Below are 71,754 nucleotides of genomic sequence, written 5' to 3' on the forward strand. Positions count from 1 at the left end.
TAAATCTTGGTTAAAGACCTACGTCTTCTCGCTGGCATTCAATTCAAGTTGTATTTTAAGCTTGTGCAGCACTTTGGTTCAAATGTGGTTGTTTGAGATGTGCTATATGAATAAACTTGACTTGACTTGCTGCGTCCCGTGGGCCCAGGGACCACGACCCTGCAGGACTTGCACCCCAAAGAGGATACACTGAGGGCGGTCTGACAAGACCGGAAGCTGGGCAGGCTAAGCTAACTGCTAGCCCATGCAGACCAGCAGATCTGACAGTTAACCTGTGTTCGTTCTCTTGGACGGTAGGGTTTTTTGTAGTTTGATAAATGTGTTCTTGTAGTTTTTGTCTTTGTGTTGCACTGCTGTGGGCTGGGGGAAACAATATTTCATGTCATTTCATGTATGCAAGTACATGAAATGACAAATAAGGTGTTGCTGATTCCTGAAGTAGTATAAAACGACGTCCGACTTATGAAAAAGTGAAATGAGCAGTTGTCGAGATCAGGATTAACGAGTCAGAAATTCGGCCATCACCTCAGAGCTCTGGCTTATTCAACCTGAGTGCCGGTGACATCACACCGAGACATACTGGAACAAAACAATAGCGCCATTTGGGTGTGTAATTAGCCTATATAAAGCGTGTTAGTATAATTTATGTTTTGCATTGTAGCCCCTGTTTTGCTATAAAGCTTGGCTAGGTAACATCGGCTTGCTCAACAATGCCGCAGACCAAAAAAAACCAACATCTGACAGGATCCATGTTTTGTTGTTGTTCTTTTATTATCACAAACTGCGTGAATGTGTTACATCTGAAGTTGGAAATTTCTGACCTAAATAGTTCCGAGTTGTCTTGAATGCAGCATGGCTGACCTGCTAATGTGTTGTGAGCATCTGGCTTATCGTCTACAAAGAAATTGCCCGTTTTTACATTTTTGGTGGGAGTTCAATTTGTTGTTCCCTTTGTTTCTATTCCAACGTGACAACAGTCCCGTGGATAAATGTTCTGCTTGCAGCGACCAAGATGGAGGAGCAGCTGATCACCTCTATCCAAAATGTCCCTTTGCTTTCAAACTTTCACCTAAAACCTCCATCCACCCGTTATCCAATCCGCTTATCCTGCGCTCAGGGTCACGGGGATGTTGGAGCCTATCCCAGCAGTCATTGGGCGGCAGGCGGGGAGACACCCTGGAGAGGCCGCCAGACCATCACACAGGGCCCACACACACATAGGGACAATTTAGTATGGTCAAGTCACCTGACCTACATGTCTTTGGACTGTGGGAGGAAACCGGAGAACCCGGAGGAAACCCACGCAGACACGGGGAGAACATGCAAACTCCACACAGAGGACGACCCGGGTTGACCCCCAGGGTCGGACTACCCTGGGGCTCGAACCCAGGACCTTCTTGCTGTGAGGCGACCGCGCTAACCACTGCGCCACCGTACCTAAAACAGTACCTTGATAACACTGGAAAATCAACACATGGGGAAGAGTTTCCGCTATTGTCAGCATCATATTTAACGTCAGCTATTGTAATTAACAAAAAGAAAGCCACGGGAAATCTGCATGGAAATGTAATGACATATGTAGCCTCAGAATAAACTCTGTGGCTAAACCAACAATATGGTAAAATGGTAAATGGACTGCATTTACTTTTCTGGTGTCTGCTTTTCTGGTCTACTAACCACTCAAGGCACTTTACAGTGTACGCCTCACATTCACACACACACACACATTCATACACTGATGGCAGAGGCCGCCACGCAAGGCACCGACCTGCTCATCAGGAGCAGTTAGGGGTTCAGTGCCTTGCTGGAGGGCACTTTGACACGCTTTCTGGAGGAGTCAGGGATCGAACCCGTGACCTTCTGATTACTAGATGACCCGCTCTACCTCCTGAGGCATGCCGTTCAAATAACAAAGACGGACCCCGAACCGTGAAGGGGTAGTTGAGAATTTCTGAAGTCTACACCTCTAGTTCATACTCAAGCTTACAGATAGGCAGTCTGTCATAGTGAGCTCGAGTGGTCATGTTAAAAAATGTGTTTTCATTGCTAAATCCCCTCCTAGTGTTTACTTTGCTCTACCATGTTGGAGTGACTCCTGCTAGTAACAGCGTTGGGGAGTACCTAGTTATATGTAGGGCATAATGTAAAACAAATGTATTTGTAATCTGTTAGTTACTGATAAAAAATATGTAATTAAATTACAGTTACTTATCAAAATGTGGGTGATTACAAAGGGTTTAAATCTGAATATAATCTTTTCGGCAAAAAGCTTATTGGTTTTGGTGGTTGTGCTTTAAAATCAAAACATTCCGATCTTAATTCAAGTTATACTGAAGAACTTTTAATAAATGTTTGACAGTAATCAGTCTTGAGTACTGCTGTAAGGTTTCGACTGCCTGGCTTAAATTTATGGTTTCAGGACTTTTCAGCTTCATTGCCCAGTTTGAACATTTCATAGAAAATCAATCAAATGTGATAAGTTACATTACTTTGATGAATTAATTAACATAGTTACACTATTACATTTTGAACAGGGTAACTAGTAATCTGTAACCTATTACATTTCAAAAGTAACCTTCCCAGCACTGGCTAGTAATTATTTGCAGGCTGTGTTGCAGGAAGCAGCAGAGTAGGAAACGACGGTAACCGACCACAAAAAAACTAACATTTTAAAAATGACCGCTTGATCTTGCTACAACAAGACTGCTGTAGCTTCATATGAGCTTGGCTGAACTATGAAGTGTGGTTGTGCACTGAACAAGGACTGGGGACTTGCCCCCCCACATTAATTGTGTTGAAATGTAGATGGCAAAAGCTGGAGCTGCGTGTCCAATATGAAGAAGAGGAATGACGACTGCCAAAACAGGACCCACCGATTGCGCCACAAGAGCCGTGAGCATAAAATAGGGGTTCGACTTCGAAAATCCTGAACTATTCCTTCAAGCACCGCCCCTAATTTCTGAGAGCTCGGTGACTCGTCAGCTAAACGGATGGCTGTGTGAACATTGCTAGGCTCTGAGACAAATGGTCATGATAAATGTGTGTCTGTGTGTGTGTGTGGGGGGGGGGGACTCCACTTCAATCTATGCTCAGACTCCTTGCGCTGACTCCTCTTTTCGCTTTCTTGTTCTCGCCTTCCCCAACCCACAATCCTCCCACCACCACTGCTTTAGTCATCAGATGCACGGCTGATATCTCCCCCTGCACAGGCCCACAATCAGACAGTAACAACGTCTTATCACTGCACCGTTTAGGTTTCAGGGCTGAACACACCGACAACACTTCAACTCCTGCCTCACAGAAGCAGTTTCTTATGCGTCCTAACGGTGGTGATGATGACGATGGATTACATTTAAATAGCACTTCAGCTACACACCAAAAGCGCTTCTCAGTGAAGGAGGAACCTCGCCTCAACCACCGCCAACGTGTAGCCCCCACCTGGGTGATGCGCGGCAGCCATTTTGCGCCAGAACGCTCACCACACATCAGCTTGAGGTGGAGAGGGAGTTTTAACTGAGCAAATTACACAGGGGGAAGATTAGGTGGCCAGATGGAGGGAGCCAGGTTGGGGATTCTGCCAGGTCACTGGGGGACCCACTACTCTTTGTTGTAAGTGCCACGGGATCTTTAATGAACAAAGTGAGTCAGGACCTCGGTTTAACATCTCTTCCGAAGGACAGCGTCTCCTACAGCACAGTGTCCCTGTCCCCGTCACTGCACTGTGGGGCACTGGGATTTGGTTTCTGTTGTTTTTATTAGGACCAGAGGGCCCACCAACGGCCCACCAACACCACTTCCAGCAGCAACTCATTTTCCCAGGAGGTCTCCCATTCAAGCCTAGCCAAGCCCACACCTGCTCAGCTTCCGTCGTTCAGCAGAGCAAGGGCCCATGTTGCTGACTGGGGCGAATATTCCAGTCATAAGCAGATGACTGTGGAGAGACAGGTGTGTACGAGCTTGAGTTACGTTACCGAGAAGAACCATAAAGCTGAACTTAAGGTCTACTTAAGGTTCTGACATGCAGGGTGTTTGGACAGCTACGCTGCAGCTCTGGAGGGTGGTTCCCCAAAAAAAAAAAATTAATATGCAGCTTTTTAACATGTACCTTTTTTTACTTCTGGTTTTACAATAATAAAAAAAACAAACTCTTGAGGGCGTCCGGGTAGCGTGGCGGTCTATTCCGTTGCCTACCTACACGGAGATCGCTGGTTCAAATCCCCGTGTTACCTCCGGCTTGGTCGGGCGTCCCTATAGACACAATTGGCCGTGTCTGCGGGTGGGAAGCCGGATGTGGGTATGTGTCCTGGTCGCTGCACTAGCGCCTCCTCTGGTCGGTCGGGGCACCTGTTCAGGAGGGAGGGGGAACTGGGCGGAATAACGTGACCCTCTCACGCGCTACATCCCCCTGGTGAAACTCCTCACTGTCAGGTGAAACTCCTCACTGTCAGGTGAAAAGAAGCGGCTGGCGACTCCACATGTATGGGAGGAGGCGTGTGGTAGTCTGCAGCCCTCCCCGGATCGGCAGAGGGGGTGGAGCAGCGACCGGGACGGCTTGGAAGAGTGGGGTAATTGGCCAGATACAACTGGGGGGAAAAGGAGGGCGGGGGGGGGGGGCTCTGTAGTGCATTAAGGGAAAAGTTAAAGTGTGTTATTTTTGCATATTGTGGTGGGTTAAAATAAGGCCACTTTTAATGCGTTTCGCACAGTCCCGTCATGAAGCAAGAAAATCACCTACAAAAACAGGCCCCTCTCCTGGGATTCGTAGCCTCAGGGCCACGAGACCGGTGCATACTAAAACTAATATTTTCCGCCACGGTGTTGGAGGATGACAACAGGGGGAAAAAAAAAACTCCATATTAATCATGCCTTCTTACAACCGTTTTCGGCAACTCTTGGTTCATTAGCACCTTTTGAAACCGGAGAGTCGTTCTTACGACAGTTTCCTTTTTTGTCATTTGGCCCAGGTTAGTTTAGGAGAGCCGTGTTACACCAACAAGGTCACGCAAAACCGATCATCACTATCGAGCCTGATCACACCCTCCATATATATCCTTTCATATGAACTGCCGGTGGTCTTCAAGGAGGAGGAGGCCGCACACCTTGTCCTTGGCTTAACGGCAATCTGTGTCAGTCGCACCGATTGACAACGCTGACAACGTTGTCAACATGATGTGTGCGATCTGTCTCTCGTCTTTTAGCCTGTCGTTACGCGGGGAGGCCATCAGGGGAGGCCACATGACGTCTTTGCCATCCGTTGAGGATAACAGACCAATGAACCTTGGAGAACTGTCGTTTAAGAGTCGATAACATTGAAGCTCTCCGTATTACACGTGACCCACACGGGGCTCAAGCGCAAAAGCAACATCTCATAAGACGGGCAAGTAGGCTCCCAAGTTGTGGCTAACCGTAGACATTGTTGTTGGGTTTTCATTGTGTAACCCGCGGTGTCATGCGTGACGTTTTTGTAAATTTACCCGCCTCCAGTGTCTCATCTAAACATGTGTGTGAAGTTATTGTATTTCCACAGATTTTTTTTAAAGAATACGTAATATGATGGGCGGTACGGTGGCGCAGTGGCTAGCGCGCTCGCCTCACAGCAAAGAAGGCCCTGGGTTCGAGCCCCGGGGTAGTCCACCCTTGGTGGGTCGTCCCGGGTCGTCCTCTGTGTGGAGTTTGCATGTTCTCCCCGTGTCTGTGTGGGTCTGTACTAAATTACCCCTAGGTATGAATGGGTGTGAGTGTCGGCCCTGTGACGGCCTGGCGGCCTAGCCAGGGTGTCTCCCCGCCTGCCACCCAATGACTGCCGGGATCGGCTCCAGCATCCCCGCGGCCCTGAGAGCAGGATAAGCGGTTCGGATAATGGATGATGTAATATGATATACTGAGATGAGAAGATAACCTCATCACACTTTCCAGTGGGGGGTTTCTCCAGAATTAGGTTGCACCTGCTTTGAAAGCCAGTAATATTTCTCTACATATTCATTTCCGTATGCGTTCCATGACGATCAGCCACGACTAAGGTAATACACAGACACACATGCAGAAAATAACATGCAGTGCCTCGGTGCATTGGTGCCAGAAAGGGTTGTTGTTTTTTTGGTCCAATCAAATCCAATTACTTGTGACTGCTAAAGCAGTGGCAGGAAGGTCAGAGATGCCTGAAAAGAGGAATGAGATAAATAGAGGGGGTAAAAGCATGGGGAGAAAATTAAAGGGAGGGGGGATGGGGGACGATGGAAGGAAAGCATGGACGCTTACAAATAGGTGGAGGGAGAAACAGAAGGACAGCGAAAACAGAGGATCCGAACCAAAGGAGAGGGAGGCACTAGGGGACGCATGGACGGATGAATTTAGTGTTTTGCAGCGGCAAGGCACTAACAGAGAAAGCCATGAAGGCTGCTGTGGAGGGCAGCGGATACGGTGTGGTACTCGATGCAATGGTAAGCATGCAAAAACAGCAGGTGTACAAATCTGTATTGCTCCCAGTCACATTTAGACTGTGCACATCCTGCAGAGACGGCCGATGGGTGTTACAAGGTTCAATTCCAGACCATGCGAGGCCTCTTTTAAAATAAAAATAAAAATAAAAAAACAGTAAATGAACACAGACAGCAGCTCTCAGGGTTCGACCGGATAATGCATGATAGTTAGGTTCAGGCCACATGGATTTTTCGCACAGGGATACTACGCTATTCTGTTGCACGAGGCATTGCTGCTACTTTCGATTTATTTCCGGCAGATTGCTGTCCTTTGTGTGTGTGTGTGTGTGTGTGTGTGTGTGTGTGTGTGTGTGTGTGTGTGTGTGTGTTTTCTCCAATACTCGAGGGGTTGATTTTTGGATTCAAAGGATATTAAAGCCACAGTCCCGAAGAGCTTTTGGTTTTGTTTAATGTGCCGTAACCTGCATTACTGTAAATTGTATTGGTGTTGGACCACGCTTAGTGCCATATTTTTTGCATGCATTGAAAACGGAACAGTGTCATGAGGGCTGTTGTCTCTGCACACTACCCACCGCCAAACAGAGGAGGCTCGTAAATAGAGGAAAGGGGGGGGGGTCATCCTCTCTGAAATTTGGGAGGAAAATAATCTTCAAAGAGGAAAATAAATGCACGTACGTTTAACAGACTAATCTGTTGAAATGCTGATAATATTACTGTTTTCACGTTTCGAAGTCACAAAAATCGTCTCCCCGTGTCAAAATACCAACAGCACCCCCCAATTGAAACCTGCTGTACGGATATCCAGTCTCCCCAAACCTCGCATTGTTGTCCATTATAAACAGGTGTCACCCCAGAGGCTCGTGAGTCACGCGCAGGCCTCGGGTCTACATGAGTGCCAAGTCTACCTCGACTGTACACAGTTACGGATTCTGACTGGTCTAGAGACGACAGTGAGTGTACACTCCAGACCAGGGGTGGGCCATCTTATCCAGAAAGGGCCAGTGGGGGTGAAGGTTTTTGTACCAACCAAGCGTCTCTGCTGGTTGATTAGTGGGATCCAGGGGCGGATCTACAGGGTGGCAACAGGGGTGGCAGCTGCCACCTCTGGGACACAGTCTTGCCACCCCTTTGCCACCCCAGGAAAAAATCTCTAGATCCACCACTGGTGGGATCAGCTGTGTAACTGCTTGGTTGGAACAGAAACCTTCACCCACACTGGCCCTTTCTGGATAAGATGGCCCACCCCTGCTCTAGACCAAGAATGGCAGTAAGGGAGGGCAAACCTCCCTTTGGACGGGTCTAGCCTGGGGGCGTGGTTTTTTTTCCGTACCCGTTTTCCGTAAGAACGCGCCTCCGTCACGCCTGGATTCCAGGAAGACCCGCCCCAACTCTATCTCTGATTGGCTAACCCTATCCCTAACCTTAACCAACCTAATCGACGGAGGCAACGAGTACTAGCCAATCAGAGGCAGAGTTCCCGGAAAACGGGTACGAAAAAAATCACGCAGCCCGGGGCCCTGGATTTAGTGCCTAACATCAGTGAACCAATCAGGAGCTGACTGCGCTGATGAATACCCAATCACTTTTGAGGGAGGGGCTTATCAATGATATCACGCAACAACCTTGTCTTGCGTCCTCTGTTATTGGTCAAAACACGTAAAGTGACGCGCCACCAATCAACAAGCAGAACACAACATTGACATCGCGTTGGTCCAACGATAATTTCCCCATTTCATCTTCAGTTCTCTAACACTGTGTGTGGCGGACTGGCGGTAAGGGATAAGATTAACACAGTAGCATATTAGGACAAATTATGACGTGTAAATTGCTAAGTACTTTTACACACATGACTAAAAAATACATTTTATTTAGGCCTTTTCAACAGAGTCCAAATTTCCTTTTGTCAGATTTATGTTTCCCCCTTCTTCTTCTTCTTCTTCTTTCTTTTTTTAATTGAGCACGAGCAGTGACAGCAGCCACTCTGACCTTACAGAGCCAACGAAAAAGAGTATTCATAACTCAATTTAGCCCCCCCCAGTGCTTTTTCCGTCAGCTTGCTTTATTTGTGTTGATATTTTACTGCCTAGACTTCTTCTGACCTGCCAGCCTTTACTTCTCTCTTGCTCTTGGAAGACTGGATGCTGCAACAGGCCTCACAGCAGCCATGAAGATCACTTCCCAACATGTAAACCGAGCCAGAAGAACCCATAACACACTTCCTTTCTGATTTGTTTTCAATAATTACTGAGACAAATAAAAATATATAAATGTAAACTAGTAATAAGACACGTTAGCCCCTAGCTAACGGGTCTGACCCTTTAGCCGAGCGGTTAGTGATGTCGCCTTGTGGTGCAGTACACCCCGTATTAGCTAACGGGTCTGACCCTTTAGCTGAGCGGTTAGTGATGTCGCCTTGTGGTGCAGTACACCCCGTATTAGCTAACGGGTCTGACCGTTTAGCTGAGCGGTTAGTGATGTCGCCTTGTGGTGCAGTACACCCCGTATCGAATCCCGGACCGGGCAAGAAAGTAACCGGTTACATTAGCTAACCGAAAAAAATGACGCTTCCAGTAGCCATTCACTTCCGTACGTAACACCATATATCATAAAAAAACACAATACATCCTACTCTCTCTCTCTTTTTTGTAACAATATCCATACCCCCCCCCCTATAGCCGTTACACTGTGCAATCAACATGCTTCTTAATGATAAGTTAAAGCAAAAAAAAGTCTCGTTGACCATAAAGTAGAGATAAGCAGCCGGCTGGTGTAAAACAACATGACACAGCGGGTTGGTTTTCCTCCTGTCCTCCCTAGTTTTTGCGTCACCAGCCGCCACTACTGTCAAACCACCCCACCCTCCAAGTTTTAGCTATTGATGTTGTGCTATCTATTGGTAAAGGTCATCTGCGAGATTATTCTTCTTCTCCAAAGTTGTCTGTTCCTGTCTTATTTATTCTTCTGTGCTTGACTGCTTTGATGAAGACATAAATTGCTGTGCCATTTTTCCTGTGGCACCAACAGCGACTACTAAAATGAGCAACCACATAGTCATGCCTGATGTCTGTGGATTAACAAGTACATTAAATACGCCAGCAATGTAAAGTATCAAAAAAAAATGAAATGTTTGCATATGAATCATCATCTTCAGGATGGTAGCTTTAACTAATCAGAATGTACGTGAGAAAACTCCAGCAACGCCCGCCCCCACATCACTATCCACTTCATCCACTACACGCGTTTCCCTGCAGAGAGGATGAGGTTGAGTAATAGAGAGGGGAGCAGAGAAGAGAAGCGAGGTGGGGGATATCATCAGAAAACCCTTCACAGAGCCCTCGGTATTTAACTGCTTGCCGTGTCACGTGCGGGGTTTGGAGTCGTTACTGAGAGCTGGGCCGATTTGTTTAGTCTGGACTGGAACCATCTCTTGGTTTTATTGAAATGGGTAAAATCAGATCATCCGTAATGGTAAAACGGGTAACCCCAAAACGTAAATGGGTGAAAGCAATTTAAAGGGGCTTTGGGCAGCAAACAATTTACAGCAGAATTTGCTGAGAAAAGACTCACCAGAATGAAAAAGTACAAGTACACACACTGCCATAAAACTCATTCTAAGAAAAAGAACGCTTATGCCCGTGTGTACCAAAACGGCTGAATATGTGCATGCACAAAAGCCATTAGCAGCATTTACATGAATGACTTTTAAAAATCCAGTGCTCATGAAATACCACGATATTTATTTGGGGGATAAATATGGGTGGCTTTTTTTGGCCGCCCTTGTACAGTGACGTATAATTTGCATAATTACGGGTTTTATTTCAAATGAAATCCTTGCTATGCCAGTCTATGTGTTTCGCCCCCCCCCCATATTGAATTAGTATGCGGAACACAGAATGGTAAACTTTTTATATTACAAATATAAATGATTTATTCTGCAGCTATCTGTAAATCAGCAAATTTTCTCCATCATTGCATTTTCTTATCTGCTGGCATATGTGGACAGGGTTTTATCCTTGCCACGGGGAGCAACGGGCAGAGGGATGCCGTGAGAATACAATAAGCTGGTTTTCCTGTATGTTGATGTTATCGGTCAATTATCATGCGCTTCGTATTGCACTGACAACCTTTAGCTAAAGAACACTAAGTGTTACGCCATCAGCAGAAACTTAAAAAATACATCTTGTGGCCTTGGCTGAGTGAACACAAAACTTATTAAGGTTAAACTATGTTTCTGTGATAAATATGACAGCAATAGCGAAGCAGAAAATTCCAGAGATATGAACTTGCATGCACGTCGACAGAATACGATTTTCGGTAAATGTTACCACTTCTACTCGTCACTCTATTCTTTACTAAAACACATTCAAGGATTCATTTCTTATTGTAAAACAGTGGGTACTAAAGCATGTTCCCAAATCCTCAACATAGCCTGTCACTGACTAATATCTAGCCTCATAAAAACATACAACTACCTCAGCCACTGATATAGTGAAGAACCAATGTTATTTTTCACACATTCACTCTCATGAAAACTGAACTTTGTGCACCAAAAGTGCATCACATATGAGCTACCATCAACTGAGGAAAAATATTGAGAGTAATGATTACCCACAGAAACACACATATCTTCTGCCCCTCCTGCGTTGACATGGTAGAGGTTTGTTTTTCTTGTCTCGCAGCCAACCGCATTTCTGAATAAGGCCTTATTTTCTAAGTCAAGGAGGAGACGCTTGACATGTTCCCCAGCGCTGACGTGATGCTGCGGCACCATGCCTCTGACATGGTGCCGCAGCATCAACTGTTAGTTTGCAGGAGCAAACTAGCAATTTGCCGCCAGCCGGGCTGATTCAGAAAAAGTAAGGGAGACGAGCGGAGACGCTACCGATGATGGCTATTCTACAGAGAGCACAACGGAGATTTGAGTGTGGGTTTGAGAAAGAGGAGGGGAAAACCCTACATCGAAAGGCGCGACAACAAATACAAAGGCTCTGCGATTGATCAAAATGACAGCTGTCTCGTCTATGAAAGTCAGTAGGAGTGAGTGCTATTGTAAATTAGAGAGACAACATTCGAGGACATAAAATACTGCAGTGCTGGTGTGATTATAGTTTACGGGGGGAAAGACAGAGATAGACAGCTGGATATCAAAAGAGAATTTGTGGAGAGAATGTGCGACGATCAAAATGTCGGTGTCTGAAGCTGAATGAATGTCAAGTCCCTGACTCACTACAGAGAGATTTATGTCAGGCACAGTTCAACATGAGTGTTGCTTTCACCAAGCAGCCCAGCTGAATAAATGTTCCCACTATGACGACTGAAGACAAATGAGTATTAATTCAGCATTAATTATATCATCAACACATACTCAACAACCACAGCTGACCGAAGTGCTGAGCAGGCTTTAAATACCAAATAATAAAAAATAAAAGTAAATAATACATAAGAATAAAAGAAAACAATAAACATAATAATAAAAGAATCTGTGGCAGAATAGAAGGTGTCGAGCTCAACTCGAATTGAAAGCCAACGAGAAGAGGTGGGTCTTCAGCAGTGACATAAAAGTTTCGAGGGTCTGAGCAGTTCTCATATGAATAGGTAAGCTGTTGCAGAGATTAGGGGTAGCCACCGCAAAGGCTCAGTCACCTCTATTTCTGTGCCTAGATCTCCGAACGGTCCAAGAGCATCTGGTTGGTCGACCTCAGTGCTCTGACTGGAGCATGATGATGCAGGGGTTCTGCCTGATAGTGCGGCGCCAGCCCATTTACAATCTTAAAAACAAGAAATTAAATCTTAAAACCAATTCTGAAATGAACAGGAAGCTGGTGGTGGTGGTGGGGCAACACTGGTGTTATGTGATCACGCTTTCTTTTTCCAGTTAGAAGGTGAGCGGCTGCATTTTGTACTAACTGCAGATAATGAAGAGATGACTGTTCTACACCCACATACAAAGAATAACGACAGTCTCACTGAGATGTAATAAAAACATGAATAACTCTCAAAATCGCTGGGAGAGATAGGGCTTTACCTTGGTTAAAAGTTTTAACTGAAAAAAGCTAGTTATGACAGCTGAACTAATTTGAAGGAGCTGTCAAAAATCACACCAAGATTCTAGGGCGTCCGGGTAGCATAGCGGTCTATTCCGTTGCCTACCAACATGTGGATCGCTGGTTCGAATCCCCATGTTACCTCCGGCTTGGTCGGGCGTCCCTACATACACAATTGGCCGTGTCTGCGGGTAGGAAGCCGGATATGGGTATGTGTCCTGGTCACTGCACTAGTGCCTCATCTGGTTGGTCAGGGCACCCGTTTGGGGTGGAGGGGTAACTAGGGGGAATAGCGTGATCATCCCACGTGCTACATCCCCCTGGTGAAACTCCTCACTGTCAGGTGAAAGGAAGTGGCTGGCGACTCCACATGTATCGGAGGAGGCATGTGGTAGTCTGCAACCCTCCCTAGATCCACAGAGGGGGTGGAGCAGCGATCGGGACAGCTCAGAAGAGTGGGGTAATTGGCCAAATACAATTGGGGCAAAAAAAGGGGGAGGGAATCCAAAAGCAAAAATCACACCAAGATTTTTAATAAAAGATTGATTGTAAGAAGTTAAAGGGGCAACAGAACAGTACCATCAGTCATCAAATAGATCAGGTCGTCCAAACATAATCTCAGTCTTATTTCCATTAAGATTAAGAAAGTTTAAATCCATCCGACTTTTGACATCTTTTAAACAGTTCAACAAAGGCTGAACTGAATATTTTCTTTCTGTTTTTATAGGCAGATAATTTAATAATTAGCGAAACAATGAAAAGGAATGTTATGCTTCTTCGAGTGGGCCCCAAGAACAGCATGTACAATGAAAAGAGGATAGGGCCCAAAATGGAGCCTTGAGGGACCCAACAAGTAAGTGAGGCCATAATCGAGTAATAGTCGCCTAGGTGAACCGAGAAACTCCTATCTTTCAGGTATGATTGAAACCATTTGAGGGCAGTACCTTTGATGCCTACACACTGTTCAAGACATGGTAAAAGGATCCTATGATCTACAGTGTCAAAGACAGCAGTCAGGTCTAAAAGCACCAGAATAGCAGAGTTTCCTGAATCAGCAGTTAAGATAAGATTATTAAAAACTCTTAAGAGAGCTGTGTCAATACTACGGCAAGGTTTAAAACCAGACTGAAACTTTTCATAAATAGCATGGTTATCTAAAAATGTTTGCAATTGGATAAAAACTACTCTCTCCAAATCTTTAGTAGACAAAAAAGGTAACTTAGAACTCGGCCTGTAGTTAGAGAACAGAAGGGTCCAGATTTATCTTTTTGATACGAGGCTGCACTACAACATGTTTCAAAGCAGCTGAAACACACCCTGAAATAAGAGAGGTATTTATAATAAAAAAGAGTACTTGACTCAACAGTATTAAAAAAAAATCTTTTAGTAGACGAGAGAGAATACTGTCTAAGGGGCAATTTGTGGGCCGCAGATGAACTACCTCTGATAATAAGGCGAGAGATACAGGCTCAAAGTGATTGAAGTGAGCTGGGCATATAGTAGGAACAGAGGGGTCTAGGGCAAGAGAAGTGGGTGAAGACTTAAGAGCAGAAATGTCGATAAAAAAAATTTAAGAAAGTTTTCACAGAGTGTGGATGTTGGCACAATACGAGCTATATCACAAGGATTTATAAGAGCGATGAAAGCACTGAAAAGAACCTGAGGCCCATGACTGCTATTGAAGACAATGTTAGACATAAACTCTGTTTTAGCAGTTGTAATGGCTCTCTGGTAATTTGACAAGCAAACCTGTAAAATTCCTAAGGAGATTTGGCGCTCATCTTTCTTCCACTTTCTCTCAGCGCGTCGACATGCACGTCTGAGAGCGCGCGTAGTATCATTCAGCCATGGCTCTGAAAGTGGTTGAGTTCTTTCAGTCCTAAATCAAGCAACAGAGTTGAAGATACCAGTTCAAGTGGAGTCAAAAAGGGTGGTAAGCTCCTCAGCCATGAGATCACAACAGCCATCCAGGGTATACAGCATAGTCTTTAAAAGCAACAGAAAACTGCAACATAGTTCAGAGGGTTAATCACACGCAGGCGGCATGCAGGAGCATAAGTTGTAACCCTAGAACAAGGGACTGTGGCAGTAAATAAAACAGGCAGATGATCCGATATACATGTCGCAAATTTCACTGATACACATAAACCATAGGACAGCACAAGGTCCAGTCTGTGTCCCTTTTCATGTGTCGGTTCTGTCACCAACTGAGAAGACTTGAAAGAGTCAATAGGATTCAAAAAGTCTTTGACCAGAGATCTGGATTCACAGCATACATGTATATTGAAATCACCAACAATTAAAAAAAACGATCATATCTTAACATAATCCCTGCCAAGAAGTCTGCAAATCCTGCATAAAATTGTTGAGCTTTGGTGGACAATACACCACTGCACACAGCACCGTGAAAAGAATGTTTATCACAAATAGCTGCAGCTCAAAGCTGGAGTAGGTGTCAGATGGAGTCTGGCGACGATGGAAGGCGGATTTGAATACAGACGCTAGTCCTCCGCCCTTGCCAGTGGTCTGAGGGGGGCTGAAAAATGTATAGTCAGAAGGAAGAAGTTCGCAAAAAGGGTAAACTCACCAGAACAAAGCCAGGTTTCCATCACAAACGTAAAATTCAACTTGCAAGAGGTGAAGAAGTCATTGAGCAAAAAAAAAAGTCTTGTGAGCTGGCGATCTAGCATTAATCAGAGCCATACGAAGAGCAAGCTCCTTGCTGGCTGATGTTGAAGCATGACCCAACAGACAAAGGTTCCCATCGTCCACGCCCCTTCTGCGGATGCGCATCTGCCAGCATAGAGGAGGCTCCATCGGCAGGTCAGGAACAGCAGGCGGACCAGGGACATCAGGCATGATCTACCGACCTCTAAAATCCAGTGAGCACCGGACAACAGGAAAATGGAGATTAGGTTTAAATCTCACCAGTACACCTCCCTACTTTCCCCCGTCTTCTAAAACATCTCTTACGGTGAATGGGGCAAGGTAGGTGACGCAGGCATGCAGGTATAGCTGATAAGAAGGGAGGAAGGCCTTTATTCTGTTCTCCTGAACTGTGCATTGACAACATCTCTACAGAAGTTCGAATGTCAAGAAGCGCTTGGAGCTCATAAATGAGTAAAGCAGAGACATCTCGACAACATACACAAAAAAAACAAAACAAAAACAAAGCAGCAGCCAACAATAAGCTGAGCACACGAGACAGACGAGTAACCGTATACACTGGCACCATCTTGGTTCAGACTCCGGTTAGGGCACACATGCGCACTAACAAATGTACATTAACACACAAACATAGACACACTCTCTATTTGTCTGTAGTTATGACTGTAACTTGCTGTGTAATTTGGCCATGAACAATCTAAAATTTCTCAAAAAAGGAAGAGTAAAGTAATAATAGCAAGGATTATGATAGGCTAGTTCGACTTCTTTTGTGGCTTGCCTCCCTCAAGGGAGGCGAGGAAAACAGTGTCTGCTGTCCTACTCAAGGATATTCCAGCAGGATGGATGCATGACAATATAGGGGGCTTTAACCCGGTTCTCCTGTTGACTGACAGTCTGTGCCACCATGCCTCCCAACAGGGGACTGTCAAACAGCTGCCAGCGGGTGGTGTTATGCCACTGTCCTCTGGGTTAAGCATGCTTCCACCGCACTGCGCTGCTTTCTAGCACCCCAGCTAGGACTCAAAACCCAATGCCCCTGGTCTTAAGGGGAGGCCTTATCCATTACGCCACTGGGACTTCCAAGCATTCACGCTTCCAACGCCACTCAATCAACCTTCACGGTTTCCAATTATTCAAGGGCCGATGGACGTATTACACAGCAGACAATGACCAAGCGCAGGATATTAAAACGTGCAAAGCGAGACAGAGCGAGGGTGGGGAAGAGCGACGGAGCGAGATTAGCTTTGGCTAGCTGGTGACTCTGACGTCTACTTCAGTTGGAGATCGAGAGAGCAAGTCAGAGAATAGGGCATTAGTCCAAAGGGCAACTATGTTTTAATAAACTGCAACTAATGGTGCCTGAAACTCAGAAATGTCATTTGGCCTTGGTGGAGCTTCAATTGGTTGGCTGGGTGACGTCTAAGTTAACACTTGGGATCCTCCGATAGAGGAACGAAAGCGCGGAGTAAATTTATGCTACCAAAAGAAGGCCATTTCCCCCCTTACAGCAGCAAAACGTGCCTCGCATGTGTCACACCTCATCCCAGTTCTGACTGAGACAATTAGTCCTGTTTTCAATTAAGAGCAGCAGTGTTTCTGTAACGGTTTCCTTCCAGCTTCAACTCGGACAGAGAGTGAGGCAGAGACGGGGAGAGCGTTGAGGACACAGCATCACAAAGAACAGAAGAGTGACATGAATAAAGAGGGGGAGAGAAAGTGTACCGATATCTATCACAGTAACGCACACACGCACACCATTTTTTACGATGTGTTGTGCCGATTAACGAATGCTGCGGTTTAATAAAGTGCCAATCGATCGAGTTAACGTAACGTAAATGTAGTGTAATATAACACCTACCTGGTGGGGGACAGTGAGAGGGAGGAGGGAGGGAGGGAGGGCGGGAGAAACAAGACAACATGTTCTCATTAACCAAACAGTAGAAAATAAAAAAATAGTGAGAGGGAGATATCCTTTTAGAGTGAACGCCTGCCATCCAAGTCTGGCCACTTCCCATGCCTCAGCAAGAGACTTCTCATCGGGCTCTTAGGAAGGAGACTTCAGATGAACCGGGGGCCGGCGGTCAGCCATAAAGAGAGCGAAACAGAGGGTGATAGATTGTAAAGGGAGGGGGGGGGGATAAGGGTTGGCACAAATGTGGTAAACTGGGAGAGAGAAAAATGAGAGCATAAGTGTGCAGCGAGAGAGAGAATAAGAAGAGGAGGCAGGACTGCAACCCCAGACAGTTAATATAGCCATTAGATGGGGAAAGTGTGGCTCATTTAAGATGGGGGAAAACGGTGTCTTCTTACTCGTGGTACAAGGTAGACATCTAGTGATCGTGCTGTGCCTTGCAGGACCCTGGCGTCCCCGAGGGTAGACTCCAGACAGGGCTGCACAACCTGGCAGGGCCAGCTCAGAACCTTCCCTTTTGCTCACATGGATTCGTATTTCATATTTTTATTTATTTTCAAGTTACTTCCCCTTCCCACACTGCAGCGGATGAATACCTGGGCTGCGTAAACTGTCCTGTCTGGGGTTTTGTTTTATCCGATGCCTGTAAAGGCTAACGCCTATGAAATAGCCACTTCACGAGCTCACGCGCCACCGACAGCCTTCGTGGTGCTTTGCAGAACCGCAGCGGCCGTACAATCGCCGGGTTTTCTGACGCTTTGTTAAACCTGGTGGTGAGATTGCACTTGTGTGTATCTTACATGCGTTTCTCTCACTCGGGGGGTATTTATCTTCTTATAGGTCGTAAAACATGGGTGAATAAACACAGCTCATACAACCTGGAAAGACTGTGCTCCTTTAAAACAAGGGCAGGAAATAATCCTTGAGGTCTCTTAATCTCTTAACCATTGCAAACTAGCAATGGTTACATGGTGTGCCAGTAGTTTAGTCTCAGACTTGGTTTTTCGACTTCATTGCTGGATATGCGATTACCCAAAACCCCCAAAGGGAGAAAGACCCATCACATTTAATCAAATAGGGGAGGTAGCTAATTGAAGAAGCATGCAAATTCATCCAACCGCCCATTATCCAAGCTGCTTATCCCGATCGGGGTCGCGGGATGCTGGAGCCCATCCCAGCAGTCCCCGGGCAGCAGGCGGGGAGACACCCTGGACAGGCTGCAAGGCCATCACAGGGACCAAAAATTCAAAATTCAAATTCAAAAAGCAGCACGCAAGCTCAAGCTCTCTAAATAAAATATCAGCTTAAGATCTGTAATACTTCAAAACTTGAGGACTAAACATTTAAAGGACGAGGGGACCGACCCCCTCAGGTGGTTTTGCATCTTGTTTAGGTTTTGCCTTAGGAAAATTAAGGATTCAATCTACCGCTAGAGCTTCGCGAGATGAAACCGAAACTGTCCTCGCAACACTTTCCGACGCATTTCACCAGACATCCTGCGAAGCCGGTGCAGCTGCTTCCACCAAGCGGCGCTTAAAGCTCGGCTCCCTTTAGGCGGCCAGGCCGGCTCCTCGTTTGTTCTGACAAAATGAACCGGTACATCCTCATCCCTGCTGCACAGTGTGCCATTCGCAGTCTGTTTTGGCCAAGTACCTCCGTTTGTAATTCATCGACATTTAAGAATTCCACTCGTTTCATTTCTCCAAGCGTAGTTAAGCGTTCTTTAGATCTGTCATAAGTTGGTGTGTCTAATCCGCCGAGCAGCCCTGGGCTTTCCCAGCAACGAGCCGGCTCTTTCCCGGGGAGAGACGCCTCGCCATTTCTCAAAGGCTGTAAGGGAATGATATGTGGGACTTTTAAGATAGCTCGTGCACCTCGGCGTAGAGAGAGAGAGGATAAACACGCAAGTCGTCGCGAGGGAGGACGCTATTAAAAGATTTTGGATCAAAGGAGGAACTCAAACCCGAGACACTACGGCCCGTTTAAATCAGTTTTGAAGTCGTGGGGGGAAAAGTAACTTGTATTGTCGGTTATCCCAACATTTTTCTTTGTTTTACTTCAGCCTCCCCCAATTTCCTATGCCCTTATGCCCTTCGACGTCTCATCAACGGGCGCATTAATGATGTGCATCCGTTACTGAGGCGGCACGGTGGTTAGCGCGGTCGCCCCACCGCAAGAAAGTCCTGGGTTCGAGCCCCGGGGTAGTCCAACCGTGGGGGTCGTCCCGGGTCAAACTCCACACAGAGGACGACCCGGGACGACCCACAAGGTTGGACTACCCCGGGGCTCAAATCCAGGACCTTCTTGCCGTGAGGTGGCTTCGCTCACCGCTGCGCCACCGTGCCGCCCTGCTTCGAATATATATCAGAAAGAAAGAAAAATCCACGTATGCCTCAAAGAGTCTAATGTGAGGTCAGATTTGCAACACATTCCATCCATTCACATTCCATCAAAATTCCATCCGTCCTTCCTCTATTCCCGCTTGATCAAGTTTGGGTTGTAGGGGGCTGAAGCCCAATCCATCACACAGTGTCCACATACACTATTCACACATATGAGCAATGCACATACCCAATTCACAAACACAGAGAGGGCACGCAACGTCCACGAAGGTGGGCTAGAATCGAACCCGTGACCCTCTTCGCTAAGGCGACAGTGCTGACCGCTATGCCAAGGAGTCATCCCTGAAAGTGGATTTTAAACACAGGCATGATGACAAAAAAGAAAGAATAGGAGGCTTTAAAGCGCCGGTGGGACAAGCCGGGGCAGGGTACTGATCATGTCTTAACTCCACACCGTCTCCATCGGCCACAATACGAGCCTCGTCTAGAGGAGTAATGAGTAGCGGCGGAGCCAAAAACCAACTAATTAACACGGTTAATTCTTGCACAAAAATAACTCAACTTTGATTTCCCGACATACATGGGAACTGAAATAACATTGTAATAGGTTTATTCTTTTACAAGACAGCGTATATTAACTGGGAAACATCTTAACCCGTGTGCTCGTGTTTCATATCTAACAATCCTGACTGGAAAAAGTGTATCCGCCCAATATGTCCACATTTGACCCATCCTATCTGCACTTCTGCTACAACTCGTAGATGAAGACTCTTTTATCCAAGCTAAGAAAGAAAGAAAGAAGAAAGCCACTTTATTTTTTGGATGTTGATATACTTTATTAATCCCCATGGGGGGAAATGACGCTCTGCATTTAACCCGTCCTAGCTGTGTAGCTAGGAGCGGCAGGGCAGCCGCCGTGTAGCGCCCGGGGACCGACTCCAGTTCGTCTTGCCACGCCTCGGTCAGGAGCACTGACCCTAACCTGCATGTCTTTTTTGATGGCGGGGGGAAACCGGAGCACCCGGAGAAAACCCACCGCAGACACGGGGAGAACATGCAAACTCCACACAGAGGACGACCTGGCATGACCCCCCCCCCCAAGGTTGGCCGACCCCCGGGGTTCGAACCCAGGACCTTCTTGCTGTGAGGCGACAGCGCTAGCCACTGGGCCGCCATGCCGTCGTTCCCTGTGCTCCTCCTGCTTCAGCCTCCGCTGGTCTTCCTCTCCTCCTCTGCAGGGTCAAAACTGGAGTCACTATCATATTGCTCCACCTCACAGGTATTTCATCTTCAAAGTCTGCGTTCTTCCCCAAATTCTCCCCGTCCTCTTCTGTTGCCTCAAAGGCTGGGGGGGCATATCTTTCTCCTTTTTCTCGGTCTCATCACGTTTTCTTCAAATGCCCCATCTCATGTTTGTCAGATTTTTTTGGTACGGACTCCATCCGTTTCCTTTTGGTCTACCCGTGACCCTTCCGCTGAATGTTTTTTTGTTTGACGTCTTTCTCCTCCTTCTGCTCCTCCTCCTCCTTCTTCTTTTACTTCCTCGTCTTCTTCATCCAATTCTAGACTTAACCCTGCATCTGTGACTGTCCTACTACATCCGCTCTCCTCAGCGTCACCAACGCTGCCCTTGTCTTCATTCTCATCCATATCAACCTCAAACTGTCTATGACCGGAGTCATGAACTTCACTGTGGTGACGCTGGACATGATTCTTCCGGCTAATGTTGTGGTTGAAGCTTCTGTCACAATGTGGACACTTATAGGGCCTCTCCCCAGTGTGGAGGCGCATGTGGGACTTTAGGTGGCCTTCTTGATTGAAGGAGCGCTGGCACACCTCACACACAAACGGCTTCACTCCTGTGTGCACCCTCTCATGTCTGAGGAGCTGATTCTCGCACAAAAACTCAAATTTACAGAAACGACAGGCATATTTCTTCACGCCTCTGTGACCTCGCAGATGCCTGTTGCGCACATGAAGCTGAGTAAACGCCTCTGGACAATCCGGGCATTTATACGGCTTTAACGTCGGCGAGTGAGACTGCTCATGTGTGATCTTGTCGACCCTCGTTTTGAAAATTTTGAGGCAGAATCTGCACAGGTGCATGTAATTTTCGTTATGGATTTTGTTATGCCTTTGCAGGGCATTCTCCGTGGCACATCTCTTGCCACAGACGTTGCAGGGATACGGCTTGATTTTGTGCTCGCACGTATGAGGCTTCAGAGCCTTGAAAAATGTTCCACACTCTGAACAAAGCTCACGTTCGTGACGACCGTGGCGGCTTAAGAAATCATCTTCAGGGATTTCCTTGTTCATATCAAAGCTGCTACCAAAGTCTGGGAGGTCAGAGGGATCATAGTCCTTCACCCTAGAACTGGACTCCATGGCACCCACACATCGATAATCACCACCCCCTTTCTCATCTGAGGAGTCTTGTTCTTCATCACTAAATGCAATTACCTCAGAGACGATGACTGGAACAACGCTGCAGTTGCTGCCATAGTGTGAGGGCTCTGCCTGTAGAAAGAAACAGATGATATAAGCAAGAATCTTCTCTAAGGAGAGGATAAATATATATATATATATATATATATATACATACACGTATATATATCAGTCATTTACATTTACTGGAGAGAACATGAGTGCTAAAGCACTGACTGAAGTGGTGGGTGAAGCTTTGAAAGGTCAATTTGGTTTGGTCTGTAAAGTATTTCAGAAAAATTCCCAAAGAGGTGACGTAAGCAGTGGAAATGGTTCTGCTCAGTGATCCCGGTTATTATTCAGGACCCGGCACACAAGATAATTGCACCAAACACTTCAACAGGACTCTTCCTTGGTAATTTGCAGATAAAATGGCTGAAATAATAAGACATTCAAAAGGTACTAAAGATGTGGGTGTCCGGGTAGCGTGGCAGTCTATTCCGTTGCCTACCAACACGGGGCTCGCCAGTTCGAATCCCCATGTTACCTCCAGCTTGGTCGAGCGTCCCTACAGATAAAATTGGCCGCGTCTGCGGGTGGGAAGCCGGATGTGGGTATATGTCCTGGTCGCTGCACTAGCGCCTCCTCTGGTCGGTCGGGGCACCTGTTCAGCGAGGAGGGGGAACTTGGGGGGAATAGCGTGATCCTCCCATGTGCTACGTCCCCCTGGCGAAACTCCTCACGGTCAGGTGAAAAGAAGCGGCTGGCGACTCCACACATATCGGAGGAGGCATGTGGTAGTCTGCAGCGCTCCCCGGATCGGCAGAGGGGGTGGAGCAGCGACCGGGATGCCTCAGAAGAGTGGGGTAACTGGCCAAGTACAACTGGGGAGAAAATCCCCCCCCCCACCAAAAAAAATAATAAGGCACTAAACACTTATATGTGTTTTTTGTGCTGGAAACTGAATGATATGGCTGTATGGGGATGAAACACATCAATGCTGATGTTAATACTGACATTTCTTCATCATCATCATCATCAGTTCCCGTAACCTATGGCGGTCGTAGGAGCACAGCTGATGCCTCAACGGGTTGAGTCATCATTGTGTTTCAGTAGGGGGGAGTACCTGGTGGTCCCTATCTCCTCTCCAGGTATGGATGGCTGTTGGTTCAGAGGAACTCACCCGCCCTTTACAGGTTTTGTTTTCAGTCCTGCTGCGTGTCCACACACCCGCCTCACAACAACCCAAGGGCTGAAGTGGGGGTGCCAGTTTAGTCGCCGACGACCCAACGGTTGCAGTTTAACGTCGTACCCAGAACGTGACATTTCTTACCAAATATAAAAATCGGCATTTCATGGGTTGAAAATGGCTCAACGCGCCATCATTTCCTGTTTTAAACCAGTCCTATAGCCTACAAGGCCAATGCTGACGTAGAGTCGACCGGTTATCTACATAATGAAATACAAAAAAATAAAAAATAAAACGTTAACTCCCTCTAAATAGAGATGGGCAACCCATCTCCTGTAGCCCTGACCATTGAGTGCGAGTCTGAGAAACCGCTCTCAATTGAGACTCATCCGTCACAGAAATTTACTCACTAACCTTGTGTCTTTATTACACTTTCTACCAACGTTTTGAATATCTCAATTTACAGTTAATTATAGGTATATCATTCCATCATTTTCAATTTTGGCACAATGGTTGGGACTTGTGCTTTTGACAGCTATAGAAGCACCACCAGACAACTGGGTCGGTCAGGCTCGGCAGTTGCCCACCTCTCACCGCAGCTGGAAAGCCGCAACCCATCTCGTGGGCCCCCCTTCCGTCTGCGGTGCATCCATGCCACCGTGGTGGGGGCGCCTTCGTGGGGTGGTGGCTCACGCCATGCTGGAAGGCGAGGCGGTGGAGGGGACTGGGTATGGCGGTGTGCAGCGACGAACAGGCAACTCGCGCCGGGCCCTTCTCACGGATCTCCCCACCTACTCCTGCTCATGCTCCTACCTTACACATCCACGCCCCTCCCCCACCCTCCTCAGCCCCTGCCTACCCCTCCTCTCAACCCTTGCTTGCCCCCTCCCTTTTCTACCCAGTTGTATCCGGCCAATTACCCCACTCTTCCGAGCCATCCCGGTCGCTGCTCCACCCCCTCTGCCTGTCCAGGGAGGGCTGCAGACTACCACGTCTCCTCCGATACATGTGGAGTCACCAGCCGCTTCTTTTCACCAGACAATGAGGAGTTTCACCAGGGCGATGTAGTGCGTGGGAGGATTACGCTATTCCCCTCAGTTCCCCCTACCCCCCAAACAGGCGCCCCGACCAACCAGAGGAGGCGCTACTGCAGCGACCAGGACACATACTCACATCTGGCTTCCCACCCGCAGACACGGCCAATTGTGTCTGTAGGAACGCCCGGCCAAGCCGGCGTTAACACGGGGATTCGAACCGGAGATCCCCGTGTTGGCAGGCGACAGAATAGACCCCTACACTACCCGGATGCCCCCTTGCTCACTTTTTAACATTTTTCAAAATTCTGCAGGGGCAGGAGTTAGGCTCAGACCTGGGGGAGAAGCTACATTTTAAAGTATGGTATATTTTTTCTGTGTGCCCTTCCCTTTTGGAAAAAAAAAAGTGGTTTGGTTGCCAGGAGTCTTACTGATGTGATATGAAAGAACTACCTGGTGAAGTCCTTCCTGGTGACTCTGTGCAGTTGATTCTGTGTCTCCTGTCTGCTGCTGACCTTGCGCTGTTGGGAGGCTGGCCTGGACCTGGCTTTTCCACTGGAATTTGTATTCACACTTGATGCACTGTTGGTTCATGGTGACGAGAGAACCATGGAGGATCTTCTCCAGTTTACAGCTGCTCCCGCATGAAGGACAGTTCCGTCTGAACAACTGAAGGAGGCAACTCTCATTCACGATAAACTTTCCTTTTGTTTGCAAAAGCACAAACCTACAAAACAAAAAGGAAACGTGTGAGATTTTAGGTTCCACGCCATTTTCAAAGTTGTTACCCCTAAGCCGTTTACGGTGGCAGTGTTGTTTCATAACTGGCATCTTACATCACTATAGGAAACGTTACTCTATGTGATGCGAAGAGCAATACATCACGTACTTACCAGCAGTATATGTGTACCACATTTTTACATACAGCATTATGACAAATCATAATCAAAAAAATGAATGCCTACTGATAAGAGCCGTAATTGAAAATGGTGTCCTTATTCTTTATTTAGCAAATCTCTTGCTTCATTAAGGCAGTTTCTGATGTTTGCATCTTCTAGACTTCTGGTCATACAAACTGCAAGCTGCAGACAAAACTCGTCATGTCTGAAATTATTCCTTACTTTTGTTTGACTAAATCCTCTCTATTGGTAGGCTCCTGCTGTGCCCGACTCCTCTCAAAGGTAACAGGATACGAAACGTCAGTGGAACAGGAAACCGAGACGCCGCACGACACTGGATTTACTTGCACACCTGAGAACATAAATGTATAACTTTTTTTTAAACTAATGTAACCGGTTATTTTCTTGCCCGGTGCGGGATTCGATACGGGGTGTACTGCACCACAAGGCGACATCACCGACCGCTCGACAAAAGCAGTGGTTCTCAACCTTTTTGGGGTCCTGGACCCCCTGCGCATTTTTGATCTACCCTGAGGACCCCTCCACCTGATCTTGGGGGAGGGGGGTTGCAATTTGATAGAAACAGTAGAAACTGCATTTTAAATTGCATTATAGCATTTATTCACTCTTTGGGGCAAAAATAAGAGCTTTCAGTTGTAACTTAGATATAGTGAACAAAACAGAATATGTATTCAGTAACTTTCAGATATATGTAACAAAACAGAATATGTATTCAGTAACTTTCAGATATATGTAACAAAACAGAATATGTATTCAGTAACTTTCAGATATATGTAACAACAGCATTTTTATGCAGTAACTTTTAACAATGCAAACGGGAGCGAGATCTCTTATTAAAATACAATAAATTACACTTGTGAAACAGATGTAATTAGAGAAAAAGTCCTGTTACCCTTTATAGTTTAGGCAGATAAAGGTCTCAGTCACATTTGAATAAAATAATCTTATTTCTATAAATGTCATAGGAGCTTTTTTTTTTAAAAGATATTTTATTTTCACGGACCCCTTGCAATTACACCACGGACCACTAGGAGGTCCGCGGGCCCCCGGTTGAGAAACACTGGACTAAAGGGCAGGTTTGGCTTGTACACCCTTTACACACGCGTATCAGCAGTAAAGCCCTACCCTTTGAAAGCAGCGTTGGTTCCCCGGGACAAGTCGAGTGATTAACCCTGTCCAGGAGTTCGTCCCCCTGATATCCAGCATCTGCGGCTTTGTCCTGCACAAAACAGTAAAAAAAAAACACGCAGTTGAATCAGGGGCCCCGTCTAATAGCTGGGCCTTAGACGAGGGCGTGGGGTTGTAAACATTCAGGCGTCAGCGGCGTGTGTTCAGCGGGGTGCTCACCGCGCTGGTGGCGCCCGCCGGGTCCACCCTCGCCGGGTCCACCCCGGGCTGACCCGGCGGACCCGGCTGACCCGGCCCGGCGTGGAGAGACGGGGTCGCGGTCGACTTCAGCAGGAGCGCGCCCGCGCGGACCTGGGTCGGCTTTTCAAAGCAGTCCTCCGTGAAGTGCTCGCTGCACCCCAGTCTCCTGTCCGGATCTCCCGGTAACCCGAAACAGCGCGCCGCCGCCGCCGCGCCGCGCTCCGCCGACGTCTTGCACCCCGCCACGGAGCACATCCTTCCTTCCTAGCGCGTCATCAAAACTCGCCAAAAAAGATACGTTAACACGCTACGCGACCGCGTTTAAGCCTGGGCAGCGGGTCACGCCATTAGTAAACGCTGTCCTCGGCTACACACAAGCTAACGGGTTAGCTGCTAGCTACTCGGTACCGAACCAGGCAGGTATCCACATAGTGGGCGGGGCTCAGGGTCGGGTACGCACGTTTTGACATCTGGAGTGTCCCGGGGTTACAATGTTTTTGGAGCACATCGAAGCAGTGGCGGATCTAGAGATTTTTTTCCTGGGGTGGCATGAGGTTCAAAGAGGGGGGGGGACAATGGACATTATTCTAAACGTATTGTAACCGGTTATTTTCTTGCCCGGTGCGGGATTCGATACGGGGTGTACTGCACCACAAGGCGACGTCGCTAACCGCTCGGCTAAAGGGGCAGACTCGTTAGCTAGGGGCTAACGTGTCTTATTAGTAGTTTACAGTAGTATTATTCAAAACTCGGATTTCATCGAATGTATTTGGTTCTCTACCGTTTGAGACGAGTTTGGTGCGGCTCTCGTTGACCTTCACCATGCATGTACATAAAATATTGTAGCAAATTCAGGGGGCAGCCTGGGAGACCATCGCCATGGCCGGGACGCGAACCTGTGCCTCCCGCTCCGCAAACGACAACGTTAACCAGTCGACTAAAGGGTCCCACCCGTTAGTGAAGGACCAACGTGTCTACTTATCCATGCACGTTACACTATATATAAGGGTCTGACCCTTTAGTCTAGCGGTTAGCGATGCCTCCTGCGGTGCGGGCGATACGGGTTCGCTTCCCGGCCGCGGCAGTTCCTGTGGTTGCGTTGTCCCCCGAATTCGCTACAGTACTTTAAAAACATATCATCTGATTTATAAATGGGGTGGCAAGACTGTGTCCCAGAGGTGGCAGCTGCCACCCCGTAGATCCGCGCCTGCATCGAAGCACCGGAACAGTTATCCTGTGTTTATCCACAGCAGATGTGGTCAAATGTGCTGCCCGTATCGTCATGCAACCTCTCCTCACGGAGGCGCAGCCGCCATAAAACACCACCGGGCGGGAAAGTCTCCGCTGCGACACGCCGGTCTGCTATTCACTGAGTGACGTCCATTTCAATTTGTACTCAATTGGCGATTTACCCGAAAAGATATTTTTCGTTAATTATGTAAACTACTAATAAGACACGTTAGCCCCTAGCTAACGGGTCTGACCCTTTGGCCGAGCAGTTAGTGATGTCGCCTTGTGGTGCAGTACACCCCGTATCGAATCCCGCACCAGGCAAGAAAATAACCGGTTACAATTACAAATAATGGCTTAGGAATCAGAGTAACGAGAACTGGGTCAGGGAGAGCAGGTCAGAGGGTCTTTCTATTGAGCGAATCATTTAGAGATGCGGTTCTCAATCGGGTCGTCGAGGTCCCCGGGTGATGCCTGGCATTCTGCCCTGTCAGGTGGTTCCTCCTTTCTTCCCAATACAGCTGGGTGGAATACCTCGCACAGCTGGTCATCAACATTATTAACTAGCTGGCAGAATTAAAAACGACAACAACAACAGTGCTGTACACGACAACTGGATTAAGAACCCATTATTATTGTAACCGGTTATTTTCTTGCCCGGTGCGGGATTCGATACGGGGTGTACTGCACCACAAGGCGACGTCACTAACCGCTCGGCTAAAGGGTCAGACTCGTTAGCTAGGGGCTAACGTGTGTTATTAGTAGTTTACATTATTATTATTGTCTGTTTTTAACAACTTACCTCCATATTCAGGGGGATCAAGGTTTCCCGCGTTTTTGAAGCGAACAGGCAAACAAAAATGGTGGCTAAGGAGGCGTTTCTCCGTAGACCACCGTTATAAGCTATGAGGCTGTGAAACTTGCTCTGGCGCGCATCTAACTGGTAACTTGTTCCCGCTCACAGCGTCTCACAGCCACTACAGTCTTCTGAACTGTTTCATCAAGAAACTGTTGGCATAAACTGTTCTCTACCGACATACACGTGGTGATGGATATGACGAGGACACCACAGCCCACATAGCCATAGTGCCCTGTCCCGTCACCGTACACTACAGCAACCCCCCCCCTTTTCTCCCCAGTTGCGCCTGTCCAATTACCCCCACTCTCCCGAGCCGTCCTGGTCGCTGCTCCACCCCCCTGCCGATCCGGGGAGGGCTGCAGACTACCACATGCCTCCTCCCATACCCCCCCCCACCCCCACCCGTTTATGGACTAATTGACAACAAGTTGTACACATGTCACATTTTTACAACATGAATGACTACAGTACAAACAAACATGCCAGGGGGGGTAGGCCAAATGAAAAATAAAAATAATAGAAAAGAAAAACATTTAAGACACAACAGCTAAGATCACAATTCATTTACATACATGTTTTACAGCCAACACATGCCATTACAGTTTTGGGGCCTTTTTATTGCCACTAGAATTAATACTTTCTATGTACTGTTCAAAACCTTTATAAAAAGAGGTCTTTGGTTTGTAAACTTGCACTTATGTATATAGAATTTAACTAGAATAATCAATAGATTTATGATAGATGCTCTCTCCTCAAATTTATTCTCACTGGCGAAGGATCTGAAAATAATCTACTCATATGAAAATGCAAAATCCATGTATAAGGAGTCACTGATCAATTCTGAAACATCTTTCCATAGAGTCCCAGAATATTGACAATGCCAGAAAAGATGGGGCCATAGTTTCTGGATGAGCTGAGCAAAAAGAACAATTTATGTTTATGTCTGCCTTAAATTTCTTGAGAAAATGTTTTGCCGGGTAACATTTATTAAAGCAAACCTCTCTTATCTTATTAGTAATGAAGTATTTGTGAGTCAATGACCACACTTTTGACCAAGGAACAGTCTTCGCAAAGTTGACATAAGGCTTCGTGACAACCTCACTCTGAAACGAAGAGCGAAGAGCTTTGCCATTATTCTTGCGGGATGGTGAGAAACACACTTTCCCACAAGGGGAATCAGCAGGATTAACCAAAGAAACTTCTTCTTGAGCTAAACCCTTGCACAAAATTACAGAACCGTTAGGATTAGCCCCCATTACCACAGCAAATTCCTTAATTGTGACAGGAAAATTGAAATGAGAGATGAATTCATTGTAGTTCATAAGATGGCCTTCCGGGGTAATCAGCTGACTCACCAGAAAGATGCTTCTGTCAGACCAATTCTTCAGAAATATACTCCCATTGTTATGTAAGATATCCCCATTATTCCAGACATAATGACGGTGTGGTGAGACATTGTGCTTGTAAATTAATTTCCACGCCAATAAAAAGCCTGTGTGTGACAATTTGACGGTTTAACTGCTATTTTATTTATTTTATAATTGCATACCAATAGGAGGGGGAGCCCTCCAATTTGGTTAAAACCAAATTTGGGAATGAAGTTCCACATGGAGGAGTCATTTTTCAAATAATTTCTTTTACCAGTTAATCTTAAACACGTTGTTCAGGGCAGAGAAGTCCAAAAAGTCAACACCACCATTTTTGCAAGAATTGATAACTACAGCTTTCCTGATGTAATGTAGACGATTTGTCCACGAAAAAACTAAACAGCAACTGGTCAATTTATTTATTTATTTATTTATTTGTCCCTTTTGTTTTCAAGGAAGAGAGAAGATGCAACGTAAACAAGCCTAGAAATACCTCCAGCTTTTGGTAGGAGGACACGTCCCTCCAAGGACAGACCTCTTTGTAACCAGCCATTAAATTTATTTTCCCGCTTTTTTAACCATTGGACTAAAATCAAGAGTGCATCTATCTTGCTGATCCTTGGTTACAAACATGCCCAAATAATTAACCTTTTCCTTGACAGGTATATCATCAGTAGAGGTTACCTCACAGCTTTTTAAAGCAAATACCTCACATTTGTCTAAATTCAGACAGAGACCCGAGGCTTTTGAAAATCCATCAATAATTTTGATTGCAGACTTTACCTGCAGAGCATTTCTCAGAACAAAGCTGTATCGTCTGCCAGCTGGCTAAATAAAACATTTCTACCTGCACTACAGATCCTTATAAGTTACAGATCGCTACAGGCCACAATGTCATCCGTGAACATCATCGTCCACGGAGACTCCTGCCTGACCTTGTCCGTGAACCTGTCCAACACCACTGCAAACAAGAAAGGGCTCAGAGCCGATCCTTGATGTACTCCCACCTCCACCTTGAACCCATCTGTCATTCCTACTGCAAACCTCACCACTGTCACACTTCCCTTATACGTATCCTGCACCACCCCTACATACTTCTCTGCAGCTCCCCACTTCCTCATACAATACCACACCTCCTCTCTCGGCACCCTGTCATATGCTTTCTCTAAATCCACAAAGACACAATGCAACTCCTTCTGGCCTCCTCTGTACTTCTCCATCAACATTCTCAAAGCAAACATCACATCTGTGGTGCTCTTTCCTGGCATGAAACCATACTGCTGCTGCTGATCATCCCCTCTCCTCTTAACCTAGCTTCTATTACTCTTTCCCATATCTTCATGCTGTGGCTGATCAGCTTTATATACAGAGGTATAAAGTTATCCTGACAGAATACAGAGTTTAAAAACCGTGGGTGGTCAAAACCATGGTCCTTCTAGTAGTTTTTTAAGTTCGTGTCGTTGTTTGAGACGGTTTCAATGGTTATTCTCAGTTCATTTTTGACATTCCACGTTTTACAGGCCTCGTTACGTTGTTTTTCAGGTAATATTTTAGCTTTTTCAATTTTGCTGTTCAAGTTCGACCGTGTCTCTCTGAAGTTTAAAATAGTATCATAGTTGTTAAAATATTAATTTTGGTGTCAGTCGTTTCCTAACAGACATACTAACAGACGCAATGCCTTACTATCTCCATTGGGTATTTATCTTGACAGAATATAGAGTTTAAAAACTGTTGGCGGTCATGTTGATTTCCAGTGAAGTGGCATTTGTCTTGTTACAAGTCACAGAAGAGGGCTGAATAGGCTGAACACAGCTCGTACAACCTGCAGAGACTGTACTCTTACAGTATTTACAATGAATCAGCTTGACAGCTCCTTATCCTAGTGTGACCAATTAGTAAATACATCTTAAAGCAAACTAGCAGCTTTTAGTGCATATCATGCCAGATTTCTGGTCCCAAACTTACTGTCAGACTTCACCGTTAGACATATGATAACCCAATATCTCCAATGGGGTAATTAAATTCCATCCAAGTTAATCAGATAGGGAATGTGGCTTATTAAAGACCAATACAAATTCAAGGTGTCTAAAAGAAAGATCATTTTCAGCTCTCTAATGGTCACATTCAAAGAACAAAACAGAGGATGGGGGGGGGGGATCCTGTCGGGTGATTTTTTATTTTTTGCCTTAAAATTAGATTCAATATACTAGCAGCCTTTTTGCTAGATTAACCTAACGGTACTTAAATATTTTCCCCATTGAGCTCATAGTTATGAAGATATTCTGTTCAGGTGCAACTGCTTCCAGTCAAGAGGCATTCAATGCTAAAATGAACCAGTACATCCTCATTTCTGCTGTAAGATGTGCCGTTCAAGGTCCGTTTCACAAAGTACCTAAGTTCGCAGCTCATTAATATTAAAGAATTCCACTTATTTCATTTCTCCGAGCATGGATAACCTTTCTTTGCCCTCCGTTGGTGTCTAATCCGCCAAGCAGCCTTGGACTTTCCCACAGACAGGCCTTGCCTTTTCTCAAAGGCTTTCAAGAAATAACATGCAGGGCCTTTAAGCTAGCTCGAGCACCTCCGCATAGAGAGGATAAACATGTACATCGGGAGGATCTTTGTAAGGTTTTTGATCAAAGTAGGGACTCAAAACCTATACACCAACTCGGTTAAATCAGCATTTCAAAGTTGTGGGAATAAAAGTAGCCTGTGCTGTCAATTCTCCCAACATTTCTATTTAAATTTTACTTCAGGGCCCCCATTCTCTGTGCCCTTCGATCCCTCATCAGAGGTAGACATCGTTAACCGGACCCCTTGGGTGGAGTCATGGTGGGATAAAGAAAGAAGAAAGCCACTTTATTTTGTCACTGTATTCTTACAAAGAATTGTATTGTTACAATGAATGTGTTCTCTGCATTTAACCCATCCTATAGTATAGCAGCAGTGGGCAGCTGCAGCGCCCGGGGACCAACGCCAGGTCTTCTTTCCATTGCCTTGCTCAGGGACTCAGACAGGAGTACTAACCCGTACTAATCCTAACATGCATATCTTTTTGATGGTGGGAGGAAACCCACAGACACAGGGAGAACATGCAAACTCCACACAGCAAGGACCTGGGACGGCCCGGGGTTCGAACCCAGTACCTTTTTTGCTGTGAGGCAACAGTGCTAACCACTAGGCCACCATGCTGCCCAGTTCCTATCAACCTCAATGTTGCCCCTTAACCGCGTCCATGGGCAAGGTACTTTAGCAGATTGTTGCTTGGCAACCAAAAGAGCCAGACTGTAGTTTTATTTTTGCAGATGGAAGTTTTAGTCATCAGCTTTCATTGGTCAGCTACCAGGTGTGAATATGTATTTATAACCCTCCTTTACCCTTCCATTTTCTTCTCTACAAGACCACTGCGGTGAAAGAGGTGTGATTGATGTGAGACCAAAGAGCCAATTACTACACCAAGGTGCCGTCCATGAAATTGAATTATTTTTTATTATTTTTCATCTTTAGACACACCCATGATGGGATTTAAAACATCCACGGCAAAGTATCTCTAATGTATAGACTCCACACCCTCTCCACTGGCCACATAGATGCCCTGTCCAGAGGAAATGAGCAGTATAGCCAAAAAAAACTTCCATCGACAGATTGGCAACAAAAATAAGAAGTAGAGACAACGTTTTTGGGGGGTAAATACTTATATTTTCAACTTTTAATTTTGATTTTCCAACATTTAAGCTGAACAATATTGTAATTGGTATTAGGGCTGTGTGATATGACGACATAGTATATCGTGTGACGACAGAAAACATCTATCATCTAATATTAAGAAATATTTTTCATTATTTGGACAATTTCCACTCTGCACAACACGGACGCAGGCAGGAAATTTGCACGAAGGCAATACAAACAAACTGGAGGACAGTGAACGTAACGCAGAACGGGGTAATTCCGAACAGAAGGACCCCGACAGTCCAGGATGAAACGAGGAGCTTGGACCTAAAGGGGGGCCACTTTTGTCGTATGGACGTGGTTTGGGTATGAAAAGTCTGACACAGACCAGAAAACCATACTTCACAAAATATGCCACATGCCGGTCCCCACAACAGACTCAAACACCACTAGCCTCATTTAGCACCTACCCAAGAATCATGTCAATTTGCACAAAGGTTCTAAATAAAATGAGAAAAATAATCAAATATGAGTAAGTACCTTTTATTTGTCGAGTATATAATTCAAAATGTAATAAGAAATAGGCCTTTCCATGTGGTCATTTTATATAAACTATTCATTGATTTTACAGAAAATGTGCTATATCGTGATATGTATCATTATCGTGATATGAATGACCTATATCGTGATATGAGATTTTGGTCCTATTGCACAGCCCTAATTGGTATGTTCTTCTTCAACGCAGTAGGCTGACTGGGAAATATCTAAACCTGTGCGCTTCTGTTTTGTTTCTAATAATCCTCCCTCATTGGAAAAGCATATCCCCATTTGACCTTATTTGCATTGATTTTGTATTTCACCATTTTTACTATTTCAAAGAATAAGAACGTTGTTCTATCCATCCATCCATCCATTACCCGAACCGCTTATCCTGCTCTCAGGGTCGCGAGGATACTGGAGCCTATCCCAGCAGTCATTGGGCGGCAGGCGGGGAGACACCCTGGACAGGCCGCCTGGCCATCACAGGGCCTATCCAAACTAAAACTTTGGCAACAGCTCCCAACCATTTACAACCTTGTCAGACCACTCAATTATTTTCTCCGATTTCCTCTAGATTTCCCTGTGTTCTTCCTGCCTCGCCCCCCACCGGTCTTCCTCTTCTTCTGCTCTGCTGGGTCAAAATCGGAGTCACTATCATATTCTTCATCCTCAGAGACGTTCATTCTACGTCTGCCTGCGTTCTTCCTCAAATTCTTCCCGTCCTTCTCTGTTGTCTCAATAGTGACCGGGGGGGTGTCACTCTTCTCTTCCTCGCTCTCGTCACTAGCAAAGGATGTTTTCTTCAAGTGCCCCGTCTCGGATTTGTCAGACTCTGTAGCCGTGCTCATACTTTTTATCAATCTCTTTTTTCTACTGGGCCTTCCTTTTGGTCTACCTGTGGCCCTTCTTCTGAACGTTTTGTTTGCCGAGTTCTCCTCTGTCTTCTCCTCCTCTTCGTCATCCACTTCTAGTTTGAATCCTGGATCTATGACTGTGTCACTAAACCCCCTCTCCTCAGCATCATCAGTGCTGCTCTTGTCTTTCTTCTTATCGGCCCCAAACTGTTTATGACCGGAGTCAGGAACTTCACTGTGGTAACGCTGGACATGGTTCTTCCGGCTAATGTTGTGATTGAAGCTTTTGTCACAATGTGGACACTTATAGGGCCTCTCCCCAGTGTGGAGACGCATGTGGGATTTTAGGTGGCCTCGTTGATTAAAGGAGCGCTGGCACACCTCACACACAAACGGCTTCACTCCCGTGTGCACCCTCTCATGTCTGAGGAGTTGAGTCTCACACAAAAATTCCAATTTACAGAAACAGCAAGTGTATTTTTTTGTGCCTCTGTGACCTCGCACATGCTTGTTGCGATCATGGAGTTGAGCAAATAGCTCTGGACAATCAGGACATTGATAGGGCGTTTTTGTTGCAGGGTGAGTCCGCTCATGTGTAATTTTGTCAACCCTCGTTTTGAAGGTTTTTAGGCAAAATTTGCATGGATGCAAGTAAGTATCCTTATGGATCGCACTGTGAATTTGTACAGATAACTCTTTTGTAAATCTCTTGCCACAGACATTGCAGGAATATGGCTTAATTTTGTACTCGCATGTATGAGGCTTCAGCGTGTTGAAAAATGTTCCACACTCTGAACAAAGCTCACGTTCATCATGACCTGTGGAATTGTCTTCTGGGATTTCTGTTTCCATATCCGAGTTGCTTCCAAAGTCTGTGAGGTCATCAGAGGGATCATAGTCATCATCCCTGAAACTGGACTTCATGTCAACACCACCACCATCATCATCATCCCTGTCTTCATCTGAGGAGTTGTGTTCTTCATCACTGAAAGCAATTACCTCAGAGACAATGACTGGAACACTGCTGTGGTTGCTGCCATCATCCAAGGGTGCTGTCTGTAAAAAACAGATGACCTAAGTTAGAATCTCCACTAAGGTGGGGATATATCGGTCAGTATGGCTTGCATTTACCCGACAGAATATGAGCACTAAAGGACTGCATGCTTCTAAAGAGGTGGGCGAAGTTTTGAAAGGTCCATTTGGCTAGGCTGGTGTCTCAAGTATTTCTGAGATATTCCCAAAGAGCAGACATAATCAGAGGGAATGGTTAGTCTCAATAATCCCAGTTTATTTTCTAGGACCCAACACAAGATAACAGCACTAAACACTTGAACAGGACTCTTCCTCATTAATCTGCAAATAAAATAGTTGACATAATAAAAAATAACTCAAGTACAGGCTCACTGAGCTCAAGTTTTAAAGATAGTGTTAACGGATCAGCTATTGAATGTGGCAAAGAATTGTGAAAAAGCCTTGCAGCAATCTATAATAAGCCAAAAAACCAGAGCCACCGTTCGCCACTGTGCCGAACAGAGTGCAAACCGCTTTACACCAGAAGTCACGTGACCTCATGTGCACTCAACTCCAGCAAGATGTCCAAGTGAATGGGAGCTACTGTGTTTTTTCTTCAACTGGTTAGAAATGGACTCATTTTATTTAAGTGCTTTTGTGAATATTGAAATCAAGTACCAGTGAATTCTCAAGGTTATTTTGAGATAAGGTGCTACTTTAAAATGATTACCACTGCTTAATTTGTGCACACCTTTTAAGTTTTGGACCGCAAGCCTCCAGCATCTATTTGTGAGGATCTGACATCTTTCGTGCTAAACAAAGTTAATTTTGCATGCAAGTGTTTGCTACAATTTGCGTTAATAAAATCTTAACAGTGTGAGCAACCCAGCACTCTGTGTACGCATGCATGCGTGAGTCAAAGAGATGTCCTCAACAAAGAACAATCTTATTTTATAACAATTACAATTCGCTTTTAGCCATCAGAATGCCTGCATTGAAATTCAGCTGTCGCACATTCACTCGGACCGGCAGAAGTGTGATGTGGTATCAAAAAGTTCATCACAACTGCACTATTGGTACTGCGGGAGTATGGTGCTACAAGCCATCCGGTCCTTGTATAACTAAGGTGAGAGCTGTGTTCTCACTCTCGGCACAAAGTCAAACACATTTTCGGTGGGTGTTGGACTCCGCCAAGGTTGTCCTTCATCTCCGATTCTGTTTGTGATATTCATGGACAGAATCTCAAGGCGCAGCCAAGGCGAGGAGTGTGTCTGTTTTGGGAACCTCAGAATTGCATCTCTGCTCTTTGCAGATGGTGTGGGCAGATGATGTGGTTTTGTTGGCACTAGGGCAGTTTGCAGCGGAGTGTGAAATGGTCGAGATGAGAGTCAGCACCTCCAAGTCTGAGGCCATGGTTCTCTACCGGGAAATGGTGGATTGCTCCCTCCTGGGTGAGGATGAGTTGTTGCCTCAAGCGAAGGAGTTCAAGTATCTCTGGGTCTTGTTCACGAGTGAGGGTAGCATGGAGCGGGAGATTGACAGGCGGACTGGTGCAGCATCAGCAGTAATGCGGACGTTGCTTCGGATCATTGTGGTGAAGAGGAAGCGGAGCAGGAAGGCAAAGCTCTCAATTTACCAGTAAATCTACGTTCCAACCCTCACCTATGGTCATGCGCTTTGGTAATGACAGAAACGGTGAGATCGCAGATACAAGCGGCTGAAATGAGTTTCCTCCATAGGGTGCCTGGGCTCAGCCAGGAATAGAGCTGCTGCTCCTTCGCGTTGAAAGGAGCCTGTTGAGGTGGTTTAGGCATCTGATTAGGATGCCTCCTGGGTGCCTTCCTTTGGAGGTTTTCCGGGCACGTCCAACTGGGAGGAGACCCTGAGGTAGACCCAGAACTTGCTGGAGGGACTACATGTCCAATCTGGCCTGGGAACACCTTGGGATCCCCCAGGAGGAGCTGGAGGGTATTGCTGGGGGGAGGGATGCTTAGAATGCCCTACTTAAGCTTACTGCCAGCGCGACCTGACCCCGGAGAAGCGGCTGATGATGAGAGGAAATGAGATGAAAGGTCATCACATATTTCATTTCAGTTTTCATGGACATCTTTCAATATCATGTGACTGCAGCTGCACTGACATGTGATGTTTATTGATGTTCACGAATAAAGGTCACATTTAATCAGAGGGAGCTATGCACTCTAATCGATAAGCAGCTTTCACTCAATTGTACAGTGCCAGAAAAACTGTCAGGATTTAAAGGGAAATTTCACCGATTTTCAACCCAAGGTCCATGTATTAATCTTACGGTTGATATACCTAAAGTACACAATACTTGTCAATGTTGTCTGCATCGTCAAAGCCCGCTATAGCAACCTGGCTTACTTCTGACACCAGTGACATCAGCTCTGTTGGCAACAGAATGTCAATTTTTGTCATAATTATCTGCATTGAAGTGATTATATAGTTTCAAAAGACTAGACAGACCACTAGCACTTACTAGTCATGCAGATTATAAGTGGCAAATACCGTTGTCGTTCTGACCATAAACGATGCCAACAGCGGTAATCGTCCGGGAAACCAAAGTCTTTGGGTTCCGGGGGGGGGGAGTGTGGTTGCAAAGCTGAAACTTACTTGCTGAATCTGCATGTCCGGTAAATGCTAGTGGTCTGTATAGTCTTTTGATACTACAACTACTTAACAACCACTCAAATCCTTTTGACAGAGAAATCGACGTTCTCCACTGACATCAATGGGGCCAGCAGTAAGCCAGGTTGATACAGCAGGCTGCGGCGACGCAAGCAACATTGACAAGTATTGTGTACATGATATAGATGTCAACCCTAAGATTAATACATGGACCTGAAGTTGAAAATCAGTGAAATTCCCCTTTAAGGAAAGGGTAGATCTGGGTTTCAAATTTTGTTCAGAAGCTCGTGATTCCATTGTAATTCATTTAGACATCATTCTGCCTGTACTCATATGGTAGAATTTTTTTCGGTGTACCCTTCCTTTTTGGAAAAAAAATATGTTGTTAAAGCAACTGTATTGGATGTGTACTGAAACTACCGCAGAAAATTCACGACTTTTTGGTTGTTGGAAACCTTTTCGGAAGAGGGATTTAAGAAATACCTGGTGAAGTTCTTCCTGGTGACTCGGTGCAGTTGATTCTGTGTCTCCTGTCTGCTGCTGACCTTGTGCTGTTGGGAGGCTGGCCTTGACCTGGCTTTTCCATTGGAATTTGTATTCACACTTGATGCACTGTTGGTTCATGATGATGAGAGAACCATAGAGGATTTTCTCCAATTTACAGCTGCTACCGCATGAAGGACAGTACCGTCTGAACAACTGGAGGAGGCAACTTTCATTCACAATATGCTTTCCTTTCTTTTGCAACAGCATAAACCTAAAAGAAAAAAAAAGGTGAGATTTTAGGTCCCGTATCATTTTCAAATTAAGTCACATTTGAGTCAGTTACTATGGAAGTACTTTAGTAGTAGTAGACTATGGAAGTACTGTTTCATAACTGACATCTTACATTACTACAAACATGCTGCCCTGTGTGGTTCTATGTGATGCTAAGAGCAATAATCTGCTTACCAGTAGTACAGATGCTCCATCCTTTTGTAGGATTTAATATATAAAACCATAATCAACAAAAAGCTGTCTAGTGATAGAATTAAAAGTTGGTCTCTTCATTGTTTGTTTATCCCATTCATCGAAGTCTATGGTCTCTAGTCACTTCGATCATCCCTGGCAAACTTTGCTATTTTTATTTTCTGTTCTTGTATTAATTCATTTTGTCTGCTCCACTACGTGTAAAGCGTCCTTAGGTCCCTTGAAAGTCGACATATAAATGTAAGTTATGTAGCAAATGATGCGCCGTACCTGCCAAGTGTCACGTGTGCAACTCAGAACTGTGCATTAAAAGCCCCGCACAAAAAAATGCATCATGTTTGAAATCACGACTTACTTTTCTTTGATTAAATCCTCCCTATTCATACGCTGCTGCTGTGGCAGAGTTTCCTCAAAGGTAACAGGAGACGAGACATCGGTTGAACATGAAACCGAGACACCGCACGACATCGGGTTTACCTGAACACCTGGAGAAAAAAAAAATCAAATCAAAAATCAAATCACCCAAGTATAAAAAAAACACATTATAGAGTGGAAATCAAGGACAAGCACCAGACGGGTTTATGCTTAACTATGTAAACTTCTGAACGAGAGCATAAACAGACCTAATAAAGGTGCCGGCCTTGCTGGCTCTTTGGAATAGGCTCGTTCCCACAGCGTAACACACAAAGCACAAGATTGAATCAGTTTTTTGTTCTTCAAGCTAGAAAGAAAAAGTAAAGATGCCGGCTTCTTTCAGTAGGAGGCTGAAAAGAGAGTCGACGGCACAGTGCAGTCGATTTTGAATTCCAAGTCGCCGTCTGCTGCACTTAATCGCAGCACAGGCTGTCAAAAGGTTGGATTTGGAGACGCGTTCCACCCCCAGCTAAATATTTTACCCAACCGGCAGGACTACAGACACCTTGGGGATCGTGAACATACCTTCAACGATGCTGCTGCTGATCGAAAACTGGTAAAAAAAGAGGCGGCAGCTTTTTGATTTATTCCTAATAGCCGACTATGGTACGCTTATGTGACAGTAAAAGAGGGCTACGAAGAGCTGAGGTCAAATATGTGGTCAAACTAGTGATGCGCGGGTCGACCCACAACCCGCAGGTCGGGCGGGTTCGTGCTGGGCTTTCTAGAAAATATCACTGGTTCGGGCGGGTTGGGTCAATTTTATTGGTATAGCCCGATATCACAAATTACAAATTTGCCTCAAGGGGCTTTACAGTAACGCAACATCCTGTCCTTAGACCCTCGCATCGGATAAGAAACAACTCCCCAAAAAAAACCCTTTAACAGGGAGAAACAACAGGAAGAAACCTCAGGGAGAGCAACAGAGGAGGGATGTTGGAGGAGTGGATGTTGTGTTTACACAATACAACATTGAAAGAGGATAACAGAATTATAATGGAATTATAAAATGTATGAAGAATATGATGAGGAGGATGCCAAGCAGTGTCCAGACGCCACCGGAACAGCCCAGGACCCGAGCCACGCGACCGGCATCATCATGTAAAAAAACAAAAACAAAAATCCCAGGATAACAAAAATTATATGGCTTTATAAGATATATAAAAAGAAAATGTGATGAGGGGAATGCTGCTCGGCATTCCCCCTCAAGCCCCAAGACCCTCAAGACTCACTGAGCCAGCAAGTTGGGTCAAAAAGCAACAAAGCAGCATCCTGAGTAAGTTACAACTTACAGAAATAGTGTGCAGTAGGCTAGGCTGTGCATTACTAGTCCACCTTCTCTCTCTCTCTATTACTCACTCTCTCTCTCTCTCTCTCTCTCTCTCTCTCTCGCTTATCCTGCTCTCAGGGTCGCGGGGATGCTGGAGCCTATCCCAGCAGCCGTTGGGTGGCAGGCGGGGAGACACCCTGGACAGGCTGCCAGGCCATCACAGGGCCCACACACACACACAAAGAGGTACTAAACATTTAAACGTGTTTTTGAGCAGTAAACTGAATGATTTGACCGCGTCGGGATGAAACATCGATGCTAGTGTTAATATTGACATTTCTTACCAAATTCATAAAAATCGCCATTTCATGGGTTGAAAATGGCTCGACACGCCACCTACTGTTTTAAATCAGCCCTGAAACTTGCAGAGCCAATGATGACACAGAGTCGATCGGTTGGGACTTATATCTACGTCTCATCTCATCTCATCTCATCATCAGCCGCTTCTCCGGGGTCGGGTCGCGGTGGCAGCAAGCTAAGTAGGGCACTCCAGACGTCCCTCTCCCCAGCAACGCCCTCCAGCTCCTCCTGGGGGATCCCAAGGCGTTCCCAGGCCAGACTGGACATGTAGTCCCTCTAGCGAGTTCTGGGTCCACCCCGGGGTCTCCTCCCAGTTGGCCGTGCCCAGTAAACCTCCAAAGGAAGGCGCCCAGGAGGCATCCTGATCAGATGCCCGAACCACCTCGACTGGCTGCTTTTGATGCGAAGGGGTTCGCATCGAAAGGAGAGATGCGAACCCCTGTGGTGGAGGAGTTTGTGTGTCCCGGTGATCCTGGGAGCTGTGTTGTCTGGGGCAATAGCCCCTGGTTGGGTCTCCCAAGGCAAATTGGTCCCAGGGGGGGGGGGGGGCAGACTAAGAGCGATTCCCAAAAAAACCCAACGAATTTACACCAGCAGAGTTACAGCACCTCGCCTGGAAAAGGGAAACCGGGGCCCCCTCCTGGAGCCAGACCTGGGAGGGGAGCTCGTGTCTGGTGGCCGGGCCTTGGCCCATGGAGCCCAGTCACGCCCAGCCCAAAAAAACAACATGGAGTCACCACCCCGTGGACCCGCCACACGCGGGGATGAGCATTGGGGTAGGGTGCAATGCAGGCCGGGCGGCAGGCAAGGGCGGGGGACTGGGGCGTGCCGACTTCCGGCATCGCAGATTGGTCCTCGGGACGTGGAAAGTCGCCTCTCTGGCAGGGAAGGAGGTGGAGCTGGTGCAGGAGGTGGAGCGGTACTAGTTGGATTCACCTCCACACACAGCATGGGCTCTGGTACCGAACACCGGGAGAGGGGCTGGACTTATTACTTTCCCGGCGTTGGCCAAGGTGACAGGCGCTGGGGCGGGTGCGGGGATACTCACTTACATACGTCATGAAATTAAAAACAAAAAAAAACCCAACGTTAACACCCTCTAATCAGACGTGGGCGACCCACCTCCCCCAGCCAGTTTACTCGTTAACCTTGCGCCTTTATTATATTTTCTACCAACCTTTTGAATTTCTCTCCATTTACAGTTAGCTATATGTATATTAGTTATCAATTTCAATTTTGGCGAGCCGGCGAAGCGCCGGGCCCTTCTCGCAGCTCTCCCCGACTACTCCTGCCCATGCGCCTGCCTCACACATCCCCGGCCCTCTGTCCCTTGCCCACTTTTTAGCATTTTTCAAAATTAAAGTTTCAAGTACAGTTTAAAACGCGCTCTGGGAAAAACACACATCGTTCACTCTTTTGAACCCTACCATGGATAGCCTACATAGCCTTTGGTGCCCTCCACAAACGACTTTGGTCCCACCATGACGTCAGGCCGACAACAAAGATGGAGGTCCACAACACAGCTGTTCCCCCGTCTCTACTACACTCCACTGAATGCACGACCCTGTATCGCAAGCACACCAAGAAGCTCGCCAGCATACAGCTCCGTCATCTGCGAAAGCTGCTGCGAATCAGACGGGAGGACGAGGTGCCCGATGTGGAAGTATTGAGACGGGCTGGTGCTGTTGGCGCTGAAGCCCTAATAGCAGCCTCCCAGCTCAGATGGGCCGGCCATGTGAGAAGAACGCCAGACAACCGCCTACCGAAAGAGGTTTTCTACGGGGAGCCGTGCCGGGGGGGGGGGGGGGGGAGGAAGCAGGGAGGCCAGAAGCTACGCTTCAAAGATGTGCTCAAGCGCCACATGAAGATCTGCGGAGTAGATGATTCCAGCTGGGAGACAGTGGCCCTGGACAGACAGAGGTGGCGCTCCACAGTAAGGCAATCGAGAACAGCTGTTGAACAAAAGAGACAAGAAGCCTGTGATAAGGTCCACCATGCGAGACATAACAGACCAACTCAAACAACATCTGTCTGTGACAAATGTGGACGGTACTGTGGCTCTAATGCGGGCCTGATGGCCCACAGGCGTGCTCGCCCAGCTTCAACTGCGTCACAGTCATCATCGTTTCGACGGACTGCCGAAGAAGAGACATAAGCCTTCTCTGCCTTAATGGGAGCAGTGGGTCCGCGTCCAAGAAAATCCCAACTTAACGCCGTATACCAGTGTTTCTCAACCGGGGGTCCGGGGGGTATTTAAAAAAAAGATCCTATGACATTTATAGAAATAGGATTATTTTACTCAAATGTGACCGAGACCTTTATCTACCTAAACTATAAAGGGTAACAGGACTTTTTTCTCTAATCACATCTGTTTCACAAGTGTCATTTATTGTATTTTAATAAGAGATCTCGCTCCCGTTTGCATTGTTAAAAGTTACTGCATAAAAATTCTGTTGTTACATATATCTGAAAGTTACTGAATACATATTCTGTTGTTACATATATCTGAAAGTTACTGAATACATATTCTGTTTTGTTACATATATCTGAAAGTTACTGAATACATATTCTGTTTTGTTACATATATCTGAAAGTTACTGAATACATATTCTGTTTTGTTACATATATCTGAAAGTTACTGAATACATATTCTGTTCTGTTACATATATCTGAAAGTTACTGAATACATATTCTGTTTTGTTACATATATCTGAAAGTTACTGAATACATGTTCTGTTCTGTTACATATATCTGAAAGTTACTGAATACATATTCTGTTTTGTTACATATATCTGAAAGTTACTGAATACATATTCTGTTTTGTTACATATATCTGAAAGTTACTGCATAAGAATTCTGTTTTGTTACACATATCTGAAAGTTACTGCATAAGAGTTCTGTTTTGTTACATATATCTGAAAGTTACTGAATACATATTCTGTTTTGTTACATATATCTGAAAGTTACTGAATACATATTCTGTTTAGTTACATATATCTGAAAGTTACTGAATACATATTCTGTTTTGTTACATATATCTGAAAGTTACTGAATACATATTCTGTTTTGTTACATATATCTGAAAGTTACTGAATACATATTCTGTGTTGTTACATATATCTGAAAGTTACTGAATACATATTCTGTGTTGTTACATATATCTGAAAGTTACTGCATAAGAATTGTGTTTGTTAACTATATCTAAGTTACAACTGAAAGCTCTTATTTTTGCCCCAAAGAGTGAATAAATGCTATGATGCAATTTAAAATGCAGTTTCTACTGTTTCTATCAAATTGCAACCCCCCTCCCCCAAGATCAGGTGGAGGGGTCCTCAGGGTAGATCAAAAATACGCAGGGGGTCCAGGACCCCAAAAAGGTTGAGAACCACTGCCGTATACATCATCATACATAACGCTTGGTTCAGACGTTTTCTTGTTTCCCTGTTGTTGTTGTTGTTTCTTCCCCGCGCCTCACCTGAGACTCTAGCGCCCCCAAGGGGACGGCGAGCCTCACACTTTAAAAAACCACCGCACCAGACTTACCCTTCGATAGCAACATCGATTCCTCAGGACAAGAAGTGGAGCGACTGCAACTTGTGACGAGGTCGTCACACTGACAGCCAACATCTGTGGTTCTACCCTGCATAAAACAGTAAGAACACACGCAGTCAAACGAGAGCTGCGTCTAACAGCTGGGCCTTAAACGAGGGTAGTGAGGTGGAGATATTCACGAGTTAGGAACCTTTAATGGTTGTTTAACGGTGGGTGGGCGGTGCACCTCCGGCTGACTTGATGGACGATAAAGAGACGGGGCTGCGGTTGACTTCAACAGGAGCGTGCCTGCAAAACCCATGCGGATCTGATTCAGGTTTTCAAAACAATCCTCCGTGAAGTGGTCGCTACAGACGCTCATGTCAGTCCAGGACGATTCCCTGAAGGTCTGGCCATTTGTTGTGGTGAGGAACTGCACCCACTCCAGCCTTCTCTCCGGATCCCCCGGCAACCTGAAACACTCGGCCATGCCGGACCCGAGCGACGTCTGGCACCCTATGACGGAGCACATCCTCGTTAGTGTATCATGAAGAACTCGTAGAAGAAAATGACGCGTTGGCTACCGACAGCTAGCCCTATACTACAATCCTCAACCCACTCACAAGCTAATAAGTTAGCTAAGCAACACCGCACCAGACGGCGTGCAGCATCGCACCAACCAACTTTAGAGCGAACTTCCGTGTGACGAAAGCGTTTGCGTGCCTCTGATTGGGTAATCGTAACCCCCGCCCTTAATTTTAACCAATCAGAGGGCGGAGTTCCTGCACGCTAGATGTTGGCGGTCCTTCTTCTTCTTCCCCGGATTTCTGGCGGATTGCGGGCCAATCTTTAGTGCGCGCCACCTACTGTTCCGGTGTGTGTAGCGTCGAAGCGTTCTCACATTTTTAGTCTTATGTTCTAATCCCGTGTCGCCAAGAAACCTAAAGAGAGCCCTAAAACATTCCCGTAATCTCGCTCCCATGGTCAATAGTCATTTTAACTCCCAAACTCTGCCTACCTCCCTTACCCTGGCGTGAAACAGTTCCCTCTCTTAATTATGCTGTTTTCTTTTACTACTTGTACCACTTGTACCACCCTGCCCCAGACACATTATACACGTTGCTCTTTGTCTTTCACTTGTGTTGTATACAACAACTCTACGTTGTGTATGTATATATATATATATATATATATATATATATATATATATCAGGATATACCTTCTGTATACTCCGGGATATTTTTCTTTTTTTTAAACTGTATTATGTTGTTATTGTTTTTGTTGTGTTTTTAACTCTCACTTTATTATCACAGTGTTCAATTCTCACGTTACACAGTTTTGGAGCTGCCAGAAATAATTTCACTGCGCTGCACTTTCACTGTACTTCTACATGACGTATGTGACGTATAAACCTTTGTCTCTTGAAACAGTGTGGCAGTGCATGTTAAACATGTTCTGTCTGTGACATTGCATTCTTCACGTTTATCAGATAAGCATTCCCTGTGAGTAAATAAAGTGGATTTAAATCCAGTCTGCCCTAAACTTAATCTCATAAAAATGACCTCTTCTCTTGTTTCCATTTGAATTGTACCAAATTTTGTTTGCTAAGGTAGTGTAACGTGCATGGATAAGTAGTCAGACTCTTTATTCGAGCGGTCAGCGATGTCTCCATCGATGCGGGAGATACGGGTTCGCGTCCCGGCTGCGGCAGTTTCTGTGGTTGCCTCGCGAATTCGCTACGTTGGTGTCAGAAGTGGGATGGTGAGACCGTAAGGCCATCGGAGGCGGATGCGCCCAGAGGCGTAAACTTCCCGAAGGAGAGGGGTAGTGTAACGTGCATGGAGAGGGGTAGTGTACCGTGCATGGAGAAGTAGACACGGAACTGCCGCAGCCGGGACGCGAACCCGTTTCTCCCGCGCCGCGGGAGACATCGCTACCCGCTCGACTAAGGGGACGCTCTTCCCGAAGGAGGGGAGTAGTGTAACGCCCATGGAGAGGTAGACACGTTAGCCGTGGGCTACCAGAACAGACCCTTTAGTCGAGCGGTTAGCGATGTCCCCCGCAGCGCGGGCGATATGGGTTCGCGTCCCGGCTTCGGCAGTTCCTGTGGTTGCCCCGTGAATTCGCTAGAGTATCTTCTACCTGTAGCACTTCTGTCCCATTGTTTTTGCCATAGCTCCATCACATATGACCCATTTTGCTTCACCACTTGGAAGTGGTTTATTCAGATGGCGACAGACACAGAAGCGCTAATGTGTCAGGCCAGGACTCTGCCGTCCACACCCATCTACAGGCCAGTCGCCACTCTTTCAAGGACGAGGATGTGCACGTCCTTGATAGGGAGGAACGCTGGTTTGAATGGGGAGTCAAAGAGGCCACCTATGTGAAGAGGGAAGGAAGAAACTGACCCACAAGACCTTAAAATTTTGAAATGTCTGGTTGTAAATTGTCCAGCCTTGGGGGGTCATCCTGTGTGGAGTTGGCATGTTCTCTGCGTGGGTTTCCTCCCACAGTCCAAAGACATGTAGGTCAGATGAATCGGCTGTACTAAATTGTCCCCTGGCGTGTGTGATGACCTGTCCGTGTCTCCGCCTGCTGCCCAATGACTGTTGGGATAGGCTCCAGAGTCCTTGAGGGCAGTATAAGAAGCGGTCTGGATAATGGATGGTTGTAAATTTAAAATGGACTTGGTTTATTAATAAAAACTAGTGCCCTCTGACCTCCAGTGTGGACTGTAATGCATGGGCGGTATTGCTCCTTGGGGCGGTCGGGCGACGCCCCAAAGAGAGCTACCACAGCGGTGGACTAGCCTGACTGTTCTAGACAGTTCGTCCTGCCTCCGAATACCATAGTCCAATCAGTTAAGTTGTCATGTGGAGTACCACCCCTGTTAAAAACGCTCTAAGACTTAATTTTTTTCTTCTTTTCAAACAGCAAGAATGCAATCTTTTGGTACTGCTGCGTGAGGTGACGAAAAAATAAACTGTACAATGCAATGACAACGTCGAGTTAATTAGCTGACTTGGATTAATTCATCCATTAAAGGGGTCACCTTAGTCATCATTGCAACAACCCCCCCCCTTCAATTTGGGACAGGTTAATCAGTAGTGGACCGTGCATTTCAGACCTCTAGGCCTTCGGTGAGACGTCACCACATAATTACCCAAAGACAGCCGTCATATCGCCATGCTACAGTGTTTTAGTCGCACAAGCGTTTATCATCACACTTTTCACTTTCACAACAGCGATATCGTGTGGCGACATGGTGTAACGTACAGCCTTACTGGAAGTAATCCCGCTGGGCATATATGCTATCAAGAAACTCAAGCCCATCTCAGCTGGGCATAAAAACAATCAAATGGCTGTACAAAAAAAAATAAAAAATACATTTGACTCACCAGTGTTGTCTATTTGAAGACAAAATCCATTCTCCTCTCTGGATGAAACGGTCGATCACACGGCCATAGAGCACTCCGTTGGCTTTTAAATAAGACAAGCCAGGTTTTGGAAGCCTGTGTAGTTCCATGACCCCTTCTGACGAGAAAAGCAAGCACGGCCCAGCAGCAGTTTTCCGCTTTGCTCGGATCCAGTGAGCCGCGGGTACCTCCCGTAGGCGCTTGCCTGGAAATGCCGCGCATACGCCTTCCCCGGTTGGGTCAGAGCCGCTAACTGTGGGGTCGGTCTGCTCATCTCCACAATCCTTTGCTTTTCCCCACCAAAAATGGTGTGACTAATAAATCTGCCACCACATCATTCACGAGTTCTCCTTGGGACATTATTCTCATACCGCGGCCTAGGCGCTGCTGCTGATTGGCTGAACAATTGGTCACGTGGCTGTATGCCGCGAAGGCCCTATGACGCTGTGTAAGTCTAAAAGAACACGCCCATCCGCTACACATCAAAATCTGATTGGTTGAGTAATCTATCAATCCAGTATTAACGCCTAACTTATTCAGACAGCGGAGGCCTTCACTCGAGATGCCGAAGGCGCTGGCAGGAGGAGTCTTCTCACACGGTTACAGCAGAGAGAAAAAGCTGATTGGAGGAGTTTTGTTGGCCGAGAGACCGCAAGCAGAGCCTCCCGAATTCGTATGTGTAGTCGAGATCGAAATGTAATGCACTATTAACAATTTGATTAGAAGATTGTTTTATATTTATGAAAGTCTCTTCCTTTTTCTGTCAAGTCTTGGGCCTTCACTGAAGGCCTAGAAGGCCCTGACGGTTCGCCGCAGGTTAAGTCTGGGAGAGCTGGGTAGAATTCGGCACAGTTGCGGGATGCTGGGGAAAGTTAATTTCGAGCCCTGTCTCCTCCCACATTTCCTGCTCAACTGACACCAAACTTGCTACACGGCATCTTCACACTGTCCTCCACAAACCTTCCAGCCAGATTTCTGGAATTATCAAAAACTGAGCCCACAGTGCATCAAAATACTTTACTGTAAACAGCTACTGCAAATCCTCACTAAATCTAATGCTCACGAAAATAAATGTCAAAATTTTGATGTCATGGTAGATGTAGTAAACAACTCACTGTAGCTCTGGCTTGTCGTTCTTCATCTGTCTGTCCGTCTGTCTTCTTCGTGGTTTCTTGTGAGTAACACATTCTTCTGTGCTTTTTAAATGCAGTCTTTCACAACGCAACTGCCTGTAGATGACCGGGATGGTTTGATTACCCCCCCCCGCACCCCCAGATAGCATCCGGATGTGGGCCGCTTCAGGCAACGATGCGGCACTGGTGGTCTTCTTCTGGCCCTGACAAAATGGATGTGAGCCTGAAGTGGCCCACATGTATAATAGCAAATATGGCCCAAATACACCAAATCAAATGGGGGCCTTTTTTGGCAAAGATGCGGTGCTCTCGGCAACATGTGATCTGGATGTGACCCTGAAGTGGCCCGTGTAGTAAATGGTGACTATGACCCAAATATCACAAAACAAATATGGGCCACCTTTGGCAAATATCAATCAATCAATCAAGTTGCATTGTGTGGCACATGCGGCACTGCTATGGCTTGGTTCTGGCCCAGATCTGGCAAACAGGAGCGGACCACCCAAGTGCCATCATTCCACCCGGTATGTGGGCCGGAGGAAATTGTCGGGTGTGGGTTGGTTCCGAGACACAGCAATTTTGCTATCTGGGCCGCGGCTGTCTGTCTGGGTCAGTTTCATATTCTCTATTAAGTATGCTATAAAGTGGGGCCATGGAACAGTGCCTAAAAATAAACCTCTGAAATTAAGAATCTGGCAGAAATGGGAAGATTAACAATCAAATAATTTTAATCTATTTCAAAACGAGTCCTGGTAATATGAGCTAATGTTGTACATACTTAATGTCTGTAGGAGATTCCACAAACCATCAGGGATGGGTGCAACAGGGTTACAGCAGCAAAATACACCAGTGATCTCATATATGGTCTTCACCCCACGGAATATATGGCAGCTCACAGCGTAACTGGGCTCGGGTCATCAAGCAAGGGACGACACGACCATCACTCCCTTCTGAAGATGTTCGAAAGATTATTTGTCTTTCTTCAGTGGCAATCAGGGTATGGGCAGTCTGTAAAGCGTGACGCATGCCAGCTGCACTGTGTAGTGCTGTATCATTTCATAACTAGAGATGCACTATATATATATGTATATATGTGTGTGTGTGTTTTATTCCAATAATGAAATTACGAAATTATAGCCGATAATACGGAACCAAATTGGCTTCACTGACTTAACAAGCACAGCATCTACACTCTGAGCAGTCAGAGGCCCGACGCAGAGAAATTGCCACCTTGAAAGCTGAATATTCCCACGCCGGTGGATTATTAACCAAACTTCAACTTAACAAAAGAGGACAACAGGTACATCTCTTTGGTCTTTCGAGGTTCTCTCCAAATGTAACAAACCATTTACCGATGCTGAGGTTTTAAGGGCTGCATGGTCACTGTTTCGGAGGAACTTGCCACTGACCCGGCTCTGTATGTAAATGTGGTCCACTGACTTCCGGTTTCTACTGCAGCGGTCATACCAGTTTCCTGTTTGTTGGCGTGCGCTATTGACAAAGGCATATTTTTCGCGATGCCTGCAAGATTTACCGTGGATAAATGTCAACGACAAGCACAAAATTGTCCACAAACTTTCACCTGCACCTACCAGCAAACGGGTGAAAAGTTTCAAGTCGTACACAGTGTAACGTACACGAATAAGTGGACACGTTGGCCCTTGGCTAACGGGTCAGACCCGTTGGTCGTCTGGTTAACGTTGTCGCCCGCGATGCAGGAGATACGGGTTCGCGTCCCGGCTGTGGCGGGCTGCCGGTCCGACCCCTTAGTTAAGGGTTAATGTGTCTACTTCTTCGCGTACGTTACACTACCCCCCCCCCTCCTTAGAGATTCGAATCGCCACAGCCAGGACGCGAACCTGGGGCTCCCGCACCGGAGGCGACCACGCTCACCAGTCGACTAAAGCAGTGTTTCTCAACCGGGGGTCCGCGGACCCCTAGTGGTCCGTGGTGTAATTACAAGGGGTCCGTGAAAATGACATATCTTTTTAAAAAAAAGATCCTATGACACTTATAGAAATAGGATTATTTTACTCAAATGTGAATGAGACCTTTATCTACCTAAACTATAAAGGGTAACGGGACTTTTTTCTCTAATTACATCTGTTTCACAAGTGTAATTTATTGTATTTTAATAAGAGATCTCGCTCCCGTTTGCATTGTTAAAAGTTACTGCATAAAAATTCTGTTTTTACATATATCTGAAAGTTACTGAATACATATTCTGTTTTGTTAACTATATCTAAGTTACAACTGAAAGCTCTTATTTTTGCCCCAAAGAGTGAATAAATGCTATAATGCAATTTAAAATGCAGTTTCTACTGTTTCTATCAAATTGCAACCCCCCTCCCCCAAGATCAGGTGGAGGGGTCCTCAGGGTAGATCAAAAATACGCAGGGGGTCCAGGACCCCAAAAAGGTTGAGAACCACTGGACTAAAGGGTCCGACCCATTAGCCAAGGGCTACCGAGTCTATTCATCCGTGCTCGTTACAATAGCAAGTTACGTCCACAATTATGAGGACAGACGATATGGCAACAATTTCACAATAATGAGGATGAGGATACTCATCACAATGATTATAGTGTAACCGGTTATTTTCTTGCCCGGTGCGGGATTCGATACGAGGTGTACTGCACCACAATGCGACATCACTACCCGCTCGGCTAAAGGGTCAGACCCGTTAGCTAGGCGCTAACGTGTCTTATTAGTAGTTTACAATATCATTATTATTATTATTGTTGTTATTATTATTGTTATTATTATTATTACTACTACTACTACTACAGTTCCTGTGTATACCATTAGCTGCCGCATTGCTATACTCCGGAGCAGTAGGTGGCGGTGATGCCTTCTACAACCTCCGCAAGAAAGGCAGCCGAAGAAGAGGAACATATAAACTACATCATTTCCTTAAATGTGTCCATAACTTTGTAGTTCCCGTATCAGTGATCTGTCAGCGCTGGACTACAGTGTAAGCTGTCACTCTGCGGGTAACGAATTTGCTTTAAAAATAACAAAACAAAACGCCCTCCAATATTTCTGCGCTTTTACCAGTTTGAACTCTCCTCCGGTTGCCCGCCGAGATAACTTTCCGTCGGACTTTAGTCTGCGCTGTTGGTGCTCTGGGTTAGCTTACCGGCTAGCTAGCTAGCTAACCCCTACCCGACTAAAAGTGACAGACGGCTTAAGCCGAAGGTAGCTAGCAGCGTTAGCTAGCTTTGCCGTGGCTAGCTCGCCTGCTAGCTGTCTGAGGCGAGAGAGCCGCCCCGCTTCTGGCTTCCTGTTGAGGGAACTTAAAACGGTAAGTGAACCGAACGACGTGCTTCGTGTGAAGCGGCAGACGCCGTTTGCTTATTTCCAGGTACGAGTGCAGGTTCGGCGGCCATCCCTTCCCCCTTTATTGCCGACTCTACCGCGGGACGTCGGCAGTCGTGTCGCCAGACTTAAGCCAGCCAGCCGGAGGTCGCCGTCAGCTGTAGCGTTTACTCATTCAGCTTTCACCCAAATCCACTTGCGATTACTGTGTCCCTTACAGGTATCACAGTGGGCGATTTAGTAATCTGACCGTAGTAGTAGTAGTAGTAGTAGTAGTAGTAGTACTGGTATGTAGTGTATGAAGTAGCAGAACATTTGACATTTGCTACTTGCTACTCATACTTGTCCTATATGTTGTCCTATATGAGTTAATGTATATGTAAGTTACACATTTGCTAAACAGTGATCGTATTGAAGTACTATATGTTGTAGTAGTAGTAGTAGTATGTAGTGTATGAAGTAGTAGAACATTTGACATTTGCTACTTGCTACTCTTATTTGTCCTATATGTTGTCCTATATGAGTTAATGTATATGTAAGTTACACATTTGCTAAACAGTGATCATATTGAAGTACTATATGTAGTAGTAGTAGTAGTATGTAGTGTATGAAGTAGCAGAACATTTGACATTTGCTACTTGCTACTCTTATTTGTCCTATATGTTGTCCTATATGAGTTAATGTATATGTAAGTTACACATTTGCTAAACAGTGATCATATTGAAGTACTATGTGTAGTAGTAGTAGTAGTAGTAGTAGTAGTATGTAGTGTATGAAGTAGTAGAACATTTAACATTTGCTACTTAGTACTCATATTTGTCCTATATGTTGTCCTATATGAGTTAATGTATATGTAAGTTACACATTTGCTAAACAGTGATCATATTGAAGTAATATATGTAGGAGTAGTAGTATATTTGTTACATAGTCATTATGATAGTACTGTATCAAATAGTGATAATAGTACATTTGCTTATTGGCAATCATAGCAGTACTGTATTAAGTTTCTCTCCTCAAGCAGTCCGGTTGCTGAGCAGCAGACGCACCCATATACACTTTCCTTTGTTGCGTTACCCTGTATTTTTGTTTATATTATGTATATAATGTGTGAATTATGTGTACATAGTCTATGTAGGGCTGTAGTTTTTTTTCTTTTTTGGGACGGTGTTTCCTTGTGTCCTAGTAAATAGTAATCAAATATATAGAAGTGCTGTATGAAGTTGTTGTAGCAGTACATCTACCACTCTTAGTAGTCATGTCAAGTGCATTTAGTTGTAAATACATGCTTGATTATTTAGCGGCAGTGAATGGGTAAAGCAAAATACACAGACGGTTTACCTTGCCACCTATCAGTATGACACACATATTATGACTATGACCATAACCGTGACAGCACAGCATGAAATGGTAGACACCAATAAAGATAGTGTCTATGTAAGTGAGGGCACGATAGTAGTAGCCGACACCAACTGCATAATCAGATGATTCTTATTAGTTGCAAAGTGCCACCAGACAGTGTTCAACTCTTTCCTAGAGAACATATAGTTAACACTACATGGATCTTGCTGGTTTCGTGTCTGTTCATGATCTGCATTGGAGGAATTTTAGGCGTTATCGAGGCCATGTGGCAGTTGTTAAGCTGTGCAAGTCAAACTAGAAAGGTGACACCAAATGGGTTACATATTTCTGTCTGACAGTGTCTCGCAGATAAAGAAAGACTTTGGTAACGCTGCGTGTATGTAGCACAGCTTGTCTGTAGCTAGTATAATCTGACACACTTCCTTTAGTGCCCTTTGGTGCTTTCTTGTTTTAGCAACCACTTACTGCATCGATGACGTGTTAATAATGTCAATCTCTGTCTGCCCCTGCCTCCCCCTCTCACGAATAACTGAACACAGAAAAAGAGGGCTGTGCAAGTGTCCATAGTGCTGGGTCATGTAAGCTGTCAGCATATGCTTCTCAGTTAGATAATGTTTCTATCAATGGACCTGCCAAGTGTGGTATATCAAAAAAAGGAGATACCAGTGGAGCAAGTTTCAGAGATGACTCATTAGGTTAGCTTGGTAAATAAAATATTCCAACCTCAACCTTCCCACACCTGTGAGGTAGCGCCACAACCCACAAATCTCAGACACACAACAATCCTTGTCATTTAATATTAAGGCTTACTCACCTCTCTTTGTCCTCAGATCAGGGACAGAAGGGATTCAGACGTGGTCTCTAAGCTCTGAAGAATGACAGAATATCTTAGTGACAGTTTTACTCCACAAGACATAGATGTTAATTATAGCCAACACCAAGATACTGATCAGTTATCTTACAGACTTTCTCATTCATTTGGCTCTAAGCTGCCTTGTAGACCCAGTCAGTCTTTCAGAGCAACATCTGGTTCTTTTCTATGAAGACTGGTATTCAGGATGTGTAGAAAAGTTGACATTGCACATGTAAAACCTGCCACCTTTACCACTAAAAGTGTGCTGTTTTTTTTAAATTATTTTTAATTTTATATTGTGTATGGGTGAGTTTTGTATCGTGGACTAGTTGTCGTCATTTTTTCAGTGTGCCTTTAAAAACTGCTGAATGTGTCTAGCCACTGGGAACACATCCAGTTCAGGGTTATGTAACAGTCAACCGAGCTCACCAGCCCACTTTAACCAATCACTGTTGCCTGTTGCACCGAATGTTATAGGACACCCTGTTGTAGTGGACGGCATACTTTGGTTTTGGTTTAGCAGATGGGTTCTCATGATCCCGACTGTAAAGTGACCTACATTTAAAAAAACAAATAACAAGATGTTACAGAGCCTGTATGGAAGGTCGGTCAGACGGTTTATTGTTGTTCCATACAGGGACTTAACATGTACTGTTGAAACAGCTGTTGTTTGGTTGTCCTTTAGTTGTCCTTGGTGTCTGTGGCTTTGAATTACATTGTACTTCCTCAACCAGAGTGTCTGTTGACTAATGCAGACAAGGTACTTTCTGCACACACATGCTGTCATGGGGTGGAATTCCTATGCCATATCGTACCTCTTGTCCCCATTTTAACTCAGTCTCTATTGTTGGCTGTATAACAAAACAAAGGGTCTTTGTTCACAAGATGGTGTTGAGTCTGAGTCAGAGTGAACATCTTTTTCCCAAGGCCTCTGCTCCATTTTTGGGTGGCAGCCAGCTTTTTCTAGAACAGATGATCGCAAACCGGTGTTTGAGTGGTGTCTTAATTGAGCCTGTTATGACCTTTGACCCCCGTCACCCTGTGCAGTATCAAGAGGATGGAGGCCCACAGCTCCAGCCGGCTGCTGCTGTCCAAGAAAAGGAGGAGAGACGGGTCCAACGGTGAGACGGAGGACGGAGAGAGACCAAGCAAAGTCCCCAGATGCACTGTGGTGAGTGAACTGGGTGGGGAGTGAGATGTCCAGCACTCTCTGTGTGTGTCCTGTCAACCTGTCTGTAGTTCTGCCTGTTGGTCCCTGTGCCTGTACATGCATACAATGTACACGTGTTTCAGTGTGCTGAAAGAGTAATGGTGATGAGACAAGCAGCTCACGTTTGTTCAGATAGAGGGATGGAACACCGAAGTGAAATCTGTCAAGAGAATACCCAGCACATGCCTCAAACATCTCTTAATCCGTGTGCTCTTCCGAGATGTGGAATTAAACCTGCGGACTGTGGCTGATAACCTGTTTGTGCGGGTCTGTTAGGGACTGAAGCATCCCGCGCCCTTCGCAGATGAGCTGGAGCCAGCCGGCGATGAACCCTATCTTAGAGTCAGCATGGAGGAGGCCAAAAGGGGGACGCCGCGTGAGTCCGTCTCTGCTCTGCCACTTTCTGTCCCTTGCCATTTTTAACCGTCCCGTCCCTTGAGACCCTCTGAGTGTCCCCTCCTCCCGCTTTCTTCCATCCTCTTTTATTCTGTTTTCTTTCATTTAGCCCAGTCTACATGTTTAATTCTCACTTTAGTGGATACTCAAGACATAGCTTCACTGATACGTGAGCGGCTCTGGTCAATATACCCCTTCCTTCCCCTCCTCTTCTCTCAGCTGATAGGCCGGTGCGGGTGTACGCAGACGGAATCTTTGACGTCTTTCACTCGGGTCACGCCAGGGCTCTCATGCAGGCTAAAGGCCTCTTCCCAAACACTCATCTCATTGTTGGAGGTAGGGCTGTGGATGTGCATGTGTGTGTGTGCCTGGATCTACAGGGGTTCCCAGATCACAAAACGTATCGTGTCTGACCAAGTGTGTGACTGTTTGTGGGCCTTTTCGATTGTTTAGTTTTTCGTCGATCTGCGGTTTGGTTTTGCAGTGTACTTCCTTCAAGCAAACCTGCCATGTGCATAATAATTGAAGTAAACAAAAAAGTCCCTCCATAGCAGTCCTCACAGGATAAGGGAGTTGTAGTATCATTCCGATGCATTTTTAGCTCCATCTAATACATTTGTGGTGGATCACTTTGTGTCTCTGGAGTGAATGTGGCCGGCAAACTTGTAGAGCTTGTTTCTTTATTCCCGGTATTCTTCTTTAGAGGTTTGGGATTAATGTCTAATTTTAAACTGGAGGTTCTTTCAGTGCAGTACAATAAATTATCTGTTAATCCTTGTGAAGATGTCTCTGACCTGACCCTACAGCAGCCCGGATGGTCTTTTTGTCTCTGTCTCCCCGTTCTTAGAGAAAGTGCCGTGTCAGGGAATGCCGGACAGAAACTGCCGTGTGTGCAAATAAGTTGGTTTTCCGTTTTTTTTTACAGTGTGCAGTGATGACCTGACCCACAAGTACAAGGGCTTCACGGTGATGAATGAGGACGAGCGCTACGATGCGGTCAGTCACTGCCGCTACGTGGACGAGGTGGTCCGGAACGCTCCCTGGACGCTCACACCGGAATTCCTTGCCAAACACCGGGTGAGTGAATGAGAAAGAGAGCGCGAGGGTGAGTTTTGTTTAAAAAAATGAAAGAAAGAAGAAAGACAAATAAAGAAAAGAAAAAGTAGAGGAGCATTTTTGGGATCATTTACTGTGACCTCGGAGGGTTGGCCTAGCGTCCAGTTTGTGTTGTGTCCAGACAAAGTTAAGTGGTTAAGCCCACTGCCTCGCTCTCTCGCTCTTTCTGTTGGTCTTCCACCGTTTCTTTCTTTTGCTCTTTTGTTCTCGCTCTCCGCCGTTGGCTCTCTTACTTTGCCACTTTGTAAGGAAATGAAAACACTTACGGTTAGCACATTGCCCAAAGTGCTGATCATGCAATCATCTATTTCTCTTTTTTATTTTTATCAATCCAGCAGTGAGTTGGCAACTTCTGTCATTTCCTGCATCCGTTGACTTTGCGTTATTTTGAAATGATATTTAGAAGTTGTTGCAACTCTGCCCCGTGTGTGTGTGTGTGTGTAATGTAAGTACATAAGTGAGTGCATTTATATTATGATCCATCTCACCGATACGCATGTCTTCTTTCCAGATTGACTTTGTGGCCCATGACGACATCCCATACTCCTCAGCAGGCAGTGACGATGTTTACAAGCACATTAAGGAGGCCGGTGGGTATTGTAACGTAGGTTGTAAAGTTACACGTCCTTGTAATTAGTCGTACTAATGTAGCATACTGTTTACAGACTTTGTTTTCCATTTTCCCTACTACTGCACAATGTGGTCCTATCCACTGGAGTCAGCGACTTGACTCCAGACCAAGAGAGGCCACTCATGATATTCAAGTGCTCTATACTTCATGACCTCTGACTTCTGCTGTGGGTCTACAGGTATGTTTGCCCCCACCCAGCGGACAGAGGGCATCTCCACCTCTGACATCATCACGCGCATCGTCCGTGACTACGACGTGTATGTGAGACGCAACCTGCAGAGAGGATACACCGCCAAGGAGCTCAACGTCAGCTTCATCAATGTACGCCACTTTCAGCCCTACCACAGCCGGGCTTGTGTTATTTAAAGTTACAACCCCGCACGTCGTTTCTGTTGCACCCCTCGACCCTTAAGCTGATACGTGGTACAGAAACCGCAATGGTTTTTCAGCATTCAAATCCTGGAGAGTCATTTGGGATAAAATATACTAATAACTCAATGTTATTATATTAGCGTTTATCACCCACACAAAGCAAAAAATTATAAGATTGAATTTGGGTTCGGGTTTTTACAGCTTGTTCTGTCATATCTGCCTACTGGTTTCAACAGTTTCAAACTTGCTGCTACCTGACTTCTTCTTTATTTAGCTGTTATAGTTTATTTAGTGTTGTAGCAAGATGTAATGCTCAGTATCATCGGTTTTTCTAGGAAACTACAAAAAGTTGTAGATAAAGGATTGTATATGTAAATCTTAAGGACTGTCCCTTTAAAACTCAGAGCGGAAGAGCATAGCGGTGTATTTGTGTTTATATTATAAGGTTTTCATCAGCGATCGCTTATCATGTAAAATCTTTTGACGTCGTGTCAGTTGATGGAACGTGCTATGGTCATTACACTTTTGAAATGACGTTTCACTCAACCTATAGTTTTTGACCCCATCTGCATCAAACTCAACAGGGTTCTTATGAACCTATGAATGAGAATGAGGTGTATTGTAAAGCCACACAATAGACACGTTATTTAGAACTTGGAACTGTCGATATCATCTGTCTGTTAAATATTTAGTGATGACTGATATTTCCCATATGCACACCAGGGTTCAGCACTTTAGGACAAGAACCTGAAAATTTAGGGTTCTTTTTTTTTCCATTCCAGGACGCTGCAGAAGTTGGGGGTAAAACTCGCCACTTCATTTGGTCACCTGACCTCTTGCTTTGTCTCTGCTGCCCCCTGTCTGTCAGGAGAAGAAGTACCACCTGCAGGAGCGTGTGGACAAGGTGAAGAGGAAGGTGCGGGACGTGGAGGAGAAGAGTAAAGAGTTTGTCCAGAAGGTGGAGGAGAAGAGCATCGACCTCATCCAGAAGTGGGAGGAGAAGTCCCGGGAGTTCATCGGTAACTTCCTGCAGATGTTCGGCCCAGAGGGAGCTCTGGTGAGTGGAGTCCGGACTTCATTTGGACTCTTTTAATCCTTACTCGGTGTAAAATAACACGTTCCAATTTTAACGGAGGTCTTGAACCGCCGGGCACTCGGCAACGCCAGTGAAGATGTTAGGAAGTCAATGCCTTGGTCAAGGGTACGTTGGTGATAGTTTCTCAGGGAGAGGAAAGTGCTAGAGATATAACACTCCCTCGTATAATACTCCTTATATATAACTCTGCTCAGCCCCAGCTTGAATACGTGTTGTGTCATGTTTACGTGTGTCTGAGTTGAGTTCAGAGTGTGTGACCGTTGTCCTCTGTTGTGTCTTTCCTGTCCTGACCGCAGAAACACATGCTGAAGGAGGGGAAAGGCCGCATGCTGCAGGCCATCAGCCCCAGACAGAGTCCCGACAGCAGCCCCACCCGCGAGGAGCGCTCCCCCTCCCCCACATTCCGCCTGCCCTTCTTCACCAAGACCTCACCGCCGCCCTCTCCCCCCCCACACCACAGCGCCGCCCGTGGTTACCCCATCAGCGAGGATGACGACGAGGACGACGAGGATTAGAAAATTCCTCTCTGGGTGCGGCCACGCTTATCCGTCAACCGAGCTGTCGGGTTTAAAAACGACAAGTAGCGGTGTTTTGTTTTTTTTTGTTTAAGACCTCCCCCCAATCAAAGGTTCCCCCTTTTTTTGTTATCCAGTTTTGTTTTAATTTTCCATGTACATTTACCACGTTGACCGCTCACTGTTAATAGCCAGTTTCACAGAAACCTTGTTTTTTTAACAGCCAGTTTTTAAACACGTTTATTTTTTTTCTCCTTGGGCGGGTCGAAGGTCACATTTATTTTAAAGTAACCACTAGTCACCTGTCGTCACACTCCTTGAGTTGGTCACTATTGATTTTTTTTTCACATTTTATTTTTAGTTTGTAGTAGTCGCTCACTGTCACTCATAGGACTGTTAGCAGGTGTTGAACTTGTAGCAGTGGTAATTGTCCAGGTGGAGTTGTTGTTTTCCTCACGGTGGGTGTCGCGGGGCCACTCGGGCATTTCTTTGTCGTTCTTACAAGAAAACACCCACATTGTTCAAGGAGGCGAGACGAGATATCGTTGATGCGCATCATGGATTTTAGGGTAGCTCAGAAAGACGTAGGTCTGCACCATGGTGTGGTTTTACTCTGCGTATGCTTACTTTAAATCAAGCTGTTTTTGTTTTTTTTTGTTTTTTTTTTTTCCCAAGCCAAGTCCAACGTTCTCTGTGATCTTGTGGAATTTGGCTTAAATCCAGTTTAGGAAAAAAATTTTAAACATAAAAGGAAACTGGATATTTTGCTGATTCAAAATGAATTTGAGCGTAGCGTGTTTCCACGTTTTCTCAACACCCTCTCATAGTGTGTGTGTGTGTGTGTCTTTGTGTGCCTGCATGGGACCGTGCACATTTTGGTGTGTGTGAGCATGTAATGTGTACGTGTGTGCGTGTGCATGTGTGTGTCCAACAGCGAGCTCTTGTGTAGACGTGGTTTAGGTGTTCGGTGTCAGCATCTTCCATCCATTGACAGATTAACTTCAACTGCTTTGCACGATGTTGTAAATCCAGTCCTTAATTTTCACTTATTTGGCCTCGGTTAACTTTCTGGAACACTAAACGGTTTTAAACCAGACAGACTTCTCAGTGGGACACCTCAAGGTGTTTTGCTAAATGGGTCCTTTCCCGGTCAAAACATCAGAACCCGTCTCGTTGGAAAACGTTCATCAGACGAGTTCGTTCGAATCATGCTATTCCCCCCCCAGTTCCCCCTCCAACAGGTGCCCCGCTTGACCAGAGGGGGCGCTACTGCAGAGACCAGGACACATACCCACATCCGGCTTCCCACCCGCAGACACAGCCAACTGTGTCTGTAGGGACGCCCGACCAAGCCGGGGCGCTATCCTTCTGAATGTCTGAAAAGCCGTTCATCCCTTCAGTTGTCTTGGAGTCTCGTACCGAGCTCCAAGTTAGACCTGCAGAACTGATTCACATCACTTTTTAACCTGTCACGCAGACGCAGTGCCTCATTTATTAAAATGTCCTTTTAATTAGGCTTCACTGTGCAATCATTTGAACAACTGATATGAACCTGAAACTTGTACACTCTTGTGGCCAATACCCAACCAACTTCTGTCAGTGTTAACTTTCCAGAGTATTGGGCAATACCAAAGCAAGCCTCTGATTCTGGCTTCATGATGTTTTTTTCTTTCCACAAACAGTGTTCGGTTTAGATTTGGCCACAAGCACAGAATGAAACAAGAACCTTTTTATAAACGACTCATCCGATCTCTCACCGCTATTCAAACACTGATGATGTCACGGCTCTCATTTCATAGTCACGTAATCAACGAGAACACACCTTGTAGTCCCCCGGAGATGTGACCTCAAGCCCCACGGTGTTTTCCGGTTCCGGCTATGTCCCACTGACGAGATGGGTCAGGTTTGAAACGCCTCTTGGTTTCGTAGCTGCCCACGTCACGCCTGAACTCCTCCTACTCTTTCAGCGGAGCAACCAGGGACTTGATCTGCTGAAAAACAGCACTTGTTCTGGCCCTCGACCGACTCACATGGGTTAAAATATTTGAGCTAGCCTGGTTTCTGGGTGCTCAGAAGCACACAGCTTGTATTCCCCGTCTAACCTGAGCAGACACATGGAGGATAACACATGTCTAGTATTGTTTGTCAAGCTGTACTCTGTTCCGGGCCTGGTTTCCAAAAACAGTTTATCGCCTAAATACTTTGTTGTACAATAAGTCTCATTTTAAAATGTTACGAACTCTTTGGATTACATTATTCCATATGTGAAAAACAACTAAGCAAGTTAACGCCACTTGTAGAGATAAAAATGGATTGAAATCCCCCGTTGTTTTGTTTGTAAGCGTCACGATCAAATCCCACCCTCAATCCGAGACCCCCAAACCGTTTTTGGAAAGCCAAGACCCTGCTGTATTAACCTGTATTTTATAACACGTCGATTTGTCAAGCGGGTGAATGTTCGAGACGAATGTTCGAGACCTAACGAATTAAGGAGCCATTGCCAACAGTACCGTACTGTAACGGATGCAAATGTAAATGTCTTCACCAAATCTATTGTTTATTTGACCATTTGGGAATTATTTTTGTTTTAAGTCCTGAATGTGCTGGTCTGTGAAAGCAAGCGAAACAGGAAAGGATATACATAAAAGTACCGAAGCAATGCTGGCCCAGTTGAATGGTTTTGTTTTAGTATTTTAGTTGAGTAGAACCAGGTAGTAGGCTGCACCAACACACCTCACCTCAGTCTGAGTCGCAGCAGAAACTCGATCAAGAGGTACTGCTGAGTTGGACGAACGTTTAATTAACATTAAACCACACACCATCGATGACCACGTGTACGCAGGGTTTCATTCTAACACGACACCAGCTGATCACACCTTAAACCAGACAGGACTTCTTGAAATCCGCTGGTTGGAATGAAAACCTACAAACGGTTCTCCACGGCACGTAACCAAATTCCAGTTTTTAACCTGGGTCTTTTTTTGGTAGTAATTTCCATCATTCCTATCGACTGCTATAGTATTGTAGCCGTCTCACTGTGCAGGATTTTGGAGACGACCCCAGACAGACACTCTGCTTCATGACGACGTCAATAGGACAGGTTCAGTCTACCTCAAACTGAAATTTTTACCGAAATTAAACATGAAATTATTAAATACCGCAACTACAACTTGCAGAAACTAGCTAGCAGACTTTGTTTAGGCTTCATTGATTCGTCTTAAATGGGAAATCCAAATCTCGTTAAGTACAGTACTTCGTACCTGCCAACTCTACGACGACACAAATACCTAAAACATAATAAACGGTAATAATCAAAAATACAACTTTTTTTGTTGAATTTTTTACCCCCCCCCCCCCCCCATTTTCTCCCCAATAGTACGTGGCTAATTACCCCACTCTTCCGAGCCGTCCCGGTTGCTGCCCCACCCCCTCTGCCGATCCGGGGAGGGCTGCAGACTACCACATGCCTCCTCCCATACATGTGGAGTCACGAACCGCTTCTTTTCACCTGACAGTGAGGAGTTTCACCAGGGGGACGTAGCGTGTGGGAGGATCACACTATTCCCCTCAGCCGCCCCCCCAAACAGGCGCCTTAACTGACCACAGCAGACACGGCCAATTGTGTCTGTAGGGACGCCTGACCAAGCCGGAGGTAACATGGGGATTTGAACCGGCAATCCCCGTGTTGGTAGGCAACGGAATAGACCGCTACGCTACCTGGACGGCCATTTTTTTTCCTCACTTAACAGCATGTCTACTGTTTGAACTGATCCAGACCCTACGGCAGAGCGCTCCTCACAGATGACATAACAGTATTAGTGATAGTGTCTGTACAATCCAAAGTCACCACAGCCGACAGTAAACACAGAATGACAGGGCCGGTTGGCTATATGGTCAGATTTTATTGGATAGAACGGTCACCAGGGCTACAAACATGAAGAAGCAGACACTTTGACGAGGCAAACACCAGGGGGAGACCTCACCACGCACACACAAACACATACAGCCCGACTGTCTGACATCTTCACAGCAACTTAGCGTTAGTCATCTCTCTTCCATTGGAAGTCAATAGAAAATGTTGATTTTAGTGCCACGATACAATTAAGAAATTAGCTTCAGTAAGAGGTGGAATGCAAGTGCGATGGTTAAATTTTTAGCACTGGCTAGAATGGTCTCTGTTAATATTTTCTTACTCACTAAATAACGGAGGAGGGGGGGGGGGGGAGAGACATGGAAAACTAGCGAGAGAGTAAAGAGCCAGAGCATGCACTCTCTAGAAAATGCACATCAAAAAGTTTGGTCATTGTTACTTCATCTCCTCCTTTTAAGAGTTCAAAACAGAGCACACTGATAAAAGGAGGCGGTGATCCCAGTATCTTGTCAAAAAATGGTTCCAGTTTATTTTACTTTCCCGCCAGTGAGTGCTCAGAGGAACGGGGAAAAAAAAAAAAAAAAAAACCTCAACACTTATGAAAGAGCTCTAAATCCAAAAAACATTTCTTTCCACAACACCAAAACACAAGTCAGACATCAACAAGCCCAATGGCGGGCAGTCATGAAGCCAAAACCACGCCAACGGGGAAAGTAGGCGATATTGTACGTCGGAGCGGCATTGCTCTTGGACCGGAGGGGTCGTTCTCGACAACTGCCGTTACGTCTACGACATAGAAGAGCACGCATTTTCACAAAGTATAGAAAGTGACACTACAGTCTTCACGCACACCAACACCCCCTCCCCCTCCCCCCAGGTTTAAACTTCATCACGTGTCTCGCTTATTCTGACACAGAACCAGGTTTACTCTTCACTACCAGATTTACGATACAATGGGTCACATCTTTTGCATATCATCTGTGCATTATGCCGTAATTTCTTTTGTTTTTTAATAACGACTTAAATTCACTCTCCGACACCTAGATAGGGGAGAGGTCGGGGGGAGGGGGGGGGGGTTGTACTATAGGGAGACAAGGATAGAGGGAGGAGAGAAAGGAAAACAAAGGATATAGCGTAGGAGTAACATGATAGATGAGGAGGAGGAGGAGGAGGACGGGGATGAGGGGCGCTCGCTGCTGGGCTGGGTGGTCTGGATGGGGGGGGGGGGGGTTGGGGGCTGGGGGTGGACACTAGCAGCGAGTTTCATAGATCCCTGATCGGCCGATGTACCGCACCCATTTGATGACATCGTGGTCACTGTAGTTCAGCTTGGATTCAAACACCTTCAGGTAGCGCACCTTCAGTCCAGAGGGAGCGAATGGGACCTGCGGGGGGGGGGGGGGGGGGGGCATGTCAAGTTAAGTCATCAACGTCACAACGCTTTGAACTTTGATACAACACCAGTGAAAATGTTCAATAATATAGCAACAACAAGAAAAGTCAAAGTTCAGATTTTTTTTGTTTGTTTATCAAAGTAAAAAAGCATTTCACTGAACTATAAAGCCATTTCTTTTCTATATGACTGAAAAGTATTTCCATTTAACTGAAAATTAAACCGTTAAAACTAAATTGTAAAAGTACTTGTACAACTGCAAAGTATCCAAGAGAAAGTTCTGTATCTATCTCGCTGCCTGTGTGTGTGCGCGCACGGCGCCACTGTACAGTGAAAGGGGAGTCGTGAGCAGACCGCCATCTTCAGATGACCTGTATATGAGCGAATAGAGACGGGGGGGTGGGGGTGTTGGGGACAGACCACCATGTGAGTTTTTACCTCAAAGTTCATGGAGATGGGGGGCCGAGCCCATTTCTTCTTATCATTGGTGGGTAGCAGCTCGATCTCAGCGCTGATCTGAGATTCTTTCATCCCAGCCATACGCTTGATCCTAAACACACACACACACACACAGGGAATAGAAAGCTTTAATACAGCGATGTATTTTCACAAAAGCAACAAATAGTGAAGAGGGACAAGTTCAAGTTAAAGAAGAAAAAAAAAGGGGAACCACTAAAAGCAGATTTAGTAGTGAGGGGGTTGGTGTTCAACCCTGGTGAGGGTACTTCACACAACCAAACTAAAAACCAATAGAAGACATAAGGGAACTAATAGAGCGCTGACAGACCGCATATGAGAATGAACTGGGTCAGTGGTTCGGCTCCAGGACTGACATTCCACTGGGTCTGGAATTATTATAAAGGGCATAAGGACAGTATCACCACTCACTTCCAGACGATGGCGTTCTCGCTGGCCTTGTACTTGGCTTTCCCCTTCATGCAGATCACCTGCACGCCGCTGGTGTTGAGGGGTGTGGGGATGCGCACCTGCAGAGAGGAGCATGCCATCAGACAAACTAAGTGACCAGGGTTTGCCAAAGAACTCAACCAGGAAATGCTGAACCCCCCCCCCCCATTAGGAAATTCCCATGACACCAGTACAGCAACCAGTAATCCCAAACTTCTACCTTAAAGCACAGAATAGGACCCATTTCACACTTTTAATTAATCTGCGGTAAAAAGAGAGAAGCAGCTAACAGAACTTGTGACTAAAACTAAACTTGCCACAAATGAATGAAAACAGAAGAGCCAATTAGAACGTTAACGAACGAGGCCTTGCACTTTCGTTTTAGCAACAGAACAGTAGTTACATGGGTGAGCAAAGCTGAACCTTGTAGCTGTGTAAAGTCCACCTGTGATAAGAGCTCACCTCAATCTTCTGGGCCAGCAGGGAGGGTTTGAAGTTGGACTTGATGACCACTTTCACCTCCAGCTTAGTGCGCCCCACCTCTCTGACCAGGGGAATGACCCGGAATGGCAGGATGATGTCCTTAGTGGTGCGGTACCTAGAATAACACACACAGACAGAGAGAGAAGGAATTTTAAAAAGGGAAAAGAAATCCCACATGGGAAAAGAATTTATTTTCTAATTCTATCTTGATAATCCCGTCTTATTTTCAGACTCCTATCTTGGCCTTTCCAACACTCATGGTGAAGGCCGGGTGTTTGTCACGGAAGTCGCGGGTGTCATGGATTCCGTGATTCTCGCCATTTTTTTGCCATGTCCGCGATTTCCCCAGTTTTTAGTGCTTTCCGTGATTTTTCCACAGTTTTGAATGGTAGCCTAACTGTCAATCTTAACGTAGCCTACAGTGTGTTCTGCATAGGCACTAAGCATTTTAACCATCACTTCTGAACCGCATATAGCCTAGCATTGTACATTCTGACCTACACTCCGACCCAGATTGTCCCAATTAGCGGAAGTTTACAGTGTAATGTTACGTTCCCGTGGTTACGTTAGAAGTGCGAATGAATGAACGGCTAACGTTAGTCATGGTCCGATCAAAAACTTAAAAATGAGTAAAACTGCAAAGACCTCCGCTAAAGCATGATCCCTACGATACCCAGAAGAAACTTTTCATGTCAGTGGTGGTTTGTTATTTTTCTCAGTGTGCAACATCCCGGTGGACGACACTCGAAAAGCAAGTTGCGACAAGCATTTGCAGACAAACGTCCATAAAAAGACAACCGCGGATCGGGCCGTTGAAACCCAGAAGAGCCGAAAACTGTGTCAGAGCTGTTTCAAGCTAAAACAACCGCACAATTGCATAGACAGAGGGACGTAATTAAACTTGGAGAAGCTTTCACTTCAGCCAACATCCCCTTACACACACTGGACAATGTTTGCCTGAAGTCCCGTCTAGAACGCCATCTCCGCGACATCGGAGTTATTCCAAGTGCCTGTCAACTCCGACGCACCTACCTGCCTAGCGTATTCGTGAAACACGTGAACGAGATCAAAGACAAACTCAAGGTTTGTGACGGAATTAGCATTGTTGCTGACGAGGCAAACAGCGGGCATGTTTTTTTTATTCAAGCACTTGGTACTGTTGCTACAGTTGTGCACGTTATTTCAATAATTTACCACTACTGTGCATGAGATCTCTTGGGTTAACTGGATACATTCAAGCTATTTAAAACACTCCGTGATTTCTGCCTCTTTCTTTTCAGTTTTCCGTGACCGTCTACAACTTTGCCGTGATTGCTCCGTGACTTTAGTCAATATTTTCCGTGACAAACACCCAGCCTTGCTCATGGTCACTCAACTTCAACTCAAATCTCAGTAAATACAAACCAGTGTCTACCGAGTTCAACCAGTTTGAACTTCCAACACGTGAACGAATCTGACAAGTCATCGAAATACCTGGTCAGTCGTTACAGGGCGTTTTTTCAAACTACTGGTGCTTTTTGGATGGAACCCGTTTCATCAACAGGTTTTACTGCAAGTAAACTACCATCATGAAGCAGGGCTACATTTTCGTGTAAGGTAGGCGGCTGAAAGTTACTGACAGCAATAGCCAGAATGTGAATGTTAAAAAAAAAAACACCAATGAGAAAAGTTGGCAGTTGTTTTTGAATCACTTGCTCGAGCCTCCCAACAGCAAAGCTACTGTACTGACTCTGACAGCAGGAATTCTGGGAAGAGCTGCGGGTTTGATCCGACTGCCCTTTCCTGATAACAGCTGATGAAATAAGGTTGCTAAGGACAAAGAGTGTATTGGACAACCCAATTTCTCCTGTCTGCCAAAAGGGGGACTCGGGGTGGCAGAAAGTACCCCCCCCCCCAACCCAAAAAAAATAATAAAAATAGACAGCTTAATCTAGGTCTAATGATATGGCTGATAAATACCAACCCATTAGGGAGAATGTCTTTTTTTTTTTTTAAGATTTGTTTATTTTGGCATTTACTGGATAGCAACAAAGGTCACTGGCTGGAATCGAACCAGGGACTGTCGTTATGCGGCATGTGCCGTAACTATTCAACTACTGGGGCACCGAGATTATTTGGCATGCCTCGTTTGGCATGCCTCATGAGTAAAATAAAACCAAAAGCCTTTTTCCTTGGCTGTAACGCAGTCGTAACTTTTCAGAGACAGTGGACCGACAGATGTTGACCCAACCGACCCACCTCATGAGCTCGTACTCCCCGTCCGGGGGAATGAAGCTGATGCTACGCTCCGAGTCAAACTTGCTGAGGCGCACGCACTGGTGAAAGGTACAGTCATCAATTGCGATGGACTGCTTCCCACTGCCGAGGGGGGGGAGGGGTATGCAAGAGAGAGAGTCAGACAGAAAGAGTCAGAAAGAAAGTGAGAGAACAAAACCGTGGCACATCTGTTGAATTGTACATCTCACACACACAATTTCTACCAAGAACACACCTCTTATCCTACATTACCATTTGAAAAAAGCAATACTGACAAGGACACATCAGCTAGTATCACAACAGAATATACACGTAAGGCCATACAAGATTAATAACACTACTCTTGAGACTGTAGGATAGGATACCAAGGCTGTTAGATGCTGGGGTCAAAGGTTAAGAGAAGTGGGGAAGACTGTGTGGGGCGACTGATTGGGGGGGGGGGGGTATATCACATCTACAAGCAAAGGGGAACGACCACTGGGCAGAAGATTAAAAATTAAAGGAGACATGGCTTATTTGTGCTGGGTTAGTGATGTGGGTAGGGGTCTATAATAACAACGGGCCATTTAGCTGTGATCATCTGTCAGAACTAAGTAAGGCATCAGCTGATGTCTGACACGACAGTGGTGTGTGTGTGTGTGTATGTGCGTGCGTGCATGTGTGTGCGCAGGGTTGGGGTCAGGACAATTATTACAGTACCTTCCTCCCCCTAAATCACTGAGGTACAGCACATAGAAAAGAGAGGGAAAGAAAGGAGAGACGCAGCCAAAGGAAAAGGAAAGAAAAATTACAACAAAAAAAAGAAATCACAACGCCCAATAAACATCAGACCAACAGCAGACAGACAAGGGACTGACAGACAAGTTCATTTCAAACCCAGTGAATTTCCTAAGTTGGGTTCAAAAATTTAAAAAAAAATCCTTACTGCAGTAACTCCCACAATCATTTACTACACATGAACATCACCTAAGATACCTTATCTTAGATAACCTACAATTAAAAACTCTTGAATTAGCTACACAATTAGATTACATATATTAATAACAGTTAAAATGCATAAACAGAAAACTGAGATCTAAGTTAGTGAAAGATCTTTTGCTCTATCTGGTCCCACTCATAAGCTGAATCTGGGGCTCTGGGTTTGACCTCCGACCTCTCGCTCACCTTTTGCCAGCCTCGTCAGAAGCTCCTCCCTTGCCCTGCTTGTCAATGACGATCTTGTCATTCATGCCGAATTTACACTCGGGCATGCCGCTCAGGTAGCTCTTCATCACCACCCGGCCAGACACGTGGGCACTCAGAACCTGACCTGGATTTGGACAATGGAGAGAGATGGTGAGAGAAAGATAGAGACACACACACACATACACAGAGACAGAGAGAGAGAGAGAGAGAGAGGAACTCAAATGGATGTATTAGAAGAATGAATGTGGCCTCATATCCCCTCTAACCCCTCATTAAGTGTCAGTTCGTAAGGAAGGACATCTTTGGCATGTTTGATAAAAGTCTCAGATCCACAGCAGGTAAAAGCCTTTGGAAACTGGTAGTTTAATGGATTGGGTGTGATATCTGCCCTCTCATTTTTCCCTACAAGTAGTGGTTTATCATTCTTGCTATACACTGATGAGCCAAAACATTATGACCACTCACAGGTGAACCGAATAACGATCACCTCCAAACAAGGGCACATGTCAAGGTCTGGGTAGATTAGATGGTAAGCAAATAATCAGTTCTTGTAGTCAATGTGCTGGATGCAGGAGAAATGGGCAGGAGTAAAGACCTGAGCGACTCTGATAAGGGCCAAATTGTTATAGCCTGAGTCAGAACATCTCTGTAAAGGCAAGACAAACCACAAGCCGGCGACAGGCTGTTGGGCACCCAAGGTTCACCGATGTGCGAGGGCAACGAAGGCTATCCCGGCTGATCCAAACCGACCGACAGAAGGTCTACTGTGGCACAAGTCAGAAAATTTTAATGATGGTTACAGGAGGAGTATGTCACAACAAACAGTGCATCGCACCTTGCTTGCGTATGGGGATGTTTAGCCGCACACTGGTCAGAGTGCCCATGATGTTCCCTGTCCACCGTCGAAAGCCCCTACAATGAGCATGTGAGTGTCAGAACTGGACCTTGGAGCACTGGAAGAAGGTTGCCTGGTCCAATGAGTCCTGTTTCCTTTTAGATCACGTGGATGGCCGTGTATGTCGTTTACCTGCGGAAGGGATGGTACCAGGATGCACTGTGGGAAGACGACAAGCCGGTGGAGGGAGTGTGATGCTCTGGACAATGTTCTGCTGGGAAACCCTGGGTCCGGACATTCATGTGGACGTAAATTTGACATGTGCCACCTACCTAAACACTGTTGCA

The 71,754-nt window shown here is 45.7% G+C and overlaps 3 protein-coding genes across 4 annotated transcripts in view; 1 reads left to right on the forward strand and 2 right to left on the reverse strand.

The window, feature by feature from the left end:
- Positions 1–20,821: 20,821 nt before the first annotated feature.
- On the reverse strand, positions 20,822–26,750 carry LOC130124470 (zinc finger protein 135-like). The gene is made up of 5 exons (XM_056293923.1): positions 26,320–26,750; positions 26,098–26,191; positions 25,174–25,303; positions 24,506–24,779; positions 20,822–21,922 (listed from the first exon to the last, which is right to left on the reverse strand). Exons 1-5 carry the CDS (start codon positions 26,593–26,595, stop codon positions 20,822–20,824), a joined length of 1,875 nt encoding a protein of 624 aa, XP_056149898.1. The 5' UTR covers positions 26,596–26,750.
- A 25,814-nt stretch (positions 26,751–52,564) lies between these two features.
- Positions 52,565–61,135, forward strand: pcyt1aa (phosphate cytidylyltransferase 1A, choline a). Of its 2 annotated transcripts, none has more exons than XM_056292620.1 (9): positions 52,565–52,605; positions 56,190–56,313; positions 56,629–56,728; positions 56,968–57,084; positions 57,674–57,825; positions 58,376–58,454; positions 58,674–58,816; positions 59,736–59,924; positions 60,260–61,135. In XM_056292620.1, the coding sequence occupies exons 2-9, from the start codon at positions 56,200–56,202 to the stop codon at positions 60,476–60,478; spliced, it is 1,113 nt and encodes a 370-aa protein (XP_056148595.1). In that variant the 5' UTR covers positions 52,565–52,605; positions 56,190–56,199; the 3' UTR covers positions 60,479–61,135. The 2 variants fall into 2 exon arrangements, with proteins under 2 accessions (XP_056148595.1, XP_056148594.1); XM_056292619.1 differs by having other exon boundaries at positions 52,567–52,916.
- Positions 61,136–64,360: 3,225 nt separating this feature from the next.
- Positions 64,361–71,754, reverse strand: part of LOC130123452 (AP-2 complex subunit mu-A-like) — a 19,804-nt gene continuing 12,410 nt past the window's right edge. The window contains exons 7-13 of the mRNA XM_056292621.1: positions 70,552–70,696; positions 70,087–70,104; positions 69,370–69,489; positions 67,111–67,246; positions 66,631–66,728; positions 66,181–66,292; positions 64,361–65,734 (exon numbers count right to left, since the gene is read on the reverse strand). Coding sequence (XP_056148596.1) covers positions 65,600–65,734; positions 66,181–66,292; positions 66,631–66,728; positions 67,111–67,246; positions 69,370–69,489; positions 70,087–70,104; positions 70,552–70,696 — 764 coding nt within the window. The 3' untranslated portion in view covers positions 64,361–65,599. The remainder of the gene's footprint in view (positions 65,735–66,180; positions 66,293–66,630; positions 66,729–67,110; positions 67,247–69,369; positions 69,490–70,086; positions 70,105–70,551; positions 70,697–71,754) is intronic.

The sequence above is a fragment of the Lampris incognitus genome, chromosome 14, assembly GCF_029633865.1.
Source record: "Lampris incognitus isolate fLamInc1 chromosome 14, fLamInc1.hap2, whole genome shotgun sequence".
NCBI lineage: Eukaryota > Metazoa > Chordata > Actinopteri > Lampriformes > Lampridae > Lampris > Lampris incognitus.

Coding starts and splice junctions, on each gene's coding strand:
- pcyt1aa (XM_056292620.1), top strand. CDS start 56,200: ATGGAGGCCCACAGCTCCAGCCGGCTGCTGCTGTCCAAGAAAAGGAGG. Junction 58,455..58,673: donor CAAGCACATTAAGGAGGCCG/GTGGGTATTGTA, acceptor GTGGGTCTACAG/GTATGTTTGCCCCCACCCAG. Junction 59,925..60,259: donor TCGGCCCAGAGGGAGCTCTG/GTGAGTGGAGTC, acceptor TCCTGACCGCAG/AAACACATGCTGAAGGAGGG.
- LOC130124470 (XM_056293923.1), bottom strand. CDS start 26,595: ATGTGCTCCGTGGCGGGGTGCAAGACGTCGGCGGAGCGCGGCGCGGCG. Junction 24,780..25,173: donor GAGGATTTAGTCAAACAAAA/GTAAGGAATAAT, acceptor TTTGTTTTGTAG/GTTTGTGCTTTTGCAAACAA. Junction 21,923..24,505: donor ACCAGGAAGGACTTCACCAG/GTAGTTCTTTCA, acceptor TTCTTTCTACAG/GCAGAGCCCTCACACTATGG.